The 72,089-nt window shown below is 40.2% G+C and overlaps 1 protein-coding gene across 3 annotated transcripts; it reads right to left on the bottom strand.

Annotated features, from left to right (window-relative positions):
- Positions 1 to 24,582: 24,582 nt before the first annotated feature.
- On the bottom strand, positions 24,583 to 63,697 carry LOC117533826 (potassium channel subfamily K member 2-like). 3 transcript variants are annotated; one of them, XM_034197788.1, is made up of 7 exons: positions 63,173 to 63,697; positions 61,671 to 61,984; positions 42,542 to 42,659; positions 38,136 to 38,296; positions 34,589 to 34,784; positions 33,131 to 33,276; positions 24,583 to 28,442 (listed from the first exon to the last, which is right to left on the bottom strand). In XM_034197788.1, coding segments are annotated over exons 1-7 (1,281 nt in total). In that variant the 5' UTR covers positions 63,174 to 63,697; the 3' UTR covers positions 24,583 to 28,097. The 3 variants fall into 3 exon arrangements, with proteins under 3 accessions (XP_034053679.1, XP_034053680.1, XP_034053681.1); XM_034197789.1 differs by having other exon boundaries at positions 33,131 to 33,273; XM_034197790.1 differs by having other exon boundaries at positions 34,589 to 34,781.
- Between the last annotated feature and the right edge of the window lie 8,392 nt (positions 63,698 to 72,089).

Raw genomic sequence — 72,089 nt, 5'->3', positions numbered from 1 at the left:
TAGAACTGTCATCTTGTGTCAATTCATGTGTGAGATTTCCTTTGAGATTTCCTTCACTCCGTTTTCCCTGAAATATCACATGTCTCCCTCCCCTGAGCTTATGTTGCTCAAATCGTTGGCAAATAATATTTAAAAGGTTTTTCCTCCACCGGTTTCAATGGCCATAAAATAGTGTAATTTCCCGTGATGTCATATTTTATGTCCTGCAAACCTCTTTGCTCCATAAGAAAAGCCTTTTCCCAAATATCCGTTGTTAAATATCACGATCAGGGGTTACAATGGGGGAACCGGATGCTTGTTGCAGTTTATAATTTACAGCCCTGCCTTAAGATGTTTGTGTATGCGCAGTATAATTTTAATTTTAATTTTATTACTTTTAAATCCAGGCTGAAGACTTTTCTTTTTGTCGCTGCTTTTAATTGAACTATTCATATCTTAGACTGCACTGTAACTTTTATCCATGTACTTTTTTCTTTTAATGTTTATTTTATTAGCTTTTCTTTTTAATGACTGATTTTAAATGCCATTTTCTTAATCTCTTTCATTTTTTGTAAAGCACTTTGAATTGCCTTGTGTTGAAAAGTGCTATATAAATAAACTTGCCTTGCCTTGCCTTGCCTATAGTGTACCTGCAGCATGAATGTTTTGTATGCAGGGCATGAACCCTCCACATGTTTTTCTTTCCTGCCATTAGTCATTGTTGAATAGCATTTAATTGAGGAAGTCTCACGCTTGATTGCAGTCTTAATACTATTACTTGATTGTTGTATGAATTAACCTCACATTCACCTCCAATCTCCAATTTCATGGAAAATGAAATGTAAGACTTCTTACCTTTGCTGAATCTAAGCACATTTAAACCATTGATTTTGTTGTGCGTGTGATAGTGTTCTGCTTGCTGCTGTTAACCAAGAGGCAAATAGCTATATCACATTTCCCAACAGGCCAAACCTTTCTGCACACCAGAAGTTACAGGAGTTTGTTCGTGCTTGCTTCTCTGTGAAGGAACATGAATCTAAAGCTGCTTCCTCATTTGGCCTCAGTGATTGGATTCCTCGTGTGCATGAATGCCTTTAAATCCCTCTGGAATTATGGGTGCTTTCAATGTCGTATTTCTATTCTTCAGCACAAACAAAATCATTATACATATGGGGGCTTACGAGGTGTTAATTGCTATGTCTAAATTGCTTACAATTAAATGTGCTGTGAAGGGGGAAAGGATACAATAGCTTTTTTTAATCATCCTCTATACAGGGCAAATGCACAGGAGTTACATGCCTTTAACAAATACTTTTTTCAGAAAAATGTAAGTGGGGAGAACTGGCTAGCCTGGCTTTGCCCATTTTTCAAATATACAAATGTTCTGTAGCTATGCTTCTGAAAAGTGGACGGGTGCAGTGATCCCCAGGAGTAATTTATCATTTTTTTTATTTTAGCCTTTATTTATACAGGTGTAGATCTCATTGAGACACAAGGTCTCATTTTCAAGAGAGACCTGTCAGTGGTAACACTACCACACAAAGTTACAGACAGACAGGACACTAAACACAGAGGCAACACTAAAATACAACATCGTAAAAAAGTAGTCATTAAAATCCATATACAGCAGTCAGATATAGCAGGTGCAAACACCCACAGATGATTTCTCCAGCTTTTTAAAAATGAGTTTAAAATACGTGATGGGTATCAAAGTGGTCAGCTTAAGTTCCTGCTGAAGTGTGTTCCAGGTCGAGGGGGCAGAGTATGATATGGCTTTTTTCCCAAGCACCGTGCGTACTGAGGGGACGGACAGAGTGATGTAATGTTGAGATCTTAGTCTATAGCTGTACTGTTTGTGTGATATGTAAGTGGATATGTAGAGGGGCAGCAGTCCAAGCATAGCGGTATAGATGAGTTTGTACCAATGCAGTGACCTGCGCATTGATAATGATGTCCAGTTGACTAAAGCGTACAGCGTGCAGTGGTGTGTGAGGGGTTTACAGTTGGTTATGAACCTCAGAGCCCCATGGTAAACAGCGTCCAGCAGATGAAGGGAGTGAGCTGAGGCGTTCATGTACACAACATCCCCGTAGTCCAAGAGCGGCAAAAATGTGGCAGCTACAAGCCGTTTCCTCGCACTTGTGGAGAAGCAGGCCTTATTTCTAAAAAAGAATCCCAGCTTTAATTTCAATTTCCTTAAAAGATTGTCAATGTGTGGTTTGAAGCAGAGATTTTCATCTATGGTGATGCCTAAGTATCTGTAGGTGTTAACAGCTTCAATGGGGTTATGCTGTGCAGACATGATGCAGGGAAGAACAGTTGGTAACTTTTTCTTATTGGAAAACAACATGACTTTTGTCTTATCTGAATTTAACACCAACCTAAGGTGGAACAGATGTGACTGAAAAGTGTCAAAAGCAGACTGCAGACGTTCAAATGCAAGCGCAACAGTGCTAGCACAACAGTACACAACAGTATCATCTGCATATAGATGTACAGACGCATCCATACTTTGACCCACATCATTTATATAAATAGTAAAAAGGGTCGGTCCCAAGACCGAACCTTGAGGAACGCCTCTGGGCACATTAAGAAAGCTTGAGGAGAGACCGCTGAATTTTACACATTGCTTGCGATTTGAAAGATAGTTTGCAAACCAACCAACAGCTTGGTCAGACAGGCCTATATGGGATAACTTCTGGCACAGAATGCCATGGTCCACAGTATCAAATGCCTTGGATAAGTCTATAAAAAGGGCAGCACAGTAGCTCTTTGCGTCCAAGCCTTCAACAATGTCATTCACTACTTTCAAAGCAGCCGTTACTGTACTGTGCTGCTTCCTAAAGCCCGACTGGTGAGGAGATAGAATGTTGTTCAAGCTTAAATATTCTTTGATTTGATCATTCACCAGCCTTTCGAGTACTTTAGCTAAAATAGAGAGCTTGGAAATTGGTCTGTAATTATTCATCACCATGGGATCACCACCTTTCAATAAGGGGAGAACATTTGCAGTTTTCCAAACATCTGGAATGACATTGCTTGTTATAGAAAGATTAAAAACATGACAAAGTGGTTTGGCTATAATATCTGCAGCTAGCCGTAAGAAATAAGGGGATATTATATTTTAAAGATATTCTACCTCTAGAGATATATTTTTTTCCTCTTCCTATCTTCTTTATCTAGCTTCAGACTAGAGGGGATCTGGAGCCTTCACCAGCATATTAACACCTGCAGACAGTTTTGAGTTTTTATTTCTTTGGGCTTTTGAGAGAAAACTGGAACCATATTTCATGCGTTTCACTCTTTTATGTCCCTTTGAACATAGGCTACGCTGCTACAATGACATTCAGAATCATTTCAATTATGTTCTAATTAGTTTACTCCTGAATCATGTAGTGGTAACTTCCATATCTAATCAATTAAAACATATTTTTTCCCCCCCACCTTATTGTCTACATTGAGGAATGATATCTTTATAATCCCTATAACAGGAAATACTCGGATTCTGTTTAAGGTACTTCTATACTAAGTTACATGTCCTATTGTGGGTGCATAAGTGCATCCAATGTGAAGTAGGCTCTATGGCAAAATGTACTTTGAATGATGAGCACTCTTAACGGTCAAAAAGTTGAGTTTGGAGCACTGGGCCCTTCCCATACCCAACGATAGCCATCTAGGCTAGCGGAAGTCGAGGGACCACTCCATTGTTGTTCTTTTTATACATCCATGGGTTGCTGCATTGAACACAGCACTAAACACATTTTTTTCTATATCTAACAAACGTAACATTATACTGATTTTAAGGCGAGACACGGCAGGCAAAAACATCGTTTTTCAAGTACTGGTCAATTTTGAGATTTTGTGCTATTTGGATTCCATAACATGTTTTCTTTCAGGCTTTTGGAAGGAAAACGTACAAAATACACATTTAAGTGTTTATTTTACTATAGTTTGTCTATTTGCGTCTGTAGATTTCTCCTAAATTCACCAAAAGTTAGCATTCTAACGTAACATAAAGTACCGCGACCGCTGTGTGCACCATGTCAACAGAGGTATCGCTGGAAAGCTCCGTCTCTCCTGCACAATCTCATCGGATCCAAATATGGTCATTTCCTTTGTATCAGCAACCAATCGTGAAAGCACAAAGGGGTCTTAAACCAAGAAACGAGATCTCATTGGCTGGTGTCAATTTCTGACAACGTGATTCGTTCAGATGCGTCACGTGGTGTGCTAAAACACTTCCTGGTTAGCTTTCAGCTAGAAATTGAAATCTCAAAATGCCAAAAGAACGGCGAAAAAAACGTTCACAGAGAAGACGACAACAATTGTCACTTGCACGAAGCAAGGTTATATAAAAAAAATGACCCTGAACATGAAATACCTTTACGGAGTGCGTCGATGCGCAAGCTGTCATTCAAAGAACAGGAGGGTTTAGCTAGCGCCTCACTGCAATCTTTAAAGGTCGTTTTCTCAAAATGAGTTTTTTCTCCTACTCTGAGTTCGAAATTTCAACTTCAGTAGCACGTAGAGACACCAAACCTTCCAGTTATATTCCTATCAATATTATGAAGGCTTTTACAGAAGGGTTTGTTCATATATAATTCATAGCCTGAATTATACAACATTGTATACCTAAAAACATGGCGAAAATTGATATTTTAGGGCTGTTGACAGTATTTTCTGATTTATGGAATGATAAAAAGAGATATCCAATATCCCTTCTGTAAAAGCCTTAGATACTAATATGACTACAAAATGAAACAAGAATTTTGAATCTGGCTATATCCAAAGTTCAGATTTCGATTCCTGAAATGTGTTAAAATATGTGCATATTTAATGAGATAATGGATAATTTGCATATTTAAACATGCTATTTCAGAAAACTTGTAATACAAAAGACAATTGCCTGATTGTAAGTAATTAACTGGAGAAATTTCTAGCTGATACCTTTAAGTTAAAAAAATTACCCTATTCACCTGGGGTGTCTCGCCTTAAAAAGAAGCCACTGTTTGTTGGGTTAATTGAGTAACCTATAACCATTTGGTACAGCACACGATAATTGCTAGCTAGTTAGCTACAAGTTGCTAACAGCGAGGGCACAGCAGTCGTGTGCGCTTTGAGACAACGTTTAAAGGGAAGTGTCCGACTTAAGAGGTACAGAGAGTACCAGGGGCGTCGCCTGGACCTGAAAACATTTGGGGCTTAGCCCACAGTGGCGGTGGCCGCGGCGCTACAGTGGAATTTTCTACTGCAACACTCCCCACGCGCACACACAGTACACCCGCGACTGTTACAATGAAGGCTCGATAATCAGCTTATGGCACATAGGCAGGGGTAAAGTGCTATTTTTACGAGTGGGGGACGGAACTCACCTCCTCTAGGGGGGTCCGGGGGGATGCTCCCCCGGGAAGATTTTTTTTAAATATTGAAGTTAAAAGCATCAATCTGGTGCACTTTGAGAGCAACATTAAGAGATCTATGGATACGTCTCAACACCCATATGAAACAGAACTGTAAACAGATTTTCTTTTTCTTTATGGATATTTTACAAATCACTCCCCTTTTAAACTCTATTCTTGTTTTACTGCCGTATAGACTATAATGATCATATGAAGGTGTGCCGCGGAAATAATCTTTTTAATAATTTGTGACCAAACCGTTTGAGACCCACTGAGATAACGGCGCATTCACACCAGCCTTTTATAGTCCGGTTGAATCTAACCCTGGTGCGTTTAGCCGCTTGGTGCGGTTCATTTGGGTCGGTGTGAACGCTAAAATAGGTGGTCTCGGAGCGCTTGCTTGCGAACTCTGGAGCGGTTAATTGCTGGTGTGAACGCAGTCCGCACCAAAACATAGGAAGCGTAGTATTTACGTGTCACCAGAACGCGGATGTCTTCAAAAATCTTTAGCGAAAGAGTCTTTCAAGACATCCGCGGTTGTTAATTTAAAGAGTGAAGCAGAATTAAGTGTTGAACAGTGTCGTGTAAAGTAAAAATGCTCCGTCAACTACATAAAAGTAAGAACACCTGTCGTCGGTGAAACGCCCCTCCTTACTGCAGAACGTCTCTCATTATATGTGTTATAATGTTTTTTAACGGACGTTGTCTGATTATATAATCATATGCGCGGGCCGCTAGTGTCTGTTGATCTCCAGATTAACAGCAGCATGAGAATAACCTGCCGAAAGTGCCGATGCTCCATGGCGGAGGCTCCGGTAGAAATTGCCGGGATTTGCGTTTTTACCCCCTTAATGTCTGACCAATTGTTTAACTGCATTTCCGTGCACATGACTTGTGTTTAAAGTTTATAGTCCTTTTGAGTTTTGCCCGTGTGAACGCAAACCGAACCTTCTGAAAAATGAAACAATGTAACAAACTGTGGTCTGGTGCGCACCAGAGAAGCGGACTATTAGGTGTGAATCAAGCGGCAAACTCTGGGGAAGAGCCGGGACGCCAATACGGAAGTGCCACACACTGCAGTTCATCTAGTGGCCAGTAGGAGCAGTCTGCAGAAGGGAGCAATTTCCATAGACCCCCATGTTAAAATGCCCAACTTTACAGCAGAAATAAACATGTTTACATCGTGGTTCAAAAAACCATATTCTCTGTAGGCCTATAGTTAGATTCCCCCTTCATGACTACTGTGTGGGGGGTGCATTTTTTTCTTAACTCATCTGTTTAATTAATATTAAGCCTTAAAGTTATGCATATATTAGGGCGTGGTCACATTGAGTGACAGCTCTGTCAAGTGACTGCTGCTAGCTTCTTGTCTCTCTGCTACCTGTTCCATGAAGCTATTTACAGGAACTCTGCCTGCTCAGTTCATCCAGGGAACACAACTTGAAGCCGGCCGTGGTTGTTTGTTCTTCATGCTTATATATCGGACTATTGTGACTCGCTCTGCGGTTGAAACAGACGGTGCATGAATGCGGTTTTTGCGGTAATTGAAATTCGAGTACTTATTGATGTGTTTATGATTTGAATCAGCTACGTAATGAATGGGTTGGGTTAGCGTGTAAGTGAGTGGTAGCTACATCGGTGCTAACGATGCTAATCGTAGTCTCCAAGTTAAAACCATAGACTGTATATATAAAGGTTACAACGAAATAGACAAGTGTTAAGCGTTAAGTGGGATAATACTGTAGAACAAACGGCTTCTGTTTGAGGTTATAAAATAAGGTCATCCTTGTAACTTAGAGAGATATGTTATTATGTAGGTAGGAACTGTATGCATCGCTAAGGTTAATTTAAATTGGCTATGCTCAAGTATGTAGACAAGCTCATGTCGAAGTAGTGTATGTGAAATCAACCTCACAATAAGATGTGTGTATATTACAATTATTAATGTCATATTTCAAGATGATTAGGTTAGATATTACAATATGGTTGGTTGAGCTGGAGTTCATTATTGAGCTTACACGTTAACGTCACAGTCATCTGAAGAACGAACCCAAACCTTGTTGTTTTTATTAATTGCATTACCAAATTAGTATCAAATAAACAGTAAGCATTGGTAACACAACTTCCAAAGTTACAGTAAAATAAAAAGGACCCTGACTCGGACAATACACAATCCAACATGTTCAACAGAAGAGAATCAGTTATATTGTTTGTACACATGGTACTTTACATATATATCTGTTTGTTTAAGGTGTCCAGGTGATGCAGACAGGCTGGACCAGAGAGTGAGAGACAGAACTGGACTCCTCACAGCAGTGAACTTCAGCACAGGTACAAAGACTCTATTTTTCATACTGTACAAAGAATCAAGAAAGATATTTGTTTAAATAAATGAAGTATTGACTTGAATACACTGATATACATTCCATTAAACAATACTAAATACTAGATCACCTACACATCAGTGAAGTTGAGGAGTTTTTCCATACAAAAGGTTACATTTAGATGTTAACAAGCAATATGATTGTGTGAAAATGAGACCTTGTGTCTCAATGAGATCTACACCTGTATAAATAAAGGCTAAAGAAATATGGTTTTGTCAGCTTTCTAATTTAATGTATTGAAGGCAAAGATATTTAACACATAGTGAGAACTGCTACTATTTATCTCTCAATATTGTCTGTAAAAAACGTGGTAAAAGTGATTCTTTCAGTGAGACAACAGAGCAAGCTTCTACAGTTGCCCTACGTTTTGATTACAGTTACATATTATTTTGATAATAACATATATTTCAATGTTGATGAGCTTCATACTGTTCATTCATAATCTGATCGTCTTTGTAGCTCACTGTTGAAATTAAAAAAAATCATTACAATTACAAAATAATTATATCTACAGCCCCTAAACACACAAACACACCACTTTCATAAATAACACACTTGTTCTGCAATAATATGTTTTATGTTTCCTGTCATTTTTGTTAGGAAAGGACATGCCTGAAAGACAGGACATGTTCTCCTTCTCTGAGGGTCCAGAAGAACATCCAAGAGGAACATTAAAAGCTGATGTTATGAGATATTAAGACCAGTACAGGACATTCACTAAGAAACTGCTTTTATTGTGAAAACACAGTCAGCTGATCGAATGCACCTATTTCCACATCTACACTCCATCAGCTGATTATTTCTATTTGCCTCACTTTATGAGCTTCACATCACCTGTGCCTTGTACCGCAGAGTTTGCAATGTCACAAATAAATGGGGCCAATCTTCAGTCAGATGTGAATGTGTAATCTAACATTTTCAGTAAGAATAATGGACAAAAGGAGTGCAAATACAATTACAATTTATTGAAATGTGAACCAAAACTTAATCAAACATGTTTTAAATAAAAAGCACATATGGACAGAAGGTGTAAACCTATTAAATGTATAAGTAAACACATTTAGTCAAATAACGTGACAGACTAAGCCTGTGCAGTTGGTATCAGCTATGCCCAGCATGGGCTCCTCCATCAGGCCTGGTCCTCCTCGCAGAGGAAAGACCCTCAGTCCTCTCCAAACCAACAGACAGGACGTCCATCACACGGAGGTTTCTCCCTGAAGTCTCTGCAGCTCTCTGGACACCACGCTGTCTCAATCCATCCACACTGAATATGAGAGGGGAAAATGAAAATAATAAATGCTTTAGAGTAGACAATAAGAAATATAAAGTTGACTGTTGAGTTGCTCATTTTTTTTAGATTGTCAATACTATTACTGTATAACTAATATCTCAGGTTAAGAGGCACATTCAAATAAAGATTGATCTTTAAATACATTTTGTCTTTTGAATTGTTTGTCTAAAGTCAAGGATCTAGAACTGGTACTTAGTTTTAATGATACAGTCTGGTTATTATGCTGTTTGGAGGAGGCATCACAGGTAAGAGCACTAACTAGCTACCATCACATGTACCTTAGCTTGACTTAAATGTATTAAACGTGTAATTAAGTGATATCAAAATATAAATAACTAATGTCATGCAAACATATTAATATTTGCTTGATTCCAGTGTTGAATTTAGCACAATTGCATACAAACGTTAAGGGGTTTTAAGATTCTGAAGTATTATGCTAAAAACTCAATAACTTAGATTATTATTTATAGTTTTGCTGAATAGTTTCATGTCCGCTTACCTTAGAAACGTAAAATGCGATGGCAGTGTGCAGATGGGGAGCATGTTAGCTTAGCTTGGTAGCTTCAGCTAGCTCTGGAACTTCCAGCTCGGTGGCAGCCAAGCGGCAAACTGTGGGGTAGAGCCGGGAAGCCAATACGGAAGTGCCACACACTGCAGTTCATATATTGGCCGATAGGCGATGGCTGCAGAAAGGAGCAATTTCCATAGACCCCCATGTTAAAATGCCCGATTTTACAGCAGAAAAAAACATGTTTCTACCCCTGGTTCCATACATTTTATTATCGATATAGTTAGATTCCACCTTCATGATTATGGATCTGTGAGTGAATTGTTTTCTAACGCGACCCTTTATATTTATATTAGGTCTTAAAGTTTGTGCATACATTAGGGCGTGGTCACTTTGATTGACAGATACGTGCCTCACTGTCAGCTAACAGCAACTTGTCCAATCTGCTAGGCTACAACCATAGAGGCTACAACGTTAGTTAGTTGTAGTTACTGTACTTGATCCTTTAGCTGTGTTCGTGGTGATCGTGCCTGTTAGGGAATATTGTTACAAATACCAGATAATTAAAATGTCATGCTGTGCGCTTGAATGTACTAACAGATCTTCCAAGAAGTCTACTTTCAGCTTTTTTCGGTGAGTAAAATGATAATATTATACATGTTAACCCCGTTAGCAGGTGTTTGTGTGCTTGTTAGCTTAGCCTGTTATGTAGCTTATTAGCCAGCTAAGGACGTAACCCTTTATACATATATACAGTTTAGTTTATGATTCAGCCTTGGGTAAGACTTTTATACTATATGGCTATGACGCCCATAATGCTAAACGGGAGCAAATGTTAAAAGGGGTGGGCCGCCGGAGTCCACGCCGCCGAAGCTAACGGGGCTGCAGGGTGCTAGCTCGCTAGCGCGTCCCGGCGGCCGTAGCTAGCACCCTGGGGCTCCGTTAGCTTCGGCCAGTGGCGGAGTCCGGCGTTATAACTGGAGATCAAGGAATGCGTCGTAACGCGGACTTGGTTCGCCTGCAGCTCGCTGTAGTATTAGCTAAATAAATGATGTTGAGCAAGGCTTATTAAGCTGAACACCGCCACAATTATTCTGCTATGTATCGGTACTTATTTTATTTTATTAACGTGTGAATGACAAGCATTAAGAATAATACCAAATAGCTAATTATCTTGCAGATTGTCTCGTTTGATTATGAATGTAACGTTTATATAGTGGAACTACACTGTTTTATCAAAACCAAAGTGCCACGCAGTGACTTGGTATGCATGTATTTCAGCAGGAAATGTGCAACCTAGATGACATTTACCAACAGACTATATAGAAATATTTGTAAAAGTTGTTCATGCGTTACTAAGTGAATATGGCATTAACCCTCCTGTTGTCTTCGGGTCAAATCTGACCGATTTACTACTTTCATCAATCATGTTTTACATTCGATTGATACTGAGAGCATGTTAGCTTAGCTTCTTAGCCTGAGCTAGGACTCGAACGTCACGCTCGTTGGCAGCAGGTCCCGCCCTGTCCCGCCTCGGCTCCGCCTCCGCCTCGGCTCCGCCTCAGCTCCGCCTCTTTGCCCTTATTTGGAGAAGGCGGGAGTTAGACTCTGACGACACCGTCGAGCCGTTAGTGGCCGACTCCGCCTACTAAGGGCTTCACGGCAACTCTGCAGAATCCTATGGGTGACGTCACGGACCCTACGTCCATTTATATATACAGTCTATGGTGGCAGCAGGTCCCGCCTCGGCTACGCCTCTTTGCCCTTATTTGGAGCAGGCTGGAACAGGCGGGAGTTGAACTCTGACGTCACTGTCGAGCCGTTAGTGGCCGACTCCGCCTACTAAGGGCTTCTCGGGCCTCAACTCTGCAGAATCCTATGGGTGACGTCACGGACCCTACATCCATTTATATATACAGTCTATGGTGTGAATGCAAGACTAAAGTGAACTATCTAAACACTCAGAGAGTCCTTTAGCTCACCTGAGTCTCTCAGTCTGAGAGGAGAGGACCCTCCTCCAGATTGTTGTGGAACAAACAGCTCCTTATGTCCGTTAGTGCAGCTAGCTAACTAGATGCTAACAACACGGTCCCTGCTGGCACCTCTCTCCCTCTCTCGATCACACTAAATGCGCTATTGCCACACACACACACACACACACACACACACACACACACACACACACACACACACTGTTGGGGATTTGGAGGGATATCTGGTCCGCTTTTCAAATCTCCGCGCGTTCCTATGAAGCTGTTTATAATACAGGAAGGAATCCATATCTACAAAGTAACAGTTAATCTACTTTAATGGCAATATGACAATGCAATACAATCATTACAATACAACATGATATATTACAGTTATATTGTAATGCTTAAGGAGTAATGCCGGCTTACTCCTGCCCTGGTCCGCATACTGCAGAGCTACTTTCACCCGAGGGCAGCATGTGAAGAAGAGGCCGAACGCCAGGGATCCACCGGAGATATACCAGAGTAAGAAGGAGGGGTTTGGTGTTAGGTCAGCTGGTCATCTTTTCAGGTCATCTCATTGGGAGACGCAACGCTGGCCAGCAGGAAACCAAACAGGCTCACTTTCCAACAAAAGGTCTCAAGGCCTGCATACCTACACCTCCCCCACAGAGCAATAAAACCCTGTTTACTCCAACCAGCCCAGAATGTTTATAGCCATTTGTAGTCCTTACATTTATGAAAGGATAAAACAGAGAAATCAATATAAAACACAAACACAGGTATTGTTTGAACAGTATTCACTTAACTGCTACTATTGATAAGCACCAGAGAAACCCAAGGGACCTCTCTTAATATCACAAACACGGTAGCTAGATCTAAGTTGAATGCAAATCAGGACATGCTCTCACCTTCCCCCATCTTCCTTTGTCCTCAAAAACACATGTCAACAGGCCCCAAATGCAGCTCACAGTTTTACCCAAATTATTCCCATTTTAAGCTTATCCATAGTTTGCTAACATGAATAAATACAAATATAACTCTACAAATCCCCCTTTTTATCTCCTTCTCCAGAGATAAACTTAGACAAGGCATTTTGAAATATACCCACGGTCATTCTTTTCTACTGTGTCCGTAAATCCATCCGAAGCTGGTATTTAGAGTACTTGAAACCTTCATGGCGACAGAACACCACTTTCCATGGCAGTGAAGGAACCATGAGGGGGTAGCTGAGTGCTAGAATCATCAGCCCCCCCCCCCCGGAGGAATAGCCCACAAGGACAGCTAATAGGGAGGGGGAGATGCAGCTTTCCCTTCACGGGTAGAACTGATCAGAGCGAAGTAGACTCCTCTGCTGCCTCGACAAGTTCCCTGTGCCGTCCTGGCTTGCCGTGTCTTTGTCTCCCAATCCGCTGACAGCAGCTTCTGGGCTGCCTGCTAGAGAGATGTCTTCCTCCTCCTCGTCCTCCGGCCCGCTGATGGCGGCTTCCGGGTCGATGCTGTAGAGATGTCTCCAGGGTCCTGCTCCTCCAGTCTGCTGCTTCCGAGTAGTCCACGTCTGCCAGGGCCACGTCCGTCCTGATGTCGTCCCCTGGTCCTAGTAGGTGGTTTCCCCGCCGCACACTGGCTCCCGTGGTACGAGCTGTCCCCCTTTTCTCCCAGGCAGACGGCATAAGAGGTCCGCTGGGTCACTCGGTCGGGGTCGGAGAGCCTGGGGTTGAGCCACTTTGTCCTGATGACTTTCAGCCACTCGAACTCTGCTGTCGGCCTCGTGCTTCTCGGGTCCCCCTTTTGGCGCCAGCGACCTGTGGAGAAATCTGATACAACTCCCTCAAGCCTACGCTCAGCTGTTTTGACCCACTTGGAGCCTCTTGGTGGGGTGTCTTGAAACAACAGCCGTCTGTGAACAGGTTTTCCAAATTAATTGTAGACCTCCTATCTGCCAGTGCAGCTTCAGAATCTTAATACTTGGATTGTGCCAACTAAATAAGAACCTCAACATCTTTAGGTAAACTAAATAACATATTTCAATAGCTCTGAATTTCTGACAAGCATCCGTGTTTATTTTTAAATGAAATCCTATGTAAAATCCAAATATAATATGGACTGCTAATGTTTCTGGCAAAGAAACACACTAATGTTATGGATTCAAAAACAACCAAAATCACGATGCTAACAAAGTGAATGATTTCCTGGTGATACTGCTCTTACCTGTCAGTGCTTAGATATTATCACGCTGAAAAAATGAATACAGAATTCCAACAAACTGTCATCAAATGTCTTTCTATTATAAATTTAGATGAAATGTATATCCCTATAATGACCTAAACAATAAAGTCTATGGCTTTTACTTCTTTACCAGGCTAGTTACATGATGTTGTCTAAATTAAATTCTGTCTCAATACACTACTATGTTTTAGCTTTAACTGTAATATGTTCTTTCTACATTTCAAACCTCAGTTACTCTAATGTCTGTTAAAATATTACAAAATTGTTTCATTATCCCAGGTCAACTTCTTCGGTTTCACAGTAGCCCCTTGGCCACTGCTTCTTTGTTACCTGCTATAATTCAAATCAATATTTAGAAACATCTCAACATTCATCAAACAGTATCTTATCCCCAGATATGGAGCAGGTTAATTACATTCAATGCTCAGTTTGAACATCTGGGTTGGGGCGGAAGGTTTCCGTCAATCCTTAAAAGAAAAATTTAAATTGTGAATTTTACAGCCATGTTAACATTTATACATTATACTCACTCCCCCCTTTTACACATGAAATAATGTGTAACAAAAGCCTGTAATGGGAGGGGAACAAAAACTGTCAGGTAATTGGTTAGGGACATAACGAACATTATCATCATTATTTCCACAGTGAACACTTCAGTGAAAAGAAGTGTTCCTCTCCGTCCTTCAGGCCTAAAAGAAACAGAATCTTCAGATTGTAGTTTTACATTTGCAAACCGCCAACTCATGTGAGAGGAAAATATCACATGTGCGGTTTCCCCTTTTTGTGGAATTTTTAGGAAACCTCTCGTTTCCCTTGGAGCTCCAAAATAATATGTTAGTCCAAAAACATGCTTGGTTAGTTATTGTTTTAGAATCATGCAGTTACACTGATCACATGCCGGCATTCATTCACACTCACACTGTCTGGTTGTCATGTCAAGTTTGGTCAGGTTCACCCCAGAGTCAGTCATCCACAGTGCCTTGTCAAGTGACACTGTCGGTCAGGGTCAAAGGTCAGTTGGTCTCCGTCTTTTTTGGCCATGTGTCGTGCTCTGCAGAGACTTTGACATTTCAGCATAGGCCAGTATCCTTTGTCTACAAAAATATGTCACGATTTCAACTATAATTTTCAAGATGATTCTCACTTGTCATTGGGACTTCCGCCTCCCACTTTTCCTGAAACTTGGTACAAAACTCACTTCCTTCGAGTACCACTACTAATTAAAATGTCTAATGATCTATTTCAGAAACTTTTGTACAATAACTATTATCTTGAGTCAAAACATTACTAGGATCTGTGTCGCTCTGCATTTCATAGCTCATTATAATTCTGGTCTACTTAAAAAACAATGTTAAACTCTTTAGCAGTGTGTGGAACCTTGGGTGTCCGAACATGCAACAATTACTCCCTCCTTTATCAAGGATTTAAAACCGAAGTCTGGTAATAACTATGCCACAATGGTGAAATCAACACTTTAGATTGGAATTTAATATGTGGCTTGGCACTAGCCATTAATACAAACAAAGATTTGTCCTATAGAGTGGTTCCTAAAACTATCCTTTTAATGGTGATCAATATTGTAACCAATGAGATCACTACTTTATTCACACGTGAATAAAAATGTCTTAAAGAATGAATTGTTAACATGATGAAAATATTGAAGAATATGGTTCTACTCTGTCAGTGTGTTTTAGGATGATTATCATTTTACTTTAATAGTTTCCTCTTTACTGCTATTTTTAATTTACCAAATGATTAATAAATCTTTCTGTCTTTACGTATTTATGAAGTTAATTCAAGTTATTTAAATGTGCGTTTCGTGAATAAGTGTGTTTATGTGTAACTCACTCATTCCCGTTCTCCTTTCCTCCTCCCCTGGTTTTCTCAAGCCGTGACCCCGGCCTCCTCACTTCTAATCGACCATGCCAACTCCTCTGATTCTGTCTTCTCTTCAGTCCATCAGCTGTTGAATCCATCCGCTGTAACTTTTGTAGGCAGCCATTGGCCCAGTCACATCTGCAGCCCCATCATGCCACTGTTGTTGCACTCCTCCTTTACAGTCTCTCTGCTGTTTTTATGGAGGGCGGATTCTGCTCTCATGTCTATTGTGCCAAATCTCGCGGCGCAGTTTGGAACTTCATGTCCTGTTTGAGGGACCGATGAGAGTTTGCCTCTTTGTCAGCATACTGGTTTGGTTCTGGATGCCTCAGGTCGTTGTTGGTTCAGCTCTGGTTCTCTGTCTGTACGATGGAGAAGGAGGAGTCTCCTGTTGGGTTAGGTCTCGTTGTCTGCTTGGAGGGTCGGGATCAAAGCCTTTCTAACTCAGAGGGGGAGTCCAGGTCCCGGTACACATTACCTATAAGAAGTCTAGCACACTGATGTTAAATAAATCCAACCCTTTCCACTCTGTCTCTTTCTAATCATACTATCTGTCTTAGTTGTTAAATGCCATGTAAACAACATAATTAATGTCTACTTATGATATTACAAAAACTCACTCCAAAAATTGTTTCATCCATTGCTACATATTTACCCAACACAACTCTGAAATACTTACATGTTTCCAGCATCACATATTCCACACACTATGAAAGAACATCTCCATATCTTCTCTCATTTTAAATCCCACTGTTACTTCGAACAATAGTAAACCTGCAGAGCACACCAATCGGATCACAGTAATGAAATTTGAATCAAGTGTAGGCCTATGTCTTCTTTCTGAACATTTATTTATATTGTCTACATTTGCAAACAGTTCGAGTGTAAAATGTGTTTTGCACAATGTATTTACACTCTACAGATTCTTGAGTTTACTCATCTCCTGGTGCTGTCGTTGTAAAAAATGTTCAATCCCTTATTGTTTTGTACCAGTTTACCAAAATCAGTTATAATTAATATACTGGGAACGTGCTTCCCGTCTTCAATACCGGCCAGCAATGTAATGATTAAACTCTAAGCTCGCATAAGTTTCAAGGGTGTGATACCCCCTTTCAGCCACTAGATGGCAGCAGCAGAAGTTTCAAGGGTGTGATACCCCCTTTCAGCCACTAGATGGCAGCAGCAGAAGTTTAAAGGGTGTGATACCCCCTTTCAGCCACTAGATGGCAGCAGCAGAAGTTTCCAGACAAAGGGAAACGCTCTACCTTGGTTTAATATATAACAGACCTCTGGCTTTAAGCTTTTAGCATTGGTCTGTTATTTAAACCCCAGTTTTAAACGGCGACTCGATCTGATTTATCGAGTTTCCAGGTTTTGCCGTGCAGGATTCAAACCTCGCATTCACACAAACTGCACCATCTCTACGCCACTCAGGAATAATCTACCTGCAGATCCACGCCAAACTGCTCTATTTTACGTCACGCAGGACTTTCGTCTACCTGTCGATCAACGTTTACGTTTTGTATATAACTTTCCTAACATAGTAAAATATGCATTGTATATTCCATTTAAACTATAAAAACACTGTGAAACGCCTACAGACAATCCTAAAGTTTTAGCGTATCCAATTACAGACAGGCGACTTTCATCGTCTGCTTACCTTATTTGCAAAGTTGCAGAGTCCTGCTGATTGTCTGAGATGTTTGAAAGCGTCTGAATTATTCCTCAGCTTCGTTATCTCTAGACGTCGGGTCACCATTTTGTTGGGGATTTGGAGGGATATCTGGTCCGCTTTTCAAATCTCCGCGCGTTCCTATGAAGCTGTTTATAATACAGGAAGGAATCCATATCTACAAAGTAACAGTTAATCTACTTTAATGGCAATATGACAATGCAATACAATCATTACAATACAACATGATATATTACAGTTATATTGTAATGCTTAAGGAGTAATGCCGGCTTACTCCTGCCCTGGTCCGCATACTGCAGAGCTACTTTCACCCGAGGGCAGCATGTGAAGAAGAGGCCGAACGCCAGGGATCCACCGGAGATATACCAGAGTAAGAAGGAGGGGTTTGGTGTTAGGTCAGCTGGTCATCTTTTCAGGTCATCTCATTGGGAGACGCAACGCTGGCCAGCAGGAAACCAAACAGGCTCACTTTCCAACAAAAGGTCTCAAGGCCTGCATACCTACACCTCCCCCACAGAGCAATAAAACCCTGTTTACTCCAACCAGCCCAGAATGTTTATAGCCATTTGTAGTCCTTACATTTATGAAAGGATAAAACAGAGAAATCAATATAAAACACAAACACAGGTATTGTTTGAACAGTATTCACTTAACTGCTACTATTGATAACCACCAGAGAAACCCAAGGGACCTCTCTTAATATCACAAACACGGTAGCTAGATCTAAGTTGAATGCAAATCAGGACATGCTCTCACCTTCCCCCATCTTCCTTTGTCCTCAAAAACACATGTCAACAGGCCCCAAATGCAGCTCACAGTTTTACCCAAATTATTCCCATTTTAAGCTTATCCATAGTTTGCTAACATGAATAAATACAAATATAACTCTACAACACACACACACACAGAGCCGAGCTTGAAAGACACAAGCACACGTTTATTTCCATGCAACTCTCTGATTGGTCTAGTGCAGGGGTACTCAAATACAAATCTTAAAGGTCCAAAATAAATGTTTCAATAAGACAAAGGTCCGTTTATTACGGTCATTCAAACTTTTAAACAATTGCAACAAGATTCTTAACACGAGGTCGCAAAAACAAAAATAATCTGTATGCAGCAGTTTTCATTGTTATTGTGTCTGTGCTTGACCCCTCAGAGTCGCAGTGTAAGAGCTGCACAGTTATGAATAAAGGCAGCTGCACCCTCTTTCATTCAGCATTCCCATTATTGCTTTATAAATGTCTTGCCCCCTTGTGTGTCCACTGAGGTTCGTCAGGCCCAACACATCTTCAACAAACTCCCCCTTTGCCTCATCATAAAAACTCACAAACACCAGCAACTGAGCATTGTCAGTGGTGTCAGTGGACTCACCCACAGCTAAGGAAATGCACTGTGCATTTTTTATTCCATCACAAAGCTGATGAATCAAATCACCAGCCAGTATTTATGTTCTTCTGGTTGCTGTGCAATCTGAGAGGGGATTTGCTTGATTTGACCTGTTATTTCCTCTTTTAGTTTGCCTTCAAACATGGTCCCCATCACTTCAGTCATGCATTCTTTTATACTTCAGTTATTATCCAGTGGAAAGTCCTTACCTACTGGCCTAGTTCAATCAAAGTGGTTACTTTTTTTTGGCTGGGCAGTGTAGTTTTACACACCGTCTGATTTGACTTTCTCAGGACTTAAAACAGTTGTTTGGGGGCAGACCCCCTCAAAGAAAAAAATATATTTACACACGTAAGGTCATCATCTTAATAGTTTTGTATGCTCATCCGTGAGCAGAGCATCAAGTTGACATGTCTATTACAGCTGAATGCGGCGATTACCATTTTGTTCAGCAAAACGCCTCACAAACGTATTAAGATCAACAGCTTTAGTGCGTTTTGATTCAATGCTGAGTACAGTCAAACTGACAGTCTCTTCTCTGTCAGTGTAGACCGCAAATACCTCATTCCTTCAGTGCTTGGGTCCGAATGCTTCTCGTTTTGCGCCGTCCAGTTCAAAATGAAATCGCCGCCAATCGTATGTCCACGCTCGCGCCAGGACCGGGGTTACATGACGTGCATCTTGTGCTGCATTCACTTGCACTCGGACATTAGAGACTTTCTCTCATAAATGTCCGATGAGCCACAACTTTTCTTTCAAAACAAAGCTGCCAGCTGGGGTGGCAGCTGGGGTGGCAAGGCCTATTTTTAGGGTGTCAGTTGCCACCCCGGTAGGTGAAACTAGGCTACTAGCTACAGTACAGATGGAACTAGATGAGCTGTTAACTCTCGCTCTGAATCTTTTTTTGTTTTAATTCTCGCTCTGACTTAGACCGGTTGAAAGAGACACACACATTTTTCCCACCCGCATTCCGCGAAGACCCGCCCTACTGTGCCTCTGATTCGCAGATTGTTTGGGGGGAAAAAACGCTGACTGGATGCTGAATGTGATTGGACCAAAGCGTTGACACACACAGGTGGAACACAGTGGAACAGTCAGACATGCAGAGCGCTGTTTGCAGTGGACATAGCGGAGAATTTTGACTCGTTGTGAATGCGTTGTGGCGATGTCTCACATATAATACAGAGAGATAATACATATGAAAAGTATAATTTGCTCAGAGTCCGGAGACAGTGGTGGTTCGGTCCGGATCCGGACCGGAGTCCGTAGTTTGAGGATGCCTGGTCTAGTGTCATGCCTCTGTTGCATTCACTGAACACGGGAAATTACATTCCTGTCGTCCTCTCTTGTGTCATGATGAATTTCACGTAAAGCACGGTCAATGTATTATATTATTGTGGGAGAATTGTCCGGGGCTACAGAAAAAACATTCGGGGCTTGCCCAGGCCAGGCGACGCCACTGGAGAGTACTAAGGTCTTTTCTCAGAAAGAATTTGCAGGTGCAAAATGGATTAAAAACAAACTAACTGTCATGACTCCAGTGACACACTGACCTATACCGAACAACCATGACATCTCTCTGCTCAGGGAACAATGCAGATGTGGGACTTTAAACTACTCAATATGTACCTACTAAACATTACACAACATGGCATATTGCTGTTTATAGATTAGATTAGTTAACTCTGTCCTAGTATATTTTTAGATTTGTCTTGGTTTCTTTAGGGCCACTGACACTATCACATTTTATAATGGTGTTTAGGGCACTTTCAATTGCAATATTAGAGCTAATTTCACTTCTCATTTGGACCCTTACTTACCTTAAGATGCAATCAATTTAAGATCTTTGTCAAAATAGTCTTAATATCTGAAAAATCCACCTCAAGAGCACTTTGGTGAATTGTTCGAAGAAGGACAATCTTTTCCTTCAACTGATTTCAAAGAGAGTGAGAGTAGCAAATGGCAAGTTCCCATTTCGAGGACACCTACATCTGTGCTATGAATTTAAAAATGAGTCTAATGGATTGGAAATCTGTTCAGACCTGAGCTTGTTAACTTTAATGTCTTGAAAAAATGGTTCCTTCTACACAGTCTCCTAGAAATGCTTCAACTTCTCATCAAATATGAATATATTGAGGTGAAATCGATATGATAATCCAACATACATGCTTTATGACTGAAAATGCAGTTGGCCTTGAAATGAGTTATTTTGGGACCTTTTGTGTCTCGTAAAGCATACCGGCATGGAAAACAAATTATAATAATGCATTCTAAAAGTTATGTGGGGTTGCTGTTATTTGTCTTTATCATGGACAACTTCTCTAACTATATATATTCATGCTCCTCAGGGAGTAAAGACGCAGTAAAGGTCAGCATGTCATTCATCCTCTCAGCAAGAGAGGATATCCTCTGAACACCCTGGACCCGGCAGGAAAATACTGTTATATTCAGGGAAAGGTCAAAGTTTAAATCATTACCCATCTGGATCTAAAAGTTGGTGTTTTGTGTCGGGTTGATTTGTTTGGTTTTTGTGATTATTTGATTGTTAAGATCCAACATAACTAGGGGCTTACAAGTTTTACATCTTTAAGAGAAATCAAAGAAGGTTCCAGATTTGTGACATTAACTGATTAGGATTACATTTGGTTTGTAGATTTTGTTTTACAATAATACATATAAAAAACGTCCATGTATTGAGAGTGGAGCTGAAGCCTGGACGCAATTAGCTTGTCTTAGCATAGCGATATCTAAGGAAGAAAGACAAAACAGTTAACCAGACACTGTCAAAAGTAACAAGTAAGATCCATACCAGTAGACATGCAATATTTTGCCCCCTTTTCCAATGTTTATGCTATGCTAATTGACATAACTGAAATGGTTCTTTCAGTCCAACATTTATCAAAATGTTGCACTGTTCCCTAAAAGCTTTATTTTCCACACAAGAAAGATATTTCCTAGCTTTGATGGGATACAAAGATCCTGGCATCCTTGTTATGTGCCTGCACTGATGATGCTATTCAGGTGTGTTTCAGTTCAGAATCAAAGCACATGCAGTAAATGTGTGGGTTGTAAAAAAAGAAAATCTCTCTCATTCATTCAACAGTTAGTGTTGTGGTCACACATGAGCTAGAGTGTAATAGATGGACACCATAATAGGTGCATTAAAAAAAAGAAGAGAAAAAACATAATGAAGCCAATTATAAGATGAATAAATCTGTTGAATTTGACAGTCTGTGAAAGACCTGTCACATTTAGTACACACACGCACACACACACACACACACACACACACACACACACCACACACACACACACACACACACACACCCCCCCACACACACACACACAACACACACACACACACACACACACACACACACACACACACACACACACACAGACACACACACACACACACACACACATACACACACACACACACACACATACACACACACACACACACACACTGTTACAGCCGCTGCTACCTTGTGCCCTTAACTCTGGTTGTGTGTAGATGTAAATGAGCTGTGCAGTTCATCTGCTATCATTGGCCGTCCCGACCTCTCAACATCCGCGGGGATTGGACAGACGTCACCCAATCCCTGCTCGCTTCTGCCACGTCATCCGGGGGAGGAGTATAAAGGCTGGGCACGGACACCATTCGGGAGGCTCTGTATTGTGTGACAGATGCCTCAACCCTCTCATTGTGACAAAGCCTTCGTTCTGTGATTCTGTTAGCAGTGTGTTTTCTGTGCCTCGTTAGACTGCTTAGCAGTGTGTTGTAGCATTTTGTGAGTATTGCTTAGACCCAGGTGATTAGCGCCTGTAGAGCAGCATTCTTGTGTGTATTGCTTAGACCCATGTGATTAGCGCCTGTAGATCAGCATTCTTGTGTGTATTGCTTAGACCCAGGTGATTAGGGCCTGTAGATCAGCATTCTTGTGTGTATTGCTTAGACCCAGGTGGTTAGCGCCTGTAGATCAGCATTCTTGTGTGTATTGCTTATACCCAGGTGGTTAGCGCCTGTAGATCAGCATTCTTGTGTGGATTGCGTAGATCCAGGTGATTAGCACCTGTAGACCCGCACCAGCTGTGTTCTTCCACAGTCCGTTTTGTTTATTGTTTTGTTTCCACTTTAGAAGTGAGATGTTCTTTCCTTTTGTATAGCGGGGCAACTCTCTTTTGGAGACTCAGGTGATTAGCGCCTGTAGATCAGCATTCTTGTGTGTATTGCTTAGACCCAGGTGGTTAGCGCCTGTAGATCAGCATTCTTGTGTGGATTGCGTAGATCCAGGTGATTAGCACCTGTAGACCCGCACCAGTTGTGTTCTTCCACAGTCCGTTTTGTTTATTGTTTTGTTTCCACTTTAGAAGTGAGATGTTCTTTCCTTTTGTATAGCGGGGCAACTCTCTTTTGGAGACCCCTTTTGTTGGATAGTGACAGCTTGACCCGTTGTTGGGCCAAGCTGTTTGTGTAGCCTACATCATTTTACTTACTTGCAGTATCAATTAAACCACCGGTAACGTATACCAATTCCAATCTGGTCGTGTCGTGTCCTTTTGGTCCTCCTAGCCCAATTGGGAATGTGACACACACACACACACACACACCTCTTGACTCTTGTTGTGAGGTAACTGCTGCTCTCTCCATGTTCCTCTTCAGCTAGAGTCGGTATTCGTTGATGGCTGAGTCACCGTTTTTCTCTGATGTCACTGCAGACAGAATCGCTAATGACCCAACTCACCTCCGACCGGGCTGTCTGCCTGTCTGAGGATGAAAAAAAAATCCCTCAGCCATTTCAGTGCTTTAATGGGACTGCATGGGTTCACTAATACACTTAAAGACAGTCTACTCCCTGCTATATGTTCAAACTGCTTACAACAAAACTTTTAAAGGGTTTCTCAAAATTCAAAATATACTCTGTGCATTTCCAATTTACCAAATGAAATGCATCTATTGATTCTGCATGTTTAAACCCTTACAAAAGACTTCTCCTGTGCTAAGAAAGAGCTTGCATGTTTTGTGTTTGGTTCTCTATAAAGCAGGTCTATAAGCAATTAATCATACTGCTTCTGTTTGAAGGACACAGAGTATAGGGTCGTGTCCTCTCGGTGTAATGCAGCATCTGTGAATGTGCTCGTGGTCCTGTTTGTGGACAAGACAGATGCTGTGAAGTGGGGCACAATGTCACACCATATCTTAAGTCATTATGTAACCTGTCAGTTTGCATGAAGATAAATCGTCAAAGACAAAAATCAAAGGGGGTTCTGTCGTTGTGTGGGAGAATAAATGTATTTCGTACAAGAAGGTGGAAGACAGCCTGAGTGAATTCTTCCCTCCGTACAGAGAGTACAAAGGCAACATTTCAAACAAAGCATATAAGGTAAAGACAATTTAAGTGAAGGTGTCGATGCTGCTGAGTCCACACCGCGCTTGTGAGCCATGAAGAACATTTTGTAGCTTATGACTCAGAACATTTTGTCGCCCTGATCCATTATCAGCCAGTGCCTGCCGTTGTGTTTATGTGATTACAACACCTTTGTGTTTTGTATAATTGAGCGGCACAGAACAGCCTGCTGCAGGTTGTTCTGGGACAAGTGCAGTCTAATTGTTTTGAAAAAATGGAAAGTGGAAATTTACTATGACAAATTTCTAGCCTGGGAATGCAATATGACAGTAAACTAAACACTACCATTATCATGAGCACTGTAGTTATTACTAAATGTGTATTAATCTGTCACTGAAAATAGTCCCCAACAAATGTTTGAATAGCATGTGACATACATTTGCTGACAATAATGACAATATAAAATGATGCCATACATGTCAAAGAGTTGAAATAAAACAGAAGACTTCAGAGCCTTTTTGCATATAAAATATTTTATTCTAAATCTTCTGAAAAGTTTGTCATGATTTGAGTTGACACACTGACATTTACATATGGACATACTTGAAACATATGGTTGCCAAACGGTTGTCAAAAGCAAAGCCAGCAATTATTGACGCACCTGAGCTATAACTGGAACTAACATTTAGAGTGGCATGCAACACTGAAATCATGTTAATTTATAAAATGTGCATGTGTGTTCATAACCCATTACATGTATATTTGCGCATTTCTACAAATGGGTGATTGGCAATTAAAAACTGAGTAAACTGTTCATTTTGTTTACCTTGACATATTGTGTCACATTTAAAAAATATTTTTAAGCATACATTTTAGAAAGTTAACCAAATCCAAACCAAAGATTTAATGGACCTCACATTTTAATTACAACTGTCTGAAATAACACTGTTATTATAATTGTTATGGCCTCAGGTCTTTTTATTAAAATGAGGGCAGTGGCTTAAAAAAGCCTTCCGCTGATATCACAGCATAAATCACAGCGTTAAATCATGAATGTGTTTACATTAATAAGAAAGCTCATTTGTGCCGTCATGAATGGATAGGTACATTCAGCATGCTTGAACTGGGATTTTGATGCAGCCAAAGACTTGATTAAAAACTGTCACCCGATGCCCGTGAAAATACTGTGGGAGGAAATTAAATGAGTTTTGATAAACCCCATGGGCTTGCGCACTCACACGTTCATTTTTGCATACACACTCTACTATAAACCCTATCATGCATGGGTATCCTTATATATGGCCTAGAATGGCTTGACATATTACATAACGTTCCATCGACAGCACTCTTTGACTCTCTACAGTACTGACAGCTCGCCTTTCAGTGGCTGTCAATCACACGGCCCGCTGGGAGAAAGCAACGGGACGACTTCTGAGGGCTCCGCTTTGAAGCTGCACTAAGGCTGGGAGTGCTTTCCCCAGGCATAAATGTACTAGTAGTCTGTTGCAACTCACTGTAACATATTGTGTGTGTTTTGATGCTATTGATTGTGTCTGAGAAACACAAGGAGATAGCATAATGGTATTTTTAGAAAGCCAACCATGTTGGATAGAGTATCTCTTCCTTATTTTGTTCACAATGTCTTCGTGGATCCTCTTTGACTTGATTGCACATGACAGCTCATGACCTTACAGTCAGTACTCAGCCTTAGGACAACCTTTTCAAGAAAACCAGGAACATTTGAACAGAGAAAGAGAGCAAACTTGTGACCTGGGTTCCACCAGCCATTCTTAAATCCATTGCTACGTTTGTGTGATTTGACCTACAAATATATCTCCATGTAAGACTTAGTCTCTTTTGGGCAATTGGTCACAGACAAAAAAAAATAAAATCTCCACTTAATCACTTAAAGTTACAATTAGGTTACATTTTTGAACCTATGAAGAGCTGGTGCAACTGGTCCTCCTGCCACACTTTTATGCAAAACATACTCTCTTTTTCACCTGATAACCCATACATTATAGACATCTGGTATAGCAGATAGGCTTAGTTTGCCACATACAGCATACTGTCTTGTAAGTCACGCTATATTGTATTTACTGTTTACTGTAATGCTACAAAATGTCTATAGCACTAGCAAATATATTGAGAATATGACAGGATATCATACTGGATTAAAAAATAAATAAAAATTCCATAAAACACAATTCAAACCTTTCAACTTGGAGAAACCAGAGCCTTAAATGTCATAAAGATCTGTTAATTCCCATCCTAATTGAAAAAAAAAGCCTGTATAAAATATTAAAATAACATGTTCTGCCTGATTTTCAGTATTAAATATCAAAATAATATGTGTTCCACCAACTGTACCTTGAATGACTTTGTCAATTTAATTGTATTTTATTAATTGTAATGCATTATAATTAATTTTCTAAATGCAAATAAGCTTTGGCAATACGAACAGTGGTATGTCGGGCAAAAAAAGTCATTTAAATGAACTGCACCATGACATTCCTATCATTTACATCATCTCTAATCAACGCACTATGAATCAGCCGCAGAGAGGAGTTTATTTAAATCAACGCTTCTAATTAAACGTGATGCGACTGATAGACCTAATGGAGCCTGGATATTTAGTCACCGCAGTGAGACAGCAAACAGCTCACTGATGATGTACATTCAGTTTTGGCAAAGCATAAAGAATATGTGAAAAGCGTGAATAAGCAACAGTTACATACATGCTAGGGTTTGTTTCCTCCTGGGGAAAAATCAGACAGTGATGATGCACCAAGCTCTCTGTATCAGTTTCATGAAAAAAAACCCATAACATAGGATTCAATTTCAAGAAATAACTGGAAGCACTCCCGATCCTTTGAACGCAGCATCTCTGATTCTCTTTCAGAGAAATAGGATCATTACTTTGGTATAAGGGAGATGGGTTGTGATCAGTGAGCCTGGCTCTGTGTGGTAAATGTAACTCCTTTAACACATTAGGACTGCTGTGAAATGGCTAATGGCACTGGCAGACAGAGAGGTGACATTTCCCCAGTTGTTAAGAAACAGTTCCTTTACTGCATACTTTAAATTCCTAAATGAAAATGTTGCGTTTGTCTTTATTCAAAGAAGCCTCCTGAATATGCCTTTTTTACTACTGTGCTCATAAATAACAAGTATGAGTGGACAAACAAGTGTAGCTCAGTCCGTCATGCATCATCTTCACATGTTCAGCTTCGTTCTTCGTAAGGCACAAGTGGATTATTCCTTAGGGTGAGAAGCTGAATGTTATTAATGGAGCGACACAAATGTCAACATTCATATCTTAAGCGAGGACAGACTGATCAGATGCAAGGCATATAAAGTCATACTGGAAGAAGTGTAAACTATAAAGAAAAAAAGCCAAGTTCCTTAGTGTAACCACAGGACTGTTTTTTAGCAGTGAGGATCCTCTTTATCTGATGCAGATTTCAGGGCCTCAGGAAATTTAACAAGAGACGAGCTACAGATACATAATTGCTTTCTAAGTTTGATGGATGTATTTATTACTGTATTTTCACAGGCTTGTTTCTGAGTATATGAGAAAAAGATGTCCAGTATGTTGCTACCTCAATATGGGCTTTAATTTCCTTCCTGCTCGTGAGATAAGTTTGCGAACTCAAGCCGCTGATACAATAATTAGTTCCAGTCCGGACCTCGCTTCTAATTTGGCTCGATCGCTAGCACAGCTGTCGATCATGTTGGCACAGACACAATGAAAGCAAGTCGGCGTCCTGCATTGAAACAATGGAGGCTGTAGCTGGCACATCATGAGGTTTAGTTTGATTTTTCAAAACACGCACATAAGAGTGCGCAGCCGGGCGATTAATCTGTGTTGAAGTCACTTTCAAGGTTTTCAACCAATGATCGGAGCACGATCCAATCAATGAATGCACACTGGCACCGTATCACAGAATCTCATTCAATAAGCACAAGAGGGCCTTTGTGTTTGTAACTCCTGTCCGCTGTCCCTGAATCTCATATTCACGCCGCTCCTTAATTGAGACTTTCGATGATGGCGAACTCCCGCCTGTCAGCGTAGTCCGGGCTGAGGCCGTTCAGGTACAGGCTGTCGTTCCTGGCCAAGGACCCCGTGACGGGACTGAGGGAGAGAGTCAAGTTGGGGTAAGCCTCCCTGTCCTCACACAGCGTGGTGGACAGCGACCTCTTGCCAGGGGTCATCTCCTGGTTGATCCCTAGCTCGGAGGACAGCCTGCGCTTGATGGAAGCAGCGCGTTGGAACTTGTCGTGGATGTCAACGCTGAGTCGCCGCCGGGTCTCTTTAAACTCCGCCGACACGTTTGCTGTCCACTCGGCTGCATGAGCCCGAAACTCCCCAACCTGCAGAAAGAGAATTAGGATTATTGTTTGTAGATTATCAAAATGTTCCTCTCTACAATGTACATACATGCTACATTGTTAGCATGCATGCTTAATAAATATACCTCAAGGTTAGTGCAAGTGTTAGAAAAATATCACTCGTTGCCGGCTTGAGCTTCAATAACAGGATACATGTATTTATTAATCCTTGCAAGAATGGAAGTAGTCATCACACACAGAGCATATGGTACAACTAGTTCCAGAACATTGTCCTTCACATGCTTATAAGAGAGGGTGTATCACAGTCACAAGATGCAGGAATACCGGTCCAAAGCAGTATTCAATGTTTAGTTCAGATTAGCTAAAGCCCAGGTCAGAAATGATCATGCTTGTCATATGCCTATCTCCATAAAGGCTGAATCATCATGTTAATCGTTGTCACATAGCTAGCATATGCCTAAAACTGCTGTCCTGACGCTCTTCTGGTTTCAAGGCAGGTCACTCCACAGAAACTGCTCTCATTGCTGTCACGGAGGAACTGCACACTGCCAAAACTGCATCCCTCTCCTCTGTCATCATCCTGTTGGACCTGTCTGCTGCATTCGACACGGTGAATCATCAGATCCTCCTTCGCACTCTCCAAAAACTTGGAGTTTCAGGCTCTGCACTTTCCCTCATCACCTCATACCTGAAAGACCGTACCTACAGGGTGACTTGGAGAGGGTCTGAGTCCCACCCTTGTCAATTAACTACAGGGGTCCCTCAGGGCTCTGTTCTTGGTCCCCTCCTCTTCTCCCTGTACACAAACTCACTTGGATCAGTCATTAGCCCGCATGGTTTTTCATACCACTGCTACGCTGACGACACCCAATTAATTCTGTCCTTTCCCCGCTCAGAGACCCAGGTCGTCGCACGCATCTCTGCTTGTCTAGCTGACATCTCTCAGTGGATGTCTGCTCATCACCTCAAGCTCAACCTTGACAAGACTGAACTGCTCTTCCTTCCGGGAAAAGATTGTCCCACTCTTGACCTAACAATCAACATCGGCACCTCAGTTGTTTCCCCGACTCAGACTGCAAGGAATCTGGGTGTGACCCTAGATAACAACCTGTCCTTCACTGCAAACATAGCTGCCACAACCCGTTGCTGCAGATACACGCTTTACAACATCAGGAAGATACGTCCCCAGCTGACACAGAAAGCGACGCAGGTTCTGGTCCAGGCTCTCGTCATCTCACGCCTAGACTACTGCAACTCCCTCCTGGCTGGTCTACCTGCATGTGCCATCCGACCTCTGCAGCTCATCCAGAATGCAGCGGCTCGTTTGGTCTTCAACCTTCCTAAATTCTCCCACACCACTCCGCTCCTCCGCTCCCTTCACTGGTTTCCGGTAACTGCTAGAATCCACTTCAAGACACTGGTACTTGCATACCATGCTGCGAATGGATCTGGCCCTTCGTACATCCAGGACATGGTTAAAACCGTACACCCCAGCGCGTGCACTACGCTCTGCAGCAGCCAAACGACTCGCTGCGCCCGCGCTGCGAGGGGGACCCAAGTTCCCATCGGCAAAAACACGTGGGTTTGCTATCCTGGCTCCAAGATGGTGGAATGAGCTCCCCATTGACATCAGGACAGCAGATAGCTTGCACATCTTCCGGCGCAGACTGAAAACTCATCTCTTTCGACTCCACTTCGAGCGATAGAACTATTAACAAAGCACTTATATACTAATAAAGGACTGGCTTATCTAAAGCCAGTTGAGTAGCACTTGAAATGTTTTGGCTCTATGAAACCTGATGTACTTATATGATTCTGTTTTCTTCAAGGTTGTGTCTTCCTGGTCGAATGTACTTATTGTAAGTCGCTTTGGATAAAAGCGTCAGCTAAATGCAATGTAATGTAATAATGTAATGTAATCATATACACCCTGTCATGTACGCAGTTACAGTTGGGCCTGTGTTATCATGTGCTGCTCTGATACTGGAAGAGTACATTCAGTATTTTCCCAACAGCAAGGTAAGTAGATTGTCAATAAATTATTATGGTGACCATATAAGATCCACGGATACAAGCGGCCGAGATGGGTTTTCTCCGCAGGGTGGCTGGTGTCTCCCTTAGGGATAAGGTGAGAAGTTCGGTCATCAGGGAGGGACTCGGAGTTGAGCCGCTCCTCCTTCGCGTCGAAAGGAGCCAGTTGAGGTGGTTCGGGCACCTAGTTAGGATGCCACCTGGGCGCCTCCCTAGGGAGGTGTTCCAGGCACGTCCAGCTGGGAAGAGACCAAGGGGTAGACCTAGGACCAGGTGGAGGGATTATATCTCTTCGCTGGCCTGGGAGCGCCTTGGGATCCCCCAGTCAGAGCTGGTTGATGTCGCCAGGGAAAAGAAAGTTTGGGGCTCTCTGCTGGAACTGCTACCCCCGCGACCCGACCACGGATAAGCGGGAGAAGATGGATGGATGGATGGATATAAGATCCACCAATAATCACCTGTGAAGCTTACGAACACATTAGAGGGTGTCGTTTTTCTCATACTGATATTCTGAACAATCTGTGCTGTTGTATTTGCTGTAAAGTGTCTCTACTGTAGGCTATTTTTTATTATATGTACAGCACTTTGGCTCGACCAAAAATCGTTTATAAATGTGCTATATAAATAAAACTTGATTTGATTTGATTATCCTCTTAGCTAAATGGCTGCTGGCTGTATGAATTTACCGAACAGATACTGAAGTGGTATCAATCTTCTAATCTAACTCTAGGCAGGAAACCAAGTAGGCATTATATTACATGTCAGTTATCTGACGCTTTAATCCAGAGCTACTCGCATACAGCTCAATCACCATAGACGTACGGGAGCAGTTTGCGAGCTATCTTGCCCAACAACACGTTGACATGTTGACTGCAGGGGCTGGGGATCGAACTCCTGACACTCTAATTGGTAGATGTCCAATTACCCTCTAAACCACAGCCATCTTGGCACATTTCCCAACATGTTTGGTATTGGCATAAGAAGCTGAAATTGTAATGATATAGAAGAAAAGGATTTATTTTCTTTGTGAATAAGTCTACGAAGTAGGGTAGTCAAGATGTAATTTCCTCTTTTTCTACACATTTGTAGGCAGTTGGTGAGAAGTGTAGACATGTTCGCACATTACCCACCCACCACTTCACAGTTAAAGTTATTTCTGAACTGACATCAATAAATAAACTGAATGCCCTGTGTGTGCGATCTAATGGCCCAGGTTTGTGGAAGCTGTGAATTTATTTATTTCTAGTCCTGAAGTAGCAATGCAGGAGAGAGCAACAACCACATAATTGATCTTGCCTTCATATTGCATTAGGCCTCTTTCTTTAGGCTGTTTAAGTATCTATGAGGCTCTGAGGTGTGCTGCTTGTAAAGCCACTTTTGAGTACTAAGATTAACATTTATGAGGTATGGGTTTTGTCCGTGTGTGCACACAAGACACACAATAACACTACAGCACAAAAACTTGAGTACGTGCTTTCTCCTCCTTGTTATCACTTACTCTGCCGAATCCTTCTCCCCCCTCCTACTTCCCTAATAACCTCCCACTGAAACCTCATCCTCAGCTCACAGCCTAAGAAATCACACTCCTAATAATGCCTGGGCAGGATTTACACTCCAGATCGCAGTATGATCTTATGTTCTAAAGATGAAAGAAATAGCATTTGAATGTGTCTTGTTTATCTAGGAGATTGAGTGAGTATCTTGAAGTGAGTGTCTCTCCATCCGTTTCTCATGTAAATAATTAATCTGCCAGAACGGGGGTTTTTGTTATTACTCAGCAGCATCTGGAAACACATCAGATATGTAATCCTCCACATGCACGAGATGGCATTTACTTCACAAGGTGCAGGAAAAGAGATTAATCACTTCAGATGAAAGAGTGATCTGTACAGCAGTGTGACTATCATTGTAAGGGAAGATGGATGTAATCACACCTGAACTTACTGCAAATGTCTCTCTACCAACAATTGATCATGTATCCAGTTAGTTAGGGTTTAACATAAAACAGCAGCAACATTAAGTGGTGTAATGCAGGTTAATAGCCAACTTGCATGAAATGTATTTTAATTGTGTTATGAGTCCCTAATAAGTACATTTTCTTTTTTAGAACTAAGAAAATACATCTTATCTTCTGTAATGAAGCTTTATCTGCACTGGAAAAAATGCTGCTCCAAAAACAAGTTAAACAATAATGAAAACAAGGTGTTTTCACTTGAAATAAGTACAAACATCTGCCAATAGAACAAGTGAACATTTGCTTGGTAAGATTCCTTGAAATAAGAAGGATTATTTAGATGAATCAGATCTTGTAATTAGCTGGCAGAACTTATTTTGAACTATATTTGACCAGAATCAGGGAAATTACAAAATAAACCGCTAATGCTCAAAAGTGTTCTGTTTTCAGATTTTCCAGTCTTTCATCTGAGATACAACTCAAAATAAGATTATTTGACTTAACAAGATGAAGCATTGTCTAAAAACAAGACCCAATATCTCACTGCATTGTTCTTCTGAAGTTATTATGTCAAGTGTAAAGACATATTCTGACTAGATATATTAGATCAATATACTGGGCAAGATTTTGAGTTGTTGTAGTGTGGACAGCTGCATCTTGCTTTATTAAGCAATTAATTAACTCTGGATGTGTGTGACATAACGTGTAGCACATCAGTACGTACCTCCTCTTTAGTTTTCTTGGATATGACCCGGAACCAATCTCCAATCATACTGAGCACAGCAGCAAAGTACGCCAGGCCCACCAGGATCCAGAACCACACCACGGGCTTGTAATAGTTCAGAAACTCTGGATTATCTGACCCACCTGCTGTGACACGACAAGTGGGTTATATAAATTAGATTTTCCTGGGTTACATGTGTTACTTACCAATTAAAAACAAAAACCAAGCAGGCTTGAGTCCTGAGCAAGTCCACATGGTAGGAATATATAATATAAAGAGGGGGGTCAAATTGAGATGATCTAGAATTAAAATGATCCTCACTATTATTCGTAGAGCAACATTGTAAATATTTAATCTGACAATCACATTTTTAACATTGTTATTTATAAAATAGGTTAAAGTGCATTGTTAAAAATACAATATGGTGGATTTGCTCCATGTGCCACTTCATTAAAATCCAAGTCAAAGTATTTGAGTATTTTCTTTTCTTCTTAAGTGGGGATATTTTGTTCAGTGACATAAGAAAAGGTCTTTAAAAAGAGTAAATATATATATTTTTTTATTCCTTTTTTTTTTTTTTTTTTGGTTTCGCCCGTGTGGGCATGTGCGGGTGGAGGGAGGGAGGGGGGAGTGTAGTGAGTGAGTGTACTGTGATATTACAATATAAATGAAATGGCATAGATTACTGTACTCTATGATGAAATAAAAAGAAGAGTAAATTGGGTATTAAAGGAATACTATATATGAAACATGTCTGATACGACACTTTATGTAGTACTGGATGCATCTTGCCAGTTGCATAAACTGGCGCTGCCCTCCAATAATAAAATCAGTCATAGTCCTCTTCTGTATTTATGGAAGAGCCTTCAATAAATCAACTGGTATGATGCAGCACAGACAGCCCGCTCGCTGTGCAGTTAAATAAACAGCCATTACAGCTCCAGCTTCAGTGACAGTGGTCCAGGCTCACTTTACACCACCTGGGCCAGCTCCAGTAACAGTGGTCTAATCTATAATCATTAGACCCATTGAGGGAGATTTAATCTAGCAGCTAAGTGGTTGTGATTTTTCCCATCTGCCTGTACCGGTTTGGTAGTCAAGCAGGAGGAGTCAAGCTGATACCGCCTGTCAAACTATTCTTTTAGATGTTGCAGGTATTGGGATGGCTTTGATAAATGCTCCAAAAGAGAAATATTGTGTTTATTCTTTTGTATATGATGTATTTCATAGCCTGAGATTCCTATTACTTGAAGTTACATCATGTTATGTGAAAACTGTTTTATTTTGTATTGATGTAGTAATGAGTGTAGACTCCTTGTTTGACAGATGGGATAGTTCAACATATTGCAGGGATTTAGATGCATTATAAAAAAAGTGTCAGAACACATGTGGCGCACATCTGTCGAGTCACACTATCTGAGGGAATAACTCAATAAATCAGAAGGAAAATCTAAAAACCTTTTTCCCCAGCGACAAAGTCCCCGAAGCCGATCGTGGTGAGGGTGATGACAACAAAGTAGATGGACTCCAGAGTGCTCCAGCCCTCAATGTGCTTGAAGATGATGACTGGCAGCGCCACGAAGATGAGGCACCCGAACAGGATGAAGATCAGAGTGGAGATAACGCGGATCTTCGTCTGGCTGACCTTCCACTTCTGGTTGGAAAGAGAGGAATAGCTGATACAAAGAATAGATGATACAAAAACATTTAACACTATATAGTTTAAGGCAGATTTGTAGCATAAGACAAAGGAAATCAACATGTGGCAGATTTAACACTACATCATTTCGCAGTGATTTCTTTTTTCTCCCTCTCACATTGGGAATCACTTCCTTCACCATCTTTCCAGAAATACAGTTGCTATTTTGTAACATCTCAAACGTAAGTCTGCCAAGTTCATGTGACATAACTTTCTCGGTCAGATGGCACGCCCACCCGAGCGATCATAAATGGATGCATTGCAGTTACAGCCTGTGCTGTCAGCAGAGATTTTTTGAAAGACAGGATCCATGAAAACCCTCTTTTGAAACACAGGTACTCAACATAGGAGTGGTTTCTAAATCCAGTCTTTCTCTGTGCTTCTTTTCCACTTGATGTGACTGCTTTTAGCTGGTTTCCCATGCATCGTGCCCTTTTCCCTTCCAGTTATGTAAGACCAAAGCAGAGTCTCTGAGGGGAAGCATAAAGAGCAGACAGGCCTCACTTCACTGAGTCTGTGATGTCTAATGTACCCGCTGCACACAGAAAAGTACAGTGGTATACAGTTTGAAGACCAACAGTGAGTCCTATAAAACCCAATTAGCTGAAGACAAAGCATTAATGCATTCCAAAGGGACTTGTGAAGCCGAGTTGGTTTTCCAGCCAGTATCTTCAGTTGCACAGCAGCTGCTACAGTCCATATATTCCCATTGTTTCCAGCCAGCTGCCTTCATCCCTCCTCCTGTTCAGGGAGGGAAGCCACAGAGCCAGGGATAAATCAAAAGGATCTTAACTAACCTGATACTTGAATAAATATTGCTAGTGTAAGTGATTTTACATGGACCAACGAGGCCATGTAAAATGGAAATTAGAGACTGTTTTGGTCTGTCTTTTATCACAGCATTACAGGTGTTTGATGATTGCACACAGGTACAAAGTGACATCCTATTTAAATGAGCTCTGGTAGAAAAACTACATTATAAAGGACTCTCTACTCCTGCTACTGCATAGGTTATTTGCAAAACAGTGTTTCCTTTAAATTATGTAATGATGTATTTGCAAGAGTAAATAAAAAATGCAACTCATATTTATAAACATAATTATGAGGCCATGTTTGTTAAAGTATCGGGGAAGTCACACAGTGTTTACACTAGTTAAATGTTACATGACAGCATTTCAATTTTAGATTTTGTTTTCCAGATACATTGTCCTTTAATAGCAATAAATGCCTTACTCAAATCTTTTATGGTTTTGTTTAGGCACTCACAACACTTGGTTAAGGATAGGGACGGATTGTTTTTGGATAAATATTGAAAATGTCAACACTGATTAACTTTTTATTTGCTTGTTTGATATCATTTGAATGTTTTCTTAATGTCTTATGTGTAATGTATTTATATGCCCCTATAAACCACTTTAAATTCCCTTATGTCTAAATGGCGCTAAATAACTAAACTGGCATTGCCTTAAGGCACAAGAAAGGGTGTGTGCACTTTATTAACATTAATACAAAACCTCAATCTTTTCCTTACCATAACCAAAGTGGATCTGTTACATAAATCTAACTCTCTGTATCCCTGGCTCTGATTGCAGTCATTGGGGAACTCCGTCATCTCGGACGTAAAGACGGCTGATTGGGTTAATAACACCACCCCGGCAGTCGGAACTCAGGGTGCAAAACGGAAAAACTATTTCCATCTGCATTGATCCAATTGGTCCCTGATATTAGCCGGTTTTGACTCTTTAGCCAACACACTGCACATGTCTCCATTCACAGTGCTGTGACACCCAGACGCACTGATGTTATCTCATCATCTAATATATTCTTCGCACTACATAAATTGATGTGTAACTGCAAGCATCTGTGCTGTTTTTTCTTCATGACACACGCATTTGGAATTATTTTCACTCCTCTGCGTTCTGACGACTTGTGCATTAATGTAACTGTCGCTCACTTCAGGACAAAAGCCTCACTTTATGATTCAATTTATCATACGCCACCACACACGGCAACATCCTCGCCTTCATTTTAACGATTCACATGAATATACTGTTACAAAAAAATCAGCTTCACTGCATCCTTTACTTACTTGTACTTAGGGTCTTATATTTTATCATAGTAACCAAGCCATTTTAGCTACTATAATTGGTTTAAAATCTGTTCCTGCACCTCTATGTTTCTTTGCCTGCTTTTATTGTCTCCTTTTTATACTGCGAATGTTATTATTTATCTAACTTCATGTGCATTGTATTACGCATATACTTTTTTCAAATCTGTTTGTCTTCATTTTATCACTTGAGTGCCTTGTTTTTCTACATATTGTTTGAAGATCATTGCAACTTTGTGTGCCACTAATGGCAAATCAAAATGTCCCATGTGGCATAAAGTGTGTCTTATTATCTTAACCGCTTTTTATTGCATCTGTGGGATTAAATGTAATATAGATTTTTGTAATTACGATTTATTATTACCCTTCCAGTCTTTTTGTTGAATGCACAGTCAATTTAAAAAAGCATTATAAAAAGCACCTCTACAGTAATTCTGGTACAAGAACAAGCAAAATAGGAAAGTATTTAATTTGTGAAGATGAAATACACTCACTGGTGTCAGATAAAATCCTAATTGGCTTGCACATGGGGCAGCTGTTCCACTGCTTTCATTTTTCACTTGGAACATTCTCCATGAAAACCTTAATGACTAAGCATCAACCCGACTGTCAGGCAGAGTCTATTTCCATTCTGTCTACCATGACAAATGGTCCCTTCTAACTTCTATGGCTGAAAAAAACTCATGTGAATGTATATACTGTTTTTGGTTGTATAGGGACAGAAGTGATACATCTTTGTGCTGCTGGTTTATTCCACTGCCACAAAAAAGAAATAAGGTAAGAAAAGGGCAGTGAGTTCAGCACAAAGTGCAAGCAAAGCAACACTTATCTTTACCGATCTTATATTGGTTGAAAACAACTGTTTATTTACTGCTCTAGGCTTTCAATACTGCAACAAACCATCTGCACTTGAGTGGTTTCCAGGTTTGTTGATATGGCAACCCAAAACCTGCATCCAACTTTAATCACTGACTGCTGTAGCAAAGTGTATAATATTGAATGTGAATCTTCAGCTGTATTATTTAGCTGTTCTTTATAACAGCGCAGGCAATATGACTTTACAGCTGTATTGGCATCACCTGGATAATTACATGTGATGGTGTTGTCTGTATTTAAATAGCTAACTACACCCAGGAAAACACACAGCGAGGTGATTCAGAGACAAAAACAAGCTCGTATATATATACGAAGGAGCTCACCACAATCATCTTCTCTACTTTGGCGATGCCCTTCCCAAAAATGGTCCCCAACTGGTCCCCGACACCAGCCAATAAGAATCCAAACAGGGGAATCCCAAGCAGAGCGTAAATAATACAGAAGATCCGCCCACCTTCTGTGTGAGGAGAGATGTTCCCAAATCCTAACAGAGAAGAGACACAGATAGTTCATTAGCTCATCAGGCAGCATTTAATTCAAAATGTCGATATAAATCAACTGCAACATAGCAAAGTAGTGTGTATGTTGTTTCCTTATACAAGTCATGGTAAAAAGCTACAAGACTGGGACTCTAGTATGCAGGTTGACACTACTGGGGATGTCATGTTTCCTAAAAGTATTGCTACTTTCTTCAGGAGGTAAATATGTTGAAATGTTTTTTTACACTTATATAAATATAGATCATCTTCTGTGTGCTTATTTTATTTCATAACTGTATGTTTAGCAATTGTACTTGGTTTACTTTATCTTTTCAAACTGGACTTTTCCCCTGTTCCTTTATACCACCCTAAGACTGGATATTTTTTTTGCTTTATTCCCTTTATTGCTTACACATGTTAACGTACAGTATGTGGAATCTTTCAGTGCTGTGTAAAAACCATGTCAACTTGCATGGAGCATTTTGCTTTTGATTGCATCACTGAACTTTGTGAGTTGACGCAGTGTAATGAAGGGTCGTTGCGTCTGGTGTGATCCCATTGCAATATGGCCTCCAGTTTATTTATGCTGTGAGAATTGTATTTATCTTTTTGTAATATCAGTGTGCACATTATGCAGTCTTCTACACTTGCCTGGTAGGCAACAGAAAGCAATTTTGCAAGAAAGACTGTAAACGTTTTGTGGCTTCAACAAGCTCACTCTGGTGCCTCACAATAAAGCTCTGAAAGAAAGTCCTGGGAAGTCTGGTAAGTGTCCTGTTTGTTGGACCTTCTGTGGCTAATTAGTCTACATCCTATTTCATTAAAGTTGGCAGAAGAAGTTATATTTCTGGCTCTACAAGAACGCTTTCCACAAAGCCTGGCTGTGCTTTAACATCACTGCAGACAGACAGTAGAATAGCTGAGGGCTTTGAGACATTTCAGCAGTGAGACATTTAATTTGTACTATACTACTAACCGAGTCAGGCAAAAGTTTATAACACCCCCTCAGTCCTCGAGCAAGTCTGATGTGAATTTAAAATGATATGAACACCAAAAATGAAAGGAAATACAGTACGCTGTACGTAGTAGTAGTAGTATAACAATATATCTATGCACACACAAAAGCAGATAGGTCTTATAGAAGTCAGTACAAAGACAAGACAATCTTTAAAGATGACTCCACACACTTAACAATATGACTTTCATTATTTAACAATTCCTAATGGGTCTGCATAATGAACTACATCTGCCTTTCTCCATTAATGTAGTCATCATCGGTCTCAGGATACAAGCTGCAGGGTCCCTTCTCATTTCTTTCCACTCTCACATTGGAATTGCGCAATATTAATTGTAAAACAATGTCAATCAAGTCTCAATTATTTCATGATTAGTTCAATGAGAGGCAGGATGCTAGACCTCTGGATACCCCTGCAGAACAAAAGAGACAAAGCACTTGTCTTACTTAGTGTAGAGCTGCACTCGCGTCTCGCGCCTGTCCTTTTTTGATACCCTGAAGTAAACAGATCAATCCTTCTTTATATTCTCAATGTATATGTAAATGCTGTCACAATAGGAGAGGCTTAAAAGCAAGCTATGCATCGAAAAACTTAGATCGCAGGTTCCTCAACAGTGCAATTACAAGACATTAAAAAAAGTGTATAACAAACAACAATTCACTTTGGGTTTTCGAACTTGGATTCGGTGATTGATTGCTCCACCACCAGATTTGTCTTTTGTCATAGGATTAAAATAGCACAATTTCAGCACTTAAACATTTTCAAAGTTTTGAATTCCGATTAATAGGAGGATAATATTAATAAGTCATTTCATTAGTATCACCCCTTGACATAAATAACACTGCCTGCATGAATAATATATTCAACTCTTTAATGAGCACAAGCTTTAAAATGGACAAACCCATTTCTCAGTTACACTTCTGCCTAGAATATGTAACAAACCTATGTAGCGATATGTCACGTCCTCTTAAAAGAATGAATGAACTTGCAGTGAACAATCAAGGCTTACGGACTTCCTTTCAAATTCATTTAGTGATGCTAGCAGAGAAAACTGCAGATTGGCATTGAATTTAGTGACTTTACAGCTTTTTTTCAAAGACACACTGTGTTGCTTTTTTAGGTTTGTGGATCCTTTAATTGCAAAAAAGTAATTGTAATGAAACCCTGTCATGGTAGGGTTAAAGTAGTAAAACCTGACTGCACTCACGTGAATGTCTTGTTGTTATCACTGTCATTTCCAATTCCCCACTCACAGTAAAGCTCACTGTGAACAGTAAAGAACATTCGATTTTTTCATGGTGCTGTTCATCATATGAAATAACGTACTTTTTTCAGATAAAAAGGACACCTGCTCCACTGGCTTGATAACAGCGGGGGAATGTTTTTCAAAAAGAATATTAATGCATTTTTCCTTCATATGCAGGTCACAAAGGATCATTCATTTGAGATTTAGTTGATCCATGCACTATAGAACATGTGAATTTCAGAAAGAATAATATAGTCGAAAAGAAGGCATCCCATGGGGAAGAAATGCTGTGAGATCAATCGTTGCTGCACGTCTTTCATTCATTTCATTTAATGGTTTATTTGAAGGGACAATGCACATTGATGAACACTTTCTCAGGAGAGTTTGCCTCAAAACTGCCATCCAATTTAAGATCTTTGAATACACCGATCAATATGTGGATATTAATTATTGCTCATCCACCCAAAGTCAGAAGAGTAAAAGAAAGCTGAGAGGGGATGCAAACTCTAATATGTTTTCCCTTTCTGCACTTTATTAGATTTCTTCTGAATAGGAAAATAAGAAATAAAGCCATTAAAAAGCTTCTATGTGGAGCAACGACCGCAGAACATTTTGTACCAATCAAGCTAAATTATGCTGAACAGTCAGCACAGCAGTTATGGCTGTTTATACCTACACACATCATAGGAGATGCCCACCAAACACCAGCAACTTATGTACCTTCATCTTGCAACCTTTTCCAGATGTTTGAATTTAAAAAAGCATAACAAATTATGCTTTTAGAACAAATATAAAGCTACCAAGCTCTCCTTTGTCTCTGCTGCAGCAATCACACTACCGTGAAATGCCCATTTCATGAGAAAACAGCACTTCAATCTTCAATTCAAACATGTGTACATCTGTCTTTAGCATAGAGCAAAATGGACTAAAATCACTGCAGCGCCTCAGTGAAAAAACTGAAAGTTGACATTCTCAGAATAAGGTGAACACTTAAGCTTTAACTTTACACCTTTAATCCGACACTTGAGCACTTATCTTTTCCAAGTAGCGGGCAGAATCAAGTTATTGCAAAATTCCAATTTAATGCCAAAATATTCATTAAGGTTTGCACTTTGCAGGCACTTGAAAGCCAATAATCAGAAAAAGCAAGCAAAAACATGCATGCCAACTCAAGGATGAGCTCTAACAGAAATGGAGTTCAACACCCCACTGAACAGATGCACTGATCTGTCAAGGTCTGCTCGGAAGAACCAGCTGAGCTGTCAGGCTAAGTGTGTGTGTGTGTGTGTGTGTGTGTGGTGTGTGTGTGTGTGTGTGTGTGTGTGTGTGTGTGTGTGTGTGTGTGTGTGTGTGTGTGTGTGCGTGTGTGTGCGTGTGTTCCTGATTAGTAAGCTCTTACAGCTGGAGGTGACAGAGTACGTGCTACAGGCTGCTACAATTGACAGCTTCTACATGTTACAGTACAGTAACCAATTGCAAATGAGCACAGGAACTACAAAAGTATATTCCTCTGTAGTCTCCGATAAACTTTAGCTCTTAAGGCTAAAGTTCTCCTTCTAAGACCAGTCAACTGAAAGCCCACATTTTCTCCAACAGACAGGCACTAACATTTTGTTCTGAAATAAAGTTGGAGAGTTGTGAATGAGGCCTGAATTGATTTATTATTGAGAATAATCCAAGTGTATACACAGATTCCACATTTCTTACACGCAGGCCACCGTCTGGAAAAGGAGCTGTTTGCAGTTTGTTGGTTAGCAAGTGTTATTTTGCGTTTGTATGTAATTTCAAGCTAAAACGGTCATCAACATTTCTTTATGCCTCTGAAGGCTTTGTGCAGGAGGTAATGATACATTGACGATGCCTAAAAAGCAAACACCTTGACATTTATATGCATTGGCAAAGCATTGTATGCAAAAAGTGTAATGTATTTTCAAAACCCTTAAAAAAAGGAAATTAGTTGTCAAAGAGTAAAAAACGACTTCTCTTACCGATAGTGGTGATAACAGTCCCAGCAAAGAAAAAGGAAGAACTGATGTCCCAGAGGCTCGTCTGATTAAAGGCATTTCCTGTGGGGTTCACACCTGCCCGGACTGCTGAAACCACTTGCTGGAGTGGAAAGATAAAAGGAAACAAAAGTTAGTACGTAATGCACTTTCTCCCAGTGGGAGTGTGCTGCGAGGTAGGCTGATTAGAAAATAACTGGCGTGCATCAATTTTCTCGGGGAATGGAGATGACAGGCAAGATAAACATCCAACAAAAACCAATTAAGAGTTGTGAGAAACAATAAGATCATCTGTCAAATAAAAAAAAAAGCATAATAAAGATCAAAATAGCTGCACATTTGAAGCATGCAACAGTTATATTGCTATGGATGGATTAAAATGAGGGTCTTTAAGATTTGGTGCTTTGAACATGTTTTATTCCAACCATTACTTTAAAATGATTTCCAAAAATGTACAATTACTGCAGCACACATGTGCATAGTCAGTCTATTTTCTACAAAGTCATTTAATTATCCTTTTAACACATTCACAAAAAATACTGAATGTAATTTAATCAGTTCACAAATCTTGTCACCATCATTCTGTCATTTAAATTCATAATCTAACCCAGCGTGGTTGCATGGAACATGCCCTCCTGGCTGGTCTACCTGCATGTGCAGCGGCTCGTCTGGTCTTCAACCTTCCTAAATGTTCCCACACCACGCCGCTCCTCCGCTCCCTTCACTGGCTTTCAGTAACTGCTAGAATCCACTTCAAGACACTGGTACTTGCGTACCATGCTGCGAATGGATCTGGCCCTTCCTACATCCAGGACATGGTTAAACTGTACACCCCAGCACGTGCACTCCGCTCTGCATCAGCCAAACAGCTCGCTGCACCCTCGCTGCGAGGGGGACCCAAGTTCCCATCAGCAAAAACACGTTGGTTTGCTATCCTGGCTCCAAAATGGTGGAATGAGCTCCCCATTGACATCAGGACAGCAGAAAGCCTGCACATCTTCCGAGGCAGACTGAAAACTCATCTCTTTCGACTCCACTTCGAGCAATACAATTACTAACAAAGAATTGCTAACAAAGCACTTATATACTAATACAGGACTGGCTTATCTATAGCCAGTTGAGTAGCACTTGAAATGTTTTGGCTCTATGAAACCTGATGTACTTATATGATTCTGTTTTCTTCAAGTTTGTATCTTCTTGGTCGAATGCACTTATTGTAAGTCGCTTTGGATAAAAGCATCAGCTAAATGCAATGTAATGTTCAGAAAATGGAAATCCAGCACTCAGGCTGCAGGGTCTAGATTGAGCATTTTAACACCATGAGATGACTGATGGTGTGATTTTGAGAAGCTTTGTGACCGTTGCTATGATGGGATATCTGGGTCAGTGTTGGGTTTATCAGTCTTGTCCAGGTAATTGGTTGACTAAGTGTGAGTATGTGGAAGACACAAGGTTTTAAAAGTGTCACAGCAGAGTGTGACGAGCCCTAGACACCAGCCAGCCAGCTGTACAGGAAGCAGATCAGCAGAGTGTTTCCCCACTCAGTGCTGCACTCGCATGACAGGAGACAAGAGGGGAGTGAAGCCAAAAGCTGGAAGGGAAACACACCACTGCACCACATTTCACACCAACCATCACCTAAAGATAGACGTGAGGAGCAGTGAAGAAGAGCCACACACTAAAAAGATATGCTGCCATACAGATACACTGGAGTGTTAACAGAGACTTTATAACAGTCTGTTGCGATAATATAAATAGTCTGGCTAACTACATTACCTATAGTAGTAACTGAGAATGACTTCTTGAGCCAAGGGGTCTGTCAGGGACAAGCAGTAAGGCACACATGTCAAACTCAGCCCGCAGGATAATTTTTAATTACTATTAGATCTGGCCCGCCGGTATATTGCACGCACACCTTCACTCAATCCTGAGGATTTCCTCAGCTCAGAGCCTGACCCCAAACATTGATGAACTTTCACCCAAGATGAGATGCCAAGTATCTGGCTTGAACTAGCATCACAGAGCAGCACACTGAGTTTCAATGGATGTTTCCTCTTGCCATTTTTTTTTGCGACAACAGGGCATGTTTGGTTTTTTCTTTGAGGGAAATCGTTTTTTTGAAGCTGTTGTTGGCCTGTGGGAAAATGTAATCATAAGAAATGACTCCGGAAAAGCCAACCTGATCTCACCAGAATGCGTGACTCCACCACGACTCCTTAACACCGCATTGCGTGGTGGAGTCACGCATTCTGCTACATTTACGTGTCGGCACCACGCAAAAAACCCCAATGTAAAGTGAATGAGGCTCTTTTGTCGTGGTGCACACACGCATTTCTACAACGTCCCGCAGTGAGCTTTTATTCTATAAAACATTTTTAAAATCTACTTTATAGCCTCACGGGAGGCTTCTTTTATTTTATTTGCATTCATAATCATTTTTATTTTTCGTCAGAATGTAAAAATTACATTAGTTACGAATTTTTGTTCTCAAAAAACAGTGCATTGTGTGTAATACAACTGTGATTTTTATTAAATTAGTTAGTTTTTAAGGAAGACCAGAGCTTCAGCTGTGTCCATAGATTGTTCCCTTTAGTTAACGTTATTTAAAAGATAATGATCATGTCCCCTTTATTGTATTACGAGCGTCCATTCCCATTGGATAACGGATAATTTTACACCCGGAAGTAAGTATTCTCCTTACTGTCGATTGATTTTACAGTGATATCTGAACTACTCATCAACTCAAAAACACCAGATTATCCTTGTTAATTACACAACATTGGTTGGTTTAAATTGTGTACAATGCTTTTGTATTTTTCCCCTTCGATTCGGAGAAACGAATATTTTTTCGGAGTTTTTGGATGGCAGAAGACACTACACTACCCAGAATCCTCAGCTATCGTTTGGGACTACACCATGTGCTTAGCTTGACAAACCCCTTGATCAGTCCTCAAGCTCTGTGATTGGTTGACCTCCAACTGCATTCCATATAAAAAACGTTTCGTAAAAGATCAAATCATACTTTATTCAGCAGTGCTTGCTTTACTCTTTGAAAGTCATCACATGAATGCATTGTAATAAATGGTTTGGCTGCATTAAATATTACACATCTATCGTAGTTCTTTATTTATCTACACTACAGAGATCGGGCATCAGAATAGACCGGAAACTATTCTTTTACCGTTCTGTTTTAATTTCACAATAAAGTTATTAGTAATCATCTGTTTTGATATTATTGTTTTTTATTAACTACTAGACCGCTGGGTCATGTTAAGACCATATTTTCTGTGTTGCTGTGGGTTTTTTCCATCGCTTTTGTGTTACAAATATCAAAACAATAACAAAATGTATCCGTCGTAAACTAAACCAGAAACAGCAGTATATTTTATTTTGTTAACACTTTAAACTTGACAGTTTTTTTAACCCGCACCTCCTACTGGTTAAAGCACGTTATTACACGTTTGGAGTAATTGCAATGCAGGAAGATTATGTTGCTTTTTAATGACTGTTTAAAATGACTTTTTCTTAATGTCTTTCATTTTTGTAAAGCACTTTTGAATGTGTTATATTTGATGAAAACATTTAAATATTAAGAGTACATACAAAATAGTGGGAAAGTAGAAGGTCAATGATATAAATATAGAATAGAAAATATCAAGAAGATACTGTAAATAATATCTACAATAAAACAGTTTAGTGCCTGATAGGAGGATGTGCAAAACAGACAAACTAATAAGGCTTTATTTAAACATTAAAGAATACTTTAGGCTAAGGTCTTCTTTTAAATAAGAAAAAAGCTTTGGGGGTATCTATCTACAGATACATATTAAGCCTGACAAAGTACTTAACGTCTAATATATTGCATGGTTTGTTTTGGAACTTGACAATCAACTTTCCTGCAATGTTAACTATGTTGAAGCATTTATTTTAACCGATATTATACATATTTATTATACTCTTATAAGATGTTAGATAGAATAATAAATGTACAGAATATGACAGTTTAATGGTGGAGGTATACACACATATTGATAGATGTCTTAATGCACTGTTGAGGAACCTGTGACCCAAGTTTTTCATTCATTGCATAACTACACCGTAGTTGTGATATGTCAATAAACCTTAGAAAATCTTGAAATCTTGAAAGGGATGTGCAAAATATCAAGTATATAGTCTTTAATGAACGATTAGAGAATAACGAGTAATGAATATGCTTTATACGGATCTGCAGATAAATGTTTAGTCTTCTCAAGCACCAACTATCAAATATCTCTCCTGATTGTTGGCACTTGACAATCACCTTCACTGAATTTACTCAGGTGTAACTAAAGTCTGATTTAAGGGTTGTTTATATTTCACATCATTAATCCAAATCTGTAAAGTAACTAAAATAAATGTAGTGGAGTAAAAACACCACGTTAACCTTAAAGAAAGCCCTCAGGATGATAAAAGACCCCCATCACCCCAGCCACAAACTGTTCATGTCTACTGCCGTCTGGCAGGCGGTACTGCAGCATCCGGACTAAAACCTCCAGACTCAGGGACAGCTTCATCCCACAGGCCAGAAGACTATTAAACACCTGAATTTAGAAACAACATCCATAACATTCATCTGGCTGCTACTTAGAAATTATTGATCTAATATATCATATTCACAATATAGTGACTGCTTTTTTGTCTTTTGTTTTCTTAGTTATGTTCTCTTTTATATGTGTGTGTTATGTGTTATGTGTAACGTTGCTGCCTTCTTTGCCAGGTCAGCATTGAAAATTAGATTGTATCTCAATGCTTTTATCTGGTTAAATAAAGGTTAAATACAAATGAAAAAAGATTCCAATCAATCTTGTATATAGACTCTTATTGCACTATTTCACTATTTTTTCTGTGTATCTGTTTTATTGTGTTGCACTGTTGGAGGAGCCTGCGACCTAAGGGGGGGTGGGGGGATAGGACACGTTCGATTCCTGTTTTGAATAGTGTGCCGTCAATGGGTTTCATTCCATTTCAAGGTGCTTTTTGACACTCCGTGTAAACTTCGCGCACTGCCACTCCAACATCCAATCACAGAGCTTGAGGACTGATCACGGGGTTTGTCAAGCTAAGCACATGGTGTAGTCCCAAACGATAGCTGAGGATTCTGGGTAGTGTAGTGTCTTCTGCCATTCAAAAACTCCGAAAAAATATTCGTTTCTCTGAATCGAAGGGGAAAAATACAAAAGCATTGTACACAATTTAAACCAATCAATGTTGTGTAATTAACAAGGATAATTTGGTGTTTTTGAGTTGATGAGTAGTGCAGATATCACTGTAAAATCAATCGACAGTAAGGAGATACTTACTTCCGGGTGTACAATTATCCGTTATCCAATGGGAATGGACGCTCGTAATACAATAAAGGGGACATGATCATTATCTTTTAAAAAACGTTAACTAAAGGGAACAATCTATTTGACACAGCTGAAGCTCTGGCCTTCCTTAAAAACTAACTAATTTAATAAAAATCACAGTTGCATTACACACAATGCACTGTTTTTTGAGAACAACAATTCGTAACTAATGTAATTTTACATTCTGACGAAAAATAAAAATGATTATGAATACAAATACAATAAAAGAAGCCTCCCGTGAGTTACTACAAGCTATAAAGTAGATTTTAAAAATGTTTTATAGAATAAAAGCTCACTGCGGGACGTTGTAGAAATGCGTGTGTGCACCACGACAAAAGAGCCTCATTCACTTTACATTGTTTTTTTTTGCGTGGTGCCGACACGTAAATGTAACGGAATGCGTGACTCCAACACGCAATGTGGTGTTAAGGAGTCGTGGTGGAGTCACGCATTCTGGTGAGATCAGGTTGGGAAAAGCTGCAGATAGAGCCATAAGAAATGAATGCAACTGATTATTTAATGTTTAATGTTGTTTTTATAGGCAATCATTTAAGCTTTGTTAGTTCCAGGTTTAATACTGTATGTGCAATAAGTTCATTTCAATACGTTTTGCAGTAAACATTGAACCAGTCCGGCCCTCGACTAGTACCGATTTTTTATTTTTTATTTTATTTTGGCCCACTGTGTATTTGAGTTTGACACCCAAAAGGCAACAGGACAGAGGAGTTGTTTAAATAACCTGGGTTTTTATTTATCCAAAATAAAACCCAAAGAAAACGTTATAAACCAAGAATCTCTAATAACTAGGCCTATAATAGAGGTCAACAGAAAATAAACATGACATCAATTTAACAGGTGTTGACTCAACAAACTGCTACAATGCTTGGTCAAACCAAGTTGAAACCATGGGGTAATTAAGATTAACAGAATACAAAAAGGACACTGACAAAACCCAAATCCCCCTTTGACATGGAAGCAGGTTGTTTGTCCCAATCTGTCCCAATCGGCTGCTTGCAGTATTTGTGAGTCCTCACTCCTCAGCGCTCAGCCACGCCTTTTGCTGAACCAGGAAGTAACCTCCCCCAACGGCCACAGTAACTCAAAGACAAAGAAAGTAATTAATACAAACAAATACTTGTGTTAGCTGTGCTAAAATGTTTGAAAATACACTAAGTAATGTCAGATTACAAGCAAATGAGGAGTTCACCATCTAAATCAAATGTGTGGCGTTACTAATTGGGATGTTTTACTACAGCTGAACTGAAGCAAAACTACTGAAGGTACAGTAAGGGTGCAGTGTAATTGTTTTACTCTGTTTGGCTGTGGCTATCAAAGGGTCTATCATTAAAGGTCCCATCATATACTTTTCTGGTTATTACCCGTCCTCTTGTGTGTTATGTAGCTTTTTCTGCATGTAAACGGTCTGCAAAGTCATAAACCCTCAAAGTACACCCTGTAGTGAGTAAAACTAACACAGAAAATATGTATCTATGCTGCCCCAGAACGCCTCGTTGTAGATTTGTCTTTTTCCATTTTTTTCTTCCGGGGCAGGTTGACGTCGGAGCTCAGACCCCACGCAGCAACCAGGAAACAACACCAGTAATCCACCTCACACTGTCCTCTCCTCGAGCCCCACAGGGCGGAGCAGCGAGCCCCGCAACGTCCCGCCAACACGGCACCCAGACCCCACGCAGCATTCTCATCTGTTTGTCATTACTGGTGTCATTTTCTGGTTGCTAACAAACACCATTGTAACACATACACACTGATGTCCAGCTGTAACGGTGGTGGACTCATCAGAACAGAGTGGGTGAGCTGACCAATCAGAGCACAGTGGGCTCATAGGGAGGGGGGAGGGGGGGCTCCAACAAGGCGTGTAGGACAGAGTGAATACACATACTATACAGAGATGCTGTATGAGAAAACCAATGTGATTTTGGAACAATGTAAATCTATTCTAGTAGACCTCAACCATGGAATTATGATCAGTAGAAATGGCCAAGACATGGGACCTTTAACTTCTTTTATACATGGGTTGACAGGTTATGTTAAAAAACAACAGCCGGCTTCCACACAACCAGAACAGCCACTGTGTAGTGTTTTCCAACATGAGGGAAATTGTTTAAATGGCCCATAATTCAAAAAAAAAATCCGATTTGACTGAAAGCCCATTTGTCCAACAGTCCATTACCCACACCAAACAAACAAATGAGACCATTGCACTGAAGGAACATTGCTCTGGTGTTTTTGTTTGGGATAAGGGGCTTTCGGACTTTTCATCCAATTGGACATACATTTGCCAAATAGACTATTTGGCTTTTGGAATAATGGCATGACACAGTGAGCAAGCCAATTTTGGAAGCTACTATAGAAGACTTAACGATAAAGTTAGCAGCTCTGTCCTGCCCTTTATTGATTTTGAGGAAGTTAACACTCCTGCAACAGCATTATCAGAAATAGCAATATGTTTGGCGAAAAAGAGTGGTTAGCCTTAAAAGTAAGTACTCTAAAACCCCATTCTATCCTAATGTTAGTGAAAACTATTTATATCAGGTACATTTACTATTATCCTCTAAATATCCTATTCTACCCCTTTTACATGGTAGGCCTACTTGTTTTAAATGGTTCAGCTGAAACCCTTTATCCTGGAGATGCCAATGGTAGCTTAGCTAGCTAGCTAAAATTGATAATATCTGTCCAAATCAGTGGTCATCACAAATGTACAGCCTGATCTTATCTACCTCTGTCCAAAATTAAAGACATAATGTTTCAAACTTTCCTTTTGAGCAAGTCTACCCCCCATTATTATTGTAAACTGCATCTCACTGTGCTAGAATGTGAAGTTTAACGGCTGACAGGTTGTGAGGCTTAGCAATAACTGTCCAATCTAGAATGCTAGATTAATCTGATCGCTTTTTTTTTTTTTCAAACATACTCTATCTGTTCACTGCAGTGAAACAGATAGATGTCTCGACCCAAGTGGCTTCTCAAGATAAAGAATCATTACTGAGATAAATGAAACAGAAAAGCTGAAAGTCTTTTGGGGAACCGCAGACACAGCTACAGAACTGATGCCAATCAATCATAGCAGAATACTTTACTGGACTACAGCGTTTATTCCACTACATACTGTATATGTGGGATGTTTGCCACTAAAGAGCTATTAAATTCATTTAGGAATGAGTAGTGCACAATAAATGTAAGGCCAGTGAGGGCTAAGCTTGTTTTGATTATCTAGAATAAGTATTAAAGATCAATAAACTTTTAAGAACAAAGAACCAGTGCTCCAATATAATTTGCTGCATGCAGCACACCGACCACCTGAGCTAGCACTGTCAGCTTTTTCTGCATGCCTGCACACACACACACACACACACACACACACACACACACACACACACACACACACACACACACACACACACACACACACACACACACACACACACACACACACACACACACACACACACACACACACACACACACACACACACTCACACTCACACACACAAACTGTAGGGTCACCGCAATGTCAGTGTGTCATCATCCTTGGTGAAACTGAGAGAGCTTTAACCTCGAATGTTGATTTTGATAAGGCATTAATGATCGAGTGAGAAAGAGCTGAAATTAATGAATAATGGATGTGAAAGTGAGGCACTAATGTAATAAGATGAGAGTTAACATGACATTATGGGTCAGAGGGGGAAGAAAGATTTTTAGATGATTGCAGGAAAAGGTACTGTGAAGTAGTTTTGTCTTACAAGGAACTACCACTAGTGTTGCTTATCCACACAAGCTGACATACACAAAGGAACAACGCAATTCATATTGCAAAGGAGCATTTTCATATGAAAGATTTTTCACCTTACTATTTTAAGTGCCAATTTTGATTCCTGACTACGTATATCCATGATCTTTCCCTAACCTTTACCAAATATATAGAGGTAGATTTTTTTTCCACTGTAAAACATTACAGTTTTGATTCACTACACAACCTGCCCAGCACCACACAGTCAACACCTACGACTAGCTGCTGAACATGTATAGCATTTAGCCTCTAACAAGCATGCTATTTCCAGAAGTTGGTTCACAATATCAATTAAAAAAGGTGCTAGGTCACAATAATACATCAACAGTGTCTTAAAGCTTGTCTCTGAAGAAAGAAATAGGGAGGTTAAGAAAAACCCAAACAAAACTATAAAACAAACAAACAACGGATGTACTTCACACTTGTGGCAGACATTTGACAGTTGCCAGTACAGTGTTTTTAAATGTTGAAAAATGGGTGTATGGGTACAGCTCTCAACACTCATATGAAAGGGAGATGTATACTTTTCAATAATCCAAACATCTTTAGAATATGATCACAACCAATAACAAATCATTTAAACTTGTTTATTCTTATCTTACCTAGTTAGCATTCTTTCTTTTTGCTTATGCATATGTTACTAATCACTCCCCTTTTAAACATGTTTTTACTGTCCTATACATTGGAATGATTTCTTACTTTATTTTTTACATCTATATTAAATAGATAAAGGTCTCTCTCTGTCTCTCTCTGTCTCTCTCTCTCTCAGAGGCTGTGTGCTCCTCCGTGGCGATGAAGGCTTGCGTTAAAAAACAAGAATAAACATAGGCCTATTTGTAAAGTGGGGGGACACAAACGGGATTTCGAAAAGTGTCACGGTTAAACTCCTTATGAAGTGGTGAGATGCCGCTCCACATTGCTTTTCTTCCCAACTGCAACGTTGTGTGTGTGTGTGTGTGTGTGTGTGTGAGAGCGTTTCACATGTGTGTATGAGAGATTTTTACATACACTGAACAAAAATATAAATGCAACACTTTTGTTTTTGCTCCCATTTTTCATGAGATGAACTCAAAGATCTAAAACATTTTCTATATACACAAAATAACCATTTCTCTCAAACATTGTTCACAAATCTGAAAAAATCTGTGATAGTGAGCACTTCTCCTTTGCCGAGATAATCCATCCCTCCTCACAGGTGTGGCATATCAAGATGCTGATTAGACAGCATGATTATTGCACAGGTGTGCCTTAGGCTGGCCACAATAAAAGGCCACTCTGAAACGTGCAGTTTTGCTTTATTGGGGGGGTCCGAAAACCAGTCAGTATCTGGTGTGACCACCATTTGCCTCACGCAGTGCAACACATCTCCTTCACATCGAGTTGATCAGGTTGTTGATTGTGGCCTGTGGAATGTTGGTCCACTCCTCTTCAATGGCTGTGCGAAGTTGCTGGATATTGGCAGGAACTGGAACACGCTGTCGTATACGCCGATCCAGAGCATCCCAAACATGCTCAATGGGTGACATGTCCGGTGAGTATGCTGGCCATGCAAGAACTGGGATGTTTTCAGCCTCCAGGAATTGTGTACAGATCCTTGCAACATGGGGCCGTGCATTATCATGCTGCAACATGAGGCAGGGTTTCCCACACATAGACTATACTTGGGCGGGCCGCCCAGGTATATTAACGGCCGCCCAAGTATATTTCGCGACCCATTTAGTTTTTTGTTTTTTTTATATATTTTTTTTTTATTCGTCCGTGACCACGACGCCATCTGCGATCGATTAACTTGTAGACAATGATCCCTCGCTCCCTTGCTCTGATCTCGCCTCCTTCTGGCCTGTTAAGTGGCCTGCCTCACACAGGGTGACTGGCTGTCCACATGATGTGGCCTGCCGACATGGCCACTGTCATACAGATCATAAATCAAAGCCCTTGATTGGTCTCTGTGTGTCATTCAAGCTCGGGATAACCTCAGCTCAGGTGAGGTAAAGGACTCTCTGAGTGTTTAGATAGTTAACTTAGTCTAAGTTCTCAGTGGGTCTCAAACGGTGTGGTCACCATTTATGTAAACACATATTTCCATTTGAGAGGGTAGTGATTGGTCTAATGGATAGTGAGGTGGGCTGAAGATCGGAAGGCTGTGAGTTCAAATCCCGCCAGGAACACCCCCACTAGTGTGCCCTTGAGTAAGGCACTTAGCCCTTAGTTACTCCAGGGAGAATGTCCCTGTAACCGGTCATTATAAGTCGCTTTGGATAAAAGCGTCAGCTAAATGAAATGTAATGTGATTAGTAAAATATGCATGAATAAATAAATAAAAAGTTAACTAGGTGAAAAAAGGTAAGATACACTTTTAAAACTTGTTGAGAGAAAACTAGTCTTTGCTGCTGCCTCAAAGAGGAGCAGGGGGAGAGGATGGAGAGGGGGGAGAGGAGGGAGACAGGAGAGGCTGATTCAGGAGCACAGACACACTCACAACTATAAATGAACCAAAACTAAATTAATAAACAAGTTTCAGTGTTTTTTTCATATTGGAAATGGTAGGTTATTGGTTTTGGCCTTGATTTTATGATTATTGAAATGTATACAGTTCTGTTAAATATAGGTGTTTCCATAGATCTAGTCTCTTTATTTCCCCCTCAAAATGCACCAGATTGATGCATTTAACTCCAAAATAAAAAATAAAATCTTACCGGGGGGGCATGCCCCTGGACCCCCCTAGAGGATTTGAGGTCGACCCCCACTAAAAATCACATGGATAGGTTCCTAAATACATTAATAAATACATTTATTTTTTTAAATAGTAACCCATTTCCATATGTTCATGTGTGGGTAGTAGATTTAAACTATAGGGCTATCATTATGGACCCTGCCTGTACCTGTACCTGTTCGCTCTGCCATCGCGTGAAGGGTCTGCTAACAAGCGACCAACAGAAAGGTTAATGTTGTTGCACGTCACCTCAACCCCCCCCGCTACCACCACCCCCCAAAGTATATTTCAGATCTGTGGGAAACACTGGCAGTTAATGGACCAGCACCAGAGGCATTCCCATACACACAGGCGTTGGAGCTGTTCTTCATGAAATCCCAGAAGGATGAAGTGCTCTGACAAACAGTGCCATCTTTGCGCAAAATGATTATACCGGAATGAAAAGTCAATAAATAATGTTGTTAAAACTTTTTTTTTTTTTTCGCGCACCCCCCCCTTGCCACCACCCGCCCAAGTATATTTCATATCTGTGGGAAACACTGATGAGGTGATGGTCGTGGATGAATGGCACAACAATGGGCCTCAGGATCTCGTCACGGTATCTCTGTGCATTCACAATGCCATCAATAAAATGCACCTGTGTTCGTCGTCCATAACATACGCCTGCCCATACCATAACCCCACCACCACCATGGGCCACTCGATTCACAACATTGACATCAGAAAACCGCTCACCCACACGACGCCACACACGCTGTCTGCCATCTGCCCTGAACAGTGAAAACCGGGAGAGAACACCTCTCCAACGTGCCAGACGCCATCGAATGTGAGCATTTGCCCACTCAATGCGGTTACGACGACAAACCGGAGTCAGGTCGAGACCCCGATGAGGACGACGAGCATGCAGATGAGCTTCCCTGAGACGGTTTCTGACAGTTTGTGCAGAAATTCTTTGGTTATGCAAACCGATTGTTGCAGCAGCTGTCAGAGTGGCTGGTCTCAGACGATCTTGGAGGTGAACATGCTGGATGTGGAGGTCTTGGGCTGGTGTGGTTACACGTGGTCTGCGGTTGTGAGGCCGGTTGGATGTACTGCCAAATTCTCTGAAACGCCTTTGGAGACGGCTTATGGTAGAGAAATGAACATTCAATTCACGGGCAACAGCTCTTGTGGACATTCCTGCTGTCAGCATGCCAATTGCACGCTCCGTCAAAACTTGCGACATCTGTGGCATTATGCTGTGTGATAAAACTGAGTGGCCTTTTATTGTGGCCAGCCTAAGGCACACCTGTGCAATAATCATGCTGTCTAATCAGCATCTTGATATGCCACACTTGTGAGGTGAGATGGATTATCTCGGCAAAGGAGAAGTGCTCACTATCACAGATTTTTTCAGATTTGTGAACAATATTTGAGAGAAATGGTTATTTTGTGTATATAGAAAATGTTTTAGATCTTTGAGTTCATCTCATGAAAAATGGGAGCAAAAACAAAAGTGTTGCATTTATATTTTTGTTCAGTGTATGTCTGTAAATTATTTTGGTTTCAGTTGTGTGTGCGTGAGCAGGCTCGGATTGGCCATCGGGAGATTCGGGACCTTTCCCGGTGGGCCGCTGCCTTCGGTGGGCCGCTGACTCTGGCATATGGTGGGCCGTGGACTTTCACAGCGTGCTGTGAAAGTCCACCACCGTTGCGAGTCTCCGGCTGTAACAGTCCACTACCGCCCAAAAAGAGGTCCAAGCAATTGATTTAAAAAAATAAAAAGAATAATAATCTCCCGTTCATCGTGTCCATTCGCGACCCACCTATCACATCTCTGCGCCCCACCAGTGGGGCGTGCCCCCACACTTTGAGAAACGCTGCAGTACACACATCTACCCAAAATAGGACAACACAACATTAACATATTCAAACATAATCTACAAAGCTCAGCACATCAACAGTTCACTGTTTTGATTACTTGTTATATCTCAATTAAATTCTGAAATACAACAAAGGGTTCAAAGATAACATTTTGGAATCCCTACTTCCACTGTGCTGATAAAAACATCACTTAGCAAAGCGAACAATCACACAGGCTTGGCTCAACGAGCCCCTTTGTTTCTCAGCCAAGGCGGCCACAATAATGGCTGCAGTCACTGTGTTGGCAAACCGACCATGGCCATGGGAAATGATTAGCAGGATAATGTGAAGACCCCACTAGCTTTTTGACATCACTCACTATTTTAATTACTCCCTTTGAGAGCTCATCTCTCCTCAATCCTCTGCTGACTGGCTTTAGATCAATGGGAACCTATAACACAAAGGGTGATGGGTTTTATGTGTTTGTGTAGTCTACATAATTAAGTAAAATTACTTTGAGGCACCTGTATTGAAGCCGTTTATCAATAAATAATCAGAAGAGAAAGAGTTGCTTGCAAGGCTGTTCTCATTTGGCTTCTGTCTTGGACTGTTTTTAAAACAACCTTAAAGGCTATACATACATATGCTCTTGAATTCCTCATAGAGGCAAATTGCCAAGTTTTCTTAACATTAATAATTAATTCTATTCATTTTGCAGTTTGCTCTTGAGGTCCAGGACTGAATAGTTTGTTTTTGTAAACAGCACAAGCACAGATTGTTTCAGTGGGAAGGTCAGTGACAGGAGTAATACTTTGCCAGAAAACCATTAATTGGCTGAAAAGACACTTTTTTTGTGGACAGAGGACAGTTTGCCCTTAAATGTTGGCAAGCAACATCCTTAATAGTAAAAGTACATACCACACTATAGTTTAGAGTTTGTTGTTCATATCTTTTTCCCATCTCTAGCCAGCCATAGCCACCTGTGTACCTTAGCACAGCAGTGCTTTTGAGCTAAATGCTAGCATGCTAACATGCTTGTGCTCAACATGGTCAGCGTCTTTGTTTAACATATTAGCATATTAGCATTTGCTCATTAGCATTAAACAAGAAGTAGAGGTTGATATTTTTCCCTAGATGCTGCCTGTACAAGTCAATTAAGGACTATAAAAGAGATCAAATAGAGACTTTTCCCATGCCAATCTATCCAATAGGTATTACGATATTTCAATAGGGCCGAAGTTACAATACTATGGCCAAAAGGTTGTGTAGTAAACAAAGAACACTTTACTTCCTTAATTAAACTATCAACTGCTGCTACTGTTTGCTGCTTTAATTATTTCTACTGTCTCCAACCTAAATGATCTCTGCCAAGACAAATGTTTTCCAAATAGTAACAATTATCCCTCCTCTTCCAGGGCAACAGTCATTAAGCCCAATCCTGACACAAAATCAGCCTAATGGTCATTCTGACAAATTATGATCTCAGGACAGAAATCATCAACATCGCCTTCGTAAAACGACTCAGCATATTAGAGCCACATAACTGCCATCTGGTACTAGCAACTCTTAATCTAAAACATCTAATTTACATACAGTAGGTGGTGAACATCATTCAATAATAAATCCTGTCAGCTTGGGTAAGTTTTGATATGGTCTACACCTAGGGTTGCCAACTTCCAGAAATGGAAAAACGGGACACATGTATGTGTCCCCCGCCTGCACGCGCGCCCGCGCGCGAAGATTTTCGGGTTTCTGGCGGATTTAGTTACTTTTTTTTGTTACTTTATTTCGGTTTTAGGGTTAGGTTAGGGTTATGTTATTTAATTATTTTGGGGGAGCCAGCCCCTAGGGTTCGAAAATGTTTTTGGGGGTCAAACCCCCCAAAACCCTCAAAATGAAAACTATGCATACTTATAACACAATACAAACACAATGGTCTTACACCTGCATTAGGCTACTACATCACATTGTACATCAGCATGTTCAAATCGGATAGGTGGGCACCTCGATGTACAATTGGCTATTTTGTCCAAAATGTTAAAAAATAAAATATTTGAAAAATGGTATTAAGTAATGCAAAGTATACATGTGAACATGCACGGTACATCATTATTAGACTTAATGTTATCCTTCAACCAACCATTGTTGCTCGCTTGTGCAGTTCTGTGCCAGCATGCTGTTTCAGGTCGTTTTCTCCACCGTGACCTATTGAAAACTCCCTCCGACACAAGGTGCAGAAGACCCGAGACAGATCTCCACTCACGGTCTTTACCCACAGTCTATGGCTTTACCCAACTGTATTTTTCTTCCCACTGTGTGTTGTAAGACACAAGTCTTTTCTTTTTAGAAGGGCCAGGGCCCAGAACCACATCCTCTCTATCTTCTCCTCTTTCATTATCACCTCCACCGGCAGCGCTCATTTTCCCGCACAACTGAACAGGCTATGCCACACACAAACAATGATGCCGCGCCCGCGAAAATCTCTCACACACACACACACACACACACACACACACACACACACACACACACACACACACACACACACACACACACACACACACACACACACACACACACACACACACACACACACACACACACACACACACACACACACACACACACACACACACGCACGCACACACGCACGCACGCACACACACACGTGCGAGCATTGTGCCTGCCCTGTCAACTGAGCGGTCCTAGCGCCCTTCTTATACAGCACACAAACACACAGGCACGCAGCCAGACACACTGCATTGCGCGCAAACAGAAACATATTTTTTATTTTTCCCTTTACCGGGAATCCGGGACAAACAATGTCCCGTACGGGACACGCCCCTTTTGGCTAAAATACGGGACGTCCCGGCTAATACGGGACGGTTGGCAACCCTATCTACACCTAAACTGTAAATGTCACTGAATGCCAACACTTCTTCTTGACATTAGAGATCACAATGAATCTACTTGATTTATAGCCAATTCAGACATCACTGAAAAATGAAATTCATAACTATTTGATCAACATATTTATCATGGCAAGCCAGAACATGTAAAAAACAATACATAATTTAGTAACAGAACATTTTATTCTGGATACGGTAAATTTGCATGAACTATATTTGAACTGCTCTCAAGTATGTCATTCATATAAAAACAAATGTATTCTTGCAGTATCTTTGTATACCCGGAAACTTTTCTTATACTTACCAAAAGGCACATGTCCTTGTTTAAACAGAATTGTCTACTCGTTACAGTGAGGGCTTTTTCAACTTGAATCAATTTTGAGAAAAATCCGACGTATAGACTCACTCACTTATACATTTTTTTAATTGTGTTTTTAGTCCTATAGGAAATGTTTCAGGGACATGTTTGCTCTGTTAAATTGCAATGCTCATACTCATAAACTCATAACAGTTCATATAAAGGTTTTCTCGTTATTATGAGAAGTACGAGGCATTCTTATGATACAGATACACACTATTTCTATCTGTATATACTATTAGAACATTTTAAGAAAGAGTTTTATAAAAAATATACATTTTCAATTATGTTTGACTGCTCCTTTAAACCATATACATTACAGGGAATTCAATATATTGTATATAATAAGTGTTAACATACTGAAAAATAACCTTTTTTTGTGTTTCATATATATCCCTTATGAGATTAGAGGACGTTTTGATATTAGGAGGCATTTTTGGTGGGAAGTATTCAGCTATAGAAGAGGTCAAAATTATAAGCGATGGACACATCGGTTTCCCCCGGGACGTAAAGACCTTTCAGCTCTGGTACATCAGAGGAGAAAATTGGTTCTACAAGTACAATAAATATACCAGCGAGATTCCCCAAGAGGGAAGTCTTATCATCACCCTGACAAATCTGGTTGATGGCTAGATCCACCGATCCATAAAGCAGGGGTCATACTGTCGGTTAATGCATGCCTTTATAAGAAGAGTGCTTACGCAATAGTGATATTTATAATGCATTTGTATATGACCTTTTCTCTAATTGAAAAATTAATGAATTAATTACTTTATTGTCTTTCAATGCTATTAGTTGCCTACAAATAGTAATCTGCTATTTAGTTATCTTTTACTTTCTTTCTTTAATACAACTCTTTTGCTACATACATACAGTCAGTATAACAATTCAACAACATCCAAGTAGCGCTACAGGTTTCTTTTGATTGTTTATATAATATTTCATCTAGTACCCTATAGTATTTTATATAATATTTGTGGAGGGAAATATGTAAGAGAGATAAGTGAAGGTCTGCTGAGGAAAAATATGATATATATATATATATATATGTTGTTTGTGCCCTTAAGTACAACACAGGAGAGTTTTGTGATCTGATGCCTCTATCAGCACACCGGCATAATTAGTCTGTTAAATCCAATGTATGATGATGAAACATCTTTGTTTCTTCTCTTTGCTTTTGGATCTCAGTTACCAACTCAGCGAATTTGGGATTTTTTTGCAGGAATGTTGTCAAAGACATCTTAGTCTCACAGTTGTAGATAGACTGTGTTTCGGGATTTCTAAATACAATGTGTCTTACAAACCCTAAGGTCCTGTTAAATCCATTTAACATGGATTTAACAGGATAACATGCTGTTATTGGTCGGCTCAGCAGCAGGATGAAAAGAACGACTGAACCTGTTAGTTATCATCAGTGAGTGAACCATCTGTGTGCATCTGCATCAGCCGTTTGCATGTAACCGCCCCAATACGATGGGCCATTTGGTTGTTCTATGCAGTGTTTAAAACTACTCTTTGATTGTTTCTACCAAGTTTATGCAACAAAGGCTTTAGTGGTTCGTAGCATTAAGAGATTCGTTATTCTACAGACACTTGGTTTGTAATACTGCAAGTGAAATCAGTAGGCAATACACTCAATAAACATTGTATTACCTAATTTAGAAATCGACAAAAAGAGATTTTTCTAAATAAGAATCTTGCTATATTATTACTTTAAATGTGAAGAGAAATGTCTCACAACTCACTGTCAAATAATTGAATGGGAGACATGGAAATATGTTGATATAATACAGCCTGCAGTGGCCACAGAATAAATACACAAACAGTACTTCTGTCAGTCAACTGTCACTCAAGTATCCTGAGGTTAAGAGCTCTCGTTGTGTTTACTCGTAATCTTTGTGTCTGCCACTCACTATAATCCTCAAACAAACATACTGTCGAGCTGAAACCTAGTAACCTCAGAATGTGTTAAAAATGAAATGAAAGAGACAAATCTGTAGTCACAGTGTGGAGTGTGGTAACACTCATCATCACCAGGTCCTGCAGAAGAGAAAAGGTTGACATTATGAATATGATGTTGATGTTTTCGCTTACCTTGACTAAATCCTCCAGCTCGGAAGAGTTTACGCATGCGTGCATGGCCAGGAAGTTGAGTTTTTCCGCGAGAATGGCCAGCTTCTGGGAGCTCTCGTGAGGCTGCTCCAGGGCTCTGAATACCGTTGCTCCAATGATGAGGTAAAGCACCACCATGAAGAAGATGGCTGACACCGTTTTCCACCTCATGACTGTAGTCCGGGTTTCACACTCATCCTCTGGGGTGTAAAGCACTACCGGTTGGATGGAGAAGGACAGACGAGGCTTGCAGTTATGGGCGGCAGACTTCGGGTCAAGAAGGTCAGGTGTGGCCACTGTGAGGAAGGAATGTATTAATGTGGATCCATTTATTTATGTTGCATACTCATCTTAGTACCAACTGCACTGCCTTAACAGCAGAACATCTTCCCTAAGGGATTAAGTCTATCTACCCGTCTATCCATCTATCCATCTATCCATCCCTCCATCCTCCACCTACTCTATCTATTTATCTATTTATGCTAAAACATGGAGTTCTTTCATGTGTTTTATACAATGTTAGAGCAGGGGTGCATCACATATTTTCATTTCATTTTGGCGGTTAATTTCTTGATAAATCAATTCAACATTTACCACAATAAATGTCATAAAACAGTGAAAATTAACCAGTGCCATTTTCAAGAGCATAGAGTGAAGTTTTGAAAGCAGCTTTGCATTATATAGAAGAAGCTGGAACAACAGTGTTTAAATAATTTCTGCTGACATATCTTTTATTTATCAATTAATTGATCAGCAAACTTTAGGAAGGGATGACAGTTATAATTAATGGATAGTGAAATATACTCACTTCTGTCATAGTAAACTTCAAGCCTACAACATCTCTTAATACTGATTCAACCACTGAGCACAATGATCTTTATAATATCACTTACTATATCAATCCCTTCAGCCATACTTTCTCCCTACAGGAATCGTGACCTTTTTTTTGTGCTTTTGTGTCCCACAATACAAATGAGTGCAAAGCTCATTAAAAATGTAACTCGCTTTGTCAAAATCCCATTTCCCCCAACAGCTTGCAGAAGTAGATGCAATTACATAACCACCCCATGAGTTCCTAATAGCCAGTATTTCACTGTACGCAATGTATGGAGAGGATTACTTCTTCAACAGCTGAAATATATAATGTAAAATAAACCCATAACGATATTCATTGTTTTTGTGTTTGTTTTTACTATATGCATTATCTTAATTATTTATATCGTTGAAATGGGTCTTAAGATGCAGAAATATACTAGGTTATTATTATAAAAGCTACAATGCAAATGTCACATGCAGAGACAACATCACATATTAAATTGTGAAGCTAAAAGATTGCCACAATCACTAAATTCCACAAGCAACTCACTATAAAACAACGCAGACACATTCTTTATCCTCAATCTATGAAGGGGCAGTAATGAAAACATATTTATAACATTTTCATATTTCAAATGCTGAATTTCAACTAGTTTTTACGTACTTACTTCTCTACCATCTCTACCCTCTTTGTTTCCTCATCGACGGATCTTTTTTCCCCCAAAGAAAGGGTAAATAATGATCTGTTAGTGGGGCTTTTTGCCTCCGGTGCTCCCACCGAGGGACGTGGCCGCTCTCCACATGGCTTCTCCAGCGAGCTGCTCTTCCCTTCACTTTACAATCTCCGGAGAAAATACATCCAGGGCATTTCGTTTTCACCAAAAGACGCGTTTAGGACGGTGCGTAAAAGGAACAAGGGGAACAAATCACTTCCATGAAATCCATGCGGGTGTTTGGAGACATCGCTGCCCTGTGAGGACGCAGAGGTTTGGATTGTACCGGTTAGGAAGCTATTCACCCGAGTGACACATTGGAAACGCTGCACTCCCACTCGGTGTGACAGCTCCTACTGTAAAACAGAGAGAGAAGCTGCGTGCTGGCCAACACTTCACAGGCTTCCCATGCTGCAGAATCTCAGCCAACAATGCATGAGCACAAACTGAAGATGCTCACAGTTGAGATTGTGTAAGACCGGGCTGTAGCTCAGCATAGATTGGTCTCACATATATTGTGCATGGAAGACCACTCTTGTTCCATCATGGAAGCTGCCCGCCCACTGTTATCCCCTGGTGGCCTCTGAGCAGCCATTTAGGTTTAAAGTGCCTGGCTCAAGAGCACACTGGCAGATGCTGCAAACAAAAAGAGTGCTTTCTCCTTGCATTATGCATAAAAAAGCCAAATTGTTCAATTTGCTATTTGCATGTCATCACTTGGAGATGATTACTTGCAGGTTACCTAAGCATCCATTTATGGTGCACTCTCTTTTCCAAGGCCATTTTCCTCCAGTTTAAGAGAGGAAATAAGAAGCATTTTTCTTGCTTTGACGGTGAGTTAAACTCGTGACATCCCAGCAAACTTAGACAACAGCCATGCAGCTACTGCAAGGAGACCTCCAGTTGCAGGGGCTTTGATTGGCAAATGTTAGTGAGCGAAGTGAGTTTTATGTCACTGATTTGGTTTATATTTCTTTATGGCACGAAGGTTAGACCAATCCTCGGAGACACTAAACCAAGGCGGGCACATGTTTTTGAGTAATTGAATTGTCAGTTGCAGCTTGTTTTTCTCTTCTGACGAGGAAGTGTGCAAGAGTAGCTTTGTTTGCGCAGATGTGTCCACCAATATTGATTTGCATGAGCTACTGCTGCTAATTGAATTGAGAGACATGCCCAACTGTGCTGTTTGATGCTCTGACAGACACACACACACACACACACACACACACACACACACACACACACACACACACACACACACCCACACACACACACACACACACACACACACCACACACACACAAGATAATTGATAGAAAAATCCCCAATTCTGCTGACATTTCAGTTTTCCAGCTGCTGAGTTTGCTGAGGAAAGAATGCCTCTTCTGCAATAGATATAAGTAATAAATTGTATAGGTGCAGTGTGCAGCAATAAAAGCATAAAACAATTCAACGTGCTTGTGCTTCACCTTCTGAAGGGCTTTCAGGAGATTGTGTCCGCATTTCAACAAACTGCTTGTTCCATTATAAATCAAAATGTTTTTTTACTTTGTTCTATTTCTTTCATTCCTTTCCTTTTCTGCTCGTCTCTTTCTGACTTCAAATGATTCAGTGTCAAGCATCCAATCTGCCCTATAAAACATAGCAGATACATTTATCCTTTCACGTCTTAGATGCTGCCGCCTATTCGATGAATGTGCCCTCCATTATTCTAGCGATTATACTGCTCCTTAAAATATAATAACGTCTGGGGCTTTTTGATGCAGTATTTATAAAACAATGTTAAATTAGTACTTCTTGTTCTCATATTCTTTTTATAGAGCCACATTATTAATACAAAGTGAAATTATGAAATATAACGCTGTTGAATTTCCTCTGTGACACCCAGTCATGTCAATGTGTACTCAGGAAGTCAAGTGATAATTTGTCCAATATTAACTGTCCTCCGAGTAACCGAAGACTTTTGAAGATCTGCCGGTTTTTCTTATGTTGCTATGGTTACGTTCCTGCTATAATTGTAACAGCAGCATTTAATAGGCAGGATATAACAAAGGGAACCACACTGCAGTAAACCCACCCTGTTTACTGTGCATTAATGACCAGCTGTGCATCACCTTTACAGGGCAGTTTGTTATGTGTGCAGTTATGGTGCCTCTTCTCTCACTACAGACTGAGAGTGAGAGAAGAGTGGATCCACCACTGGTAGCAACACTTAAGGTACGAACACAAATCTGACAGAACAGATATGTAAAATGATGGGGTTAGTCTTAACAGCCTTTATACTTTATCTAAAGGGTGGTTTGTAACCCCTCCCTCCATAAATAATATTATAGATTATCCTCACTGCGCTCTATGTAGAATATCTGTATGTACTCACTCGCTTGTGCATTAAATGGGTCTATTTTCTTCGTATCCTTTTCTCTCTGTTCACCATTTGCAAATCCCTCAGTCTCCCCTTGTTTTCCTTTCTCTCTCTGCCAACAGTAATACGTCCAGAAGTCTGATTTTCGTATTTATTTGATGCATCTTTGATTTGAATCTACGTTTTTTAATCAATGTTGAGAAAAGTGTTTAATACAGTTGCAAGAAAAAGTATGTGAACCCTTTGGATTCTCCACACATAGCGTTGTGTGTTCCTTCCAAACAACTCAACTTTGGTTTAATCTGTCCACAGAATATTTTGCCAGTAGTGCTGTGGAACATCCAGGTGCTCTTTTGCAAACTTCAAACGTGCAGCAATGTTTTTTCTGGACAGCAGTGGCTTCCTCCGTGGTGTCCTCCCATGAACTCCATTCTTGTTCAGTGTTTTACGTATCGTAGATTTGTCAACAGAGATGTTAGCATGTGCCAGAGATCTCTTTAAGTCTCGAGCTGACACTCTAGGATTCTTCTTCACCTCATTGAGCATTCTGCGCTGTGCTCTTGCAGTCATCTTTACAGGACAGCCACTCCTAGGGAGAGTAGCAACAGTGCTGAACTTTCTCCATTTATAGACAATTTGTTTTACCGTGGACTGATGAACATCAAGGCTTTTAGAGATACCTTTGTAACCCTTTCCAGCTTTATGCAAGTCAACAATTCTTAATCGTAGGTCTTCTGAGAGCTCTTTTGTGCGAGGCATGGTTCACATCTGGCAATGCTTCTTAAGAATAGAAAATTCAAAACTGGTGTGTATTTTGTATAGGGCAGCTTTAACCAACACCTCCAATCTCGTCTCATTGATTGGACTCCAGGTTGGCTGACTCCTGACTCCAATTAGCTCTTGAAGAAGTCTTTAGCCTAGGGGTTCACATACTTGTTCCACCCTGCACTGTGAATGTTGACATGGTGAAAACATGAAAACATATAATTGTTTGTGTGGTATTAGTTTAAGCAGACTGTGTTTGTCTATTGTTGTGACTTAGATGAAGATCAGAACTCATTTTATGACCAACTTGTGCAGAAATCCAGGTCATTCCAAAGGGTTCACATGCAACTGTATTTGCCTCAGAGATGTAGCAGAAGTACACATTATCATAAAATGGAAACATTCAGGCACAGTACAAGTAGGTCAATCTTTATAATTGAGTACGATACTTGTGTAAATGTACTTTTCACCACTGCATATATGCTACTATTAATCCCCGTGATTGGTTAGATTCTCTTTTTGATGTATGTCTTCAGGAGAGCTCAGAGGTCAGGTCAGCCAGAGAAGATTTATGAGCACTCAGGCAAAGTGGAAACATGCATTTCATTTAAAACATTCTCTGCGCCAGAACATACCTAAAAATGTCTTTCAATGATAATGCTGATATGTTTTACCAGCAGAACAACAACACTTCTAGCTGTAGACATCTAGCTGCTTTGCTTTAGGGCTGTCTTTTGTCTGCTTCTTTCTTCTTTCTTCTTCTTTCAGTCTTTATTTCGAACAGATTAAAAAATAACAAATAACAAATGTGAAAAACAGAATACCGTATTGTTATCATACAGTATTTATCCACATTCATGGTAATATTTGTACTGTATATTCAACAAAAAAACAACAAAAAGTCTTCATATTAATAATAATAATAAATCATATGTGTCCGAAAGGGAGTAGGAGGAAGCAAATGCTTATTAATTCCCACCCCTTACTTGATCAATGATTGTCCTTTAAATCATTATGCAATTCCTACATACATTTACATTTATACATACATATACAACTTTGAAACACTCATATCTGATTTTCCCACTCTTAGCCTCTGAATATTGAGTGAAACTATCTTGACCTCATGATAAAGATGCTGGAAATTCATAACCATTCTGTCTCAGCCTTTTATGTTTCTTCTTGCTTTTAATTATTTCCTAGCGTTGGTGTAATTTGCAGTCTGACAGCATGATTGTGTTTCTTATCAGGTCAAAAGAGGAACAAAATCAATCTAAAAGCCTCTACTTGTATTAAAGAAGCCATTACAGCCAAGCCATACACGCCTCATATAATGAGACGTGAGGCGTATCTCTAAATTGCCTGCTCGCTCATGTTTGTTTGCTATCTGTTATCAAACTGTGCAGTGAAGCCACACACAATGAAGCATTTGAATACAGTTATAAGTTAAATTACCTGAGTTTCCATTGACTTTGAAAGCGTCTTATCTATAAAAGGTAGATGTGCAAGAATAAATGGCTCAATGTGACTCTGAAGTAATGAGCCTGAGTCAGACTAAACTTTCATTTTTATCCATTTGGATGTGTCTTCAACTTTATGTGAAGCAGTTACATGCTCAGGTAGAGTTTAATGTAGTGTTTCTGGTTTAACGAACCCATTTGTGTATTTTTCCATCTCGTTATTAGTCTCCTCATGAGCTATAAACTCACGCCTCGGCATCTCTTGTACTAATTTGCCGACTGTGTCTCTCGAACAGGACGTCACCTGCCGCAGGAACACATGGCTTTTGTAACATGACAGTAATCTTATTATCGGTGACATTGTTGTGCTAATGGCCTCTATTACCATAGCAATCTATCCTAATGTCACAGAAAAATGCACACACTGTTGTAGTGAAACATTTTACAGTTCCCATGGGACCAAAAGGTGCTCACAAAGTGCTTTCTTACAAACACTTTATGTTAATTAGAATTTAAATTCGAAGATTTAACAATTTAAGAATACATTATTTCCAAAGACTCTCCAATTCAAATGTCTTGCAGTATATAGAATGCCGTGCTTGTTATTTTGTTTTCAAAGTTAGAATATACAACAATGCAAAAAATAATTGTATCAGTTTGTTCCTTTATTAATGCAGAGCCATACAGAATACCAAGGTGCTCCATAGTTCAAATCTGACAACAATAACTGCAGAAAAGAAGAAGCTCCAAACATGATCGGCAACATCAGCAGACAGTAATGCTGAGAGTGGAAAGAGTTTAACGTCGATACGACATTCATATTTTATACTTTTGCCTGCAATCTTGCATTGTAAAGACTTCAAGGTATCACAAACAAATTGCTTCTCAAAATCCTGCTGATTACACCTGAACCATTTCCTCTGAGGTTGTAGTTTTCTCATCCTGCAGAGGATTATCAGCAGTATTTACAGCAGCAGGAAGCATTTACTGGATATAATAAGATTGCTTTTAGATGTAGTGTCTACATAATCAAATTGACACACTGGATATGACAGTCTCTACACATGTATACACTCTCCTCTTTGTGAGGCAAGATATGAAAAGTAAAGTTAATCTCCTGGGAAAATGTTTTTAAAAGTTTCTAAAGAGACAAAATAACCCACAGTGCTTAGGGGTCGTGGGTTTGAACAGATAATATAGTTATCTATAGTTAGCACTCATGTGGAAACAGTCTCTGTAATTTAGGCTGGTCAGAAGCTTCTCTCTCATTAAGCTGTGCTTAACACTGCATTGCATCCACTCACTGGCTCTTTAGTTCTAAAAAAGAATAATTTTGCTTTCACAGCGGACACGTCTTTCATCTCCTGCTTATTCGACCGAGCCCTGTGGAAATCAATCATAGTAAACACGTGAGCGAAAGGAACTTGTGCGATGTGTGTTTAGACATAAAACAAGCAAACGCACATACATGCATTTCCATTCAATCCATTCAGAGAATATAAACTCAGGTGCCTGCAGTGCTTTGAATTATACAAGCCTAAAAAGCAGGGGAGGTGACACAGAAGTGTTTGCTGCTCAGGTATTCATCAGGCAGTGGAAGGCAACTTTGCACATGATCGACAATTTTAGAAAAATGTATGAGGTCAAGGGGATTTCTCTTGATAATTACAAATGACTGCTTTATCCCCTCTCATACTGTACACACATTACTCTATTTAGTAAGGATCCAATGATTTGCTATATGCTTCTCTTCTCTTTGACTTAATTTGCAGACAGACGGACAGGATATAGATCCAATAGTCCTTCTTTGTTAAATCAATGTCAGTGTAAATTGATTTGTAGCTAAATAAAAATCAGAAGTCAGCCTTCAACAAAGAGCATCCCTGTATTACACCTGGGTTTCTGCTTGAGGAGAGCACTTGAAGGGTCATGAAATACGAAGTTTTGTTCTTCTCTTTTCAGAATCCCACACACAGGTCTCTTGCATAACTGATGCAAATAGTCTGGAGAGGTGAAAACCCAAAACAGCAACACTTGCAGCACAAAGGACACATTTATTGTGAGGCCAATGAATTTCAGATTGAAGCCTTCATGTTCATCACAAGACACATGACAAAGAACATTCAAATGGTATGGGCAGGACAGACATTTTCTTACAGATTATATACAGTATGTGTCAAAAGACACCCACTCAAATATATACTGTAATTTGGTTCATTATTATGTGGTTTCAGGCTAATCATATTCTGTTAGAGTGCTTGGTTTATAATGTAGATTGGTGACAAGATTAATGAATCTATGGAGAGTTAATGGTAGTCTGCAGGTCTCCAAATTGTGACTCCTAAGTGTGGAATACTACAGTATGAAAACACTCTACAGTGCTAAACATTGAAAGTGTCTATTATGCTTATAAAGTGAGAACCTGAAATGAGAATAACAGAAATAACACATGGGAAAATAGAGATTTTCATATTTTTCTGACACAGTAATACTTACAGTGTCGGTGAAGAGACTGAATAAACTTCAGGCAGAGAATGTCACAGTTGGACACTGATTGCAACATCATCAATGGGCTTAGACATGCTGTGTGGACTTTGAAGGGAATGAGAAAATGTGAACATTTTTCTGGTCTTAAGCTTAAAAGGCTACCTGGGGCCAGAGATTTAAAAAAAACTGCACAGACTATGACACTCAGATCTTTTGTTTGTTACCCCAGATGTCAATGTCCCCGTGTTCTTCACCGCCCACAGAGATGTCAGTGTCACCTATCCCACTGGTACACTTACGCAACGGGGGGTTAATTAAGATTGATGTGAGGGCTGACAAGGGTATTGCTGAGTGAGCTGACACACACATATTCTCACACACACTTGAACAAAAGGCTGAAAGCTGGTACGAGGAGATATCCGCTGGGCTGTGAGTGCAGAATGCAGTTGTAAGTGGCCATGAGAGTGTAATTCATCAAAAATAAGATTATAAAACGTTAATGTTGTCTCACAAGGCCTCTGAAGAGTAGCAGATCAGATGCTTTCATTTAATCACAAACCACATAAGGGCCATAAACAGCTGATTTTAACCGAGTGTGTCTGTACAGCTTGTCTGTAAATCATCCTCATTTTTGAAAAAGGTCACTTGAAATGACTTTGGGAGTGTTCTTTTTTTTCATTGATATGACGTGTTTTTATGGCTTTTCTCATTTTGATAAAGCCTGTAAGCCACAAGTTGTGACAAACACGACAAGTGTAGTAAATTCTCTAGGCAGTTGAAAACAGGCAAAGCGGGGGAAACGTGGGGGGATCTACGTGACAGAGGCTTTGGTATGATAAATTAAGTCCTCTTCGAGGGAATGTATTATAATAACAAAACAATGAGCTTTAATGAGGCGCAAGTGGTATGTATGAATCTCCATCAGCTGATGAAGCAGCAGTGTTTGTTGCTGTGAGAATACTGCTTGGAATGAGTTGACAAGAGTTATGCAACATATGTCACACATAGGGTCATAGCCTTCACTTTTCAACCATATTTCTTTCATTTGTTGTTGAAGCTCGATGCTTTTCAGGATGATAATAGACAGTATTGGTTCTTCCTTTGCAACAAAGATAACCAATCTGCTCCTTCCAGCCTTTTATTTCTTTCGTCTGCAGGATCCAAGATTAATATAAGATCAGCACTGCATCCTGTCACCAAGAAAATAAGAAACATTTCCTTTGGGGTGGTTTGTTTGACAAGGAGGATTTCAGAGTGCAATTCACACACACGCACCGACGCACGCACATACATACCCGCTTTTCAAATAATAGCACTGTGTGTGGTAAAATGATGGGCACTTTTCATAACACTGACAGAATGACATCTTTCTTTCATGGTTTGAATTCAAAGTGCCTCAGTAGATTGAATGCTTAATTAATAAGGTGTCTTTGCAACTGAAAACTGATGGGTTTAATACTTTTTTTAGGTCCTGTTGCTACTCCCTTGATGTCCGTAGCACACACACACACACACACACACACACACACACCACACACACACACACACACACACACACACACACACACACACACACACACACACACACACACACACACACACACACACACACACACACACACACACACACACACACACACACACACACACACACACACACAGACACACTTCCACAAGGGAATCTTCACTTTGCTTTTAGCTCAGCGCCTTATCAATTGCCTCTGTCTTCGCAGGCAAATGACAAACAGCGCTCAGAGAAAATGACAGACGAATCGATAAACGTCTGAGAGCTGAACTA

This window comes from Gymnodraco acuticeps, unplaced genomic scaffold (genome assembly GCF_902827175.1).
Source record: "Gymnodraco acuticeps unplaced genomic scaffold, fGymAcu1.1, whole genome shotgun sequence".
NCBI lineage: Eukaryota > Metazoa > Chordata > Actinopteri > Perciformes > Bathydraconidae > Gymnodraco > Gymnodraco acuticeps.
Note: the sequence above shows the minus strand (reverse complement) of the source record. Positions and strands in the feature narration are given on the sequence as shown.

Excerpts from the sequence above, each read along its gene's own strand:
- LOC117533826 (XM_034197788.1), bottom strand. Across the intron at positions 42,660-61,670 it reads AGCTGGAGGATTTAGTCAAG|CAAGTGGTTTCAGCAGTCCG; the intron begins GTAAGCGAAAAC and ends TTTCCACTCCAG. Across the intron at positions 34,785-38,135 it reads AAGTAGAGAAGATGATTGTG|AAGTGGAAGGTCAGCCAGAC; the intron begins GTGAGCTCCTTC and ends CTTTCCAACCAG.